Source organism: Pelobates fuscus, chromosome 7 (assembly GCF_036172605.1).
Source record: "Pelobates fuscus isolate aPelFus1 chromosome 7, aPelFus1.pri, whole genome shotgun sequence".
NCBI classification, from domain to species: domain Eukaryota; kingdom Metazoa; phylum Chordata; class Amphibia; order Anura; family Pelobatidae; genus Pelobates; species Pelobates fuscus.
In genome coordinates, this window is record NC_086323.1 from 66,302,816 (window position 1) to 66,374,904 (window position 72,089).

The window sequence follows — 72,089 nt, forward strand, 5'->3', positions numbered from 1 at the left end:
CAGCAAATGAAGTAATCTGCAAAGTCTGTGAACTCATTTGCATAATTGATGCCGGTCCCCTGTAAATGAATAATGAAGATAATAAAAGATGTTGCTAAAAATGGGCACAATAACAGCAAATTTCATCAAGCTGCGTTCCCTGATTAATCTTCTCTTGCAAATCAGTGCTGAGAGAGGAGAGAGTGATTAACCACACTGAGGACTGCAGCAGTAGGCAAGCTGCCCTCCTTTTTAGTCTATAAGCATCCCCTACCACTTTCAGCTTCTGCCCCACACCCCCTAGGTCAGTGTGTCTACTCCTCTAGGCTTCTTCCCAAACTATCAGTGTCTTCTGGTTTCCGTACATCTCTTTTGTAATGTGACCAATCCCAGGACTTCTGTCTTACACACTCGATGGCAGCTGTTGCCCTGGTCTCCTGCCTCTGATTGAGCTGTGGGCCTGTAAAAGAAATAGCTGAACTTAAACAGCAATTAACATTGTCATTAACTACTTCTCCACCGCCTTTTTTTTTTTTTTCTCCCAAGCAGCAGGCAGTCTTCTGATTAAGGTGCTCTTAAAATCACAACCTCGACTGCATTCTGCAGCAGAAACACAGTGTGTTGGTCATGTACAAAGTAGCCATTTTAGTGATCGTCATGATTAGTGTGGTTCAGATATCTATCCAATCAAACCTTGACCTGAAGAGCTGGACTCGGACACCAGTAGTTTTTGCATTTTTACTGTGTGTGTTTCACCGCAATTTCCATCTTTCTCATTTATTGCACCAACCCCTATTGTAAATCATTTTTTAAAGGCTTTCATTTAATGGCATATATACATATCATCATTTATTATAACAACAATTGAAAAAAAAACATTTTTACAATAGTTTTGGCAATAATATTGTGCACCTAATTACTGCAGCTCTAGAAAAGTAAATTAAACTAAATTCATGCATTTGTCCTGATTTACAGAGTGTATAATATGTCTAGGAAATTCATTATTTTTGGCAGTTACAGGCAGGACCCGCATGAGGGCATGACAAGCGTAATGGTTGTTATTGGCCCAGTGATACTGGGGGGCCCAGCAGGGGTCAAGTCCTGGGGAATAAAGTGTGGGAACTCTCCCAAGATTCCCTCTCCCCCCCAAAAAAAATAATAAAATACACTTGTGTATTCGTGTATATACACACACGCGTGCACACACAGAGACACACATATACATATACGCCTGTACACACACACTCAGAAAACCGCACATACACACACACATACATTCACAGAGACACACACACACATTCATTCACAGACACATACACTCAGACACATACACTCAGACACACACACTCACAGACACACACACTCACAGAACACATACATACACTCAGACACACACACTTACAGACACACATACTCAGACACATACACTCACAGACACATGCACATACACTCACAGACACTCACATATTCACAGACACACATACATTCACAGACACACACACACATTCACAGACACACACACTTACATTCAGTCACACACACATACATTCACAGTCACAGACACACACATACATTCAGACACACACATACATTCAGACACACACATACATTCACAGACACAGACACACACATACATTCACAGACACACACAAACATTCAGACACACACAAACATTCACAGACACACACAAACATTCACAGACACACACAAACATTCACAGACACACACATACATTCACAGACACACACACATACATTCACAGACACACACACACATACATTCACAGACACACACATACATTCACAGTCACACACACACATACATTCGAAGACACACACACACATACATTCACAGACACACAGATACTCAGACACTCACACACACACACAGAAATTGTTTGTTTGTTTTTTTAACTAAAAGAATGTCCACCCAGCCTCCCTACCTGGAGAGCTGGCGTGGACATGTTCCTGGGGTCCAGTGGTGCGGGTGGCTCTCTCTCTGTCACACGCGGCGAGGGAGCTGTGTCCTCTCTGCTCCCTCGCGCCGCGCAGGCTGTCTGCTGATGCTGGGAGCCGGAATATGACGTCATATTCCGGCTCCCAGCATCAGCAAACAGCGCGCGGCGAGAGGAAGCAGAGAGGACACAGCTCCCTCGCCGCGTGTGACAGAGAGAGAGCCGCCCGCCGGTGGGGGTCCAGGATGGCCACCTCTTGGGCCCCCCCATGACAGGGGGGACACGGGGGGCATTTGGGAGCGGCATGAGTCCTGCGGGAACGGCGTTCCTGCTCAAAAGAAAGTGCAGGAACGCTGTTCCCACGCGTTCCTGCAGGACTCGAGCCCTGGGGCCCAGACTAAAGTCCGCCTCTGATCTTTTAATCATCCATATGCCGGGCCCTAGACCCCTTCCCCCAATGTGCATATATATACAGTATCTCACAAAAGTGAGTACACCCGGGGCGGGGCTGGACTGCCAAGTTGAACGGTCGCAGGAAAGATCAGCTCCTGCAACTACGATCTATTAAGCCTGTAATCCGTGATTTTTGACAAATTCAACAACCAACAACTGCGACCCTCAGTGTGCAAGGGTTACCGGATCCGAGGAGAGGCTTGCTCCTGGAGTTCTAGTCCCTCGGAGGAGAGATCTCCACTGTTCCAGGCGGGACCATATCCGGCGGTGAGTGGAGTGGACGGCCGCTGCCCCACTATCCTGCCTAAACGAGCCCGACAGGCACTCTTAACCTTCGCGGATCCGGTTCTGATCCCCCCTCTGGACCGGGGGGTTGATCCCAGTCCTCACCCCATAGCCACAGTCACTAAAAGGAAGATAAGATTCAGAAACAATGCCATGCCACTACATAGGCCCAAGGCACATATCTAAGATGGAGGAGGCCATGTGCAAAAGAACCGACTCACAGAGCCCGGTGCAGACCGCCGATTCCAGCTGGCCCAACACGCAACATAGCCAGCAACAAGTAAGCAATACAGGACCACAACAAGACACTGGCCTCCCGAGGCGGGCGGAAGAAGAGGAGGGGAGACACCAAGCAAACAACGGCACTACGGCAACAACCATCGGCGTCCTGCCCAGGGTTACCTATCCTCAGAAAGATCCAGGGAACTGGAACCCAAGTCAAAACATTGCATCCTCCCCCTGCTTACGGTACGGCACATCCTGCCCAGCAGTCCTGGAAACGCAATGCACTCAGACCGCAGAAACACAGCAGGATCATGAAACAACCACGGAAGGCGCCAAATGTGCTGAATCTCAAGGGGATACTTGGCAGACATGCTTCACTTCCACTCAATATACGCACAGCGAAACTGAACAAAAGAGACCTGAACCTCACTTATGTGCCAACCCCACGGAGCATACTCAAGGTGCACTATGGGGACCTCTGGGGTGAAATAACTCACACAGCAGTCATAGACACCTTACCTAAAGCAAAAGCAGTAACAACTAGTCTAACCTATCCTACTATGATTAGTTAATGTCTTATGTAATCTAAGATAACATAGAAACATATGCATGCCTCTTTAACACTGCTAATCCTTCATCTAACTCGAAGACACACTAGAAATATTGTACTCAATGCCTCACCTAATCTAATATGCCATAGAAATGTATGCATGCCTCCTTGACTCGGCTGATCCTTAAACCCAACTTGAAGACACACTAGAAATGTTTACCTAATCTACTATGCCATAGGAATGTACGCATGCCTCTGTCTCGGATTAATGCTATACTTAACTCGGAGACAGAATAGAAATGCTAAACAAGTCCATAAAATGAAAAATTGTGCAATCAAATATGCCACTGTCTAGCCTGATTACACCTGTATATGCTGATGTGGCGTTTGAAAATGCTATGAACTCACCTGCACAAAAAAATAAAAAATTAAAATTAAAAAGTGAGTACACCCCACACACTGAAGAAATGACACTCTGGTACAATGTAAAGTAGTAAGTGTAAAGCATGTATAACAGTGTAAATTTGCTGTCCCCTCAAAATAACAAAACACACAGCCATAAATGTCTAAACCGTTGGCAACAAAAGTGAGTATACCCCTAAGTGGAAATGTCCAAATTGGGCCCAATAAGCCATTTTCCCTCACCGGTGTCATGTGACTTGCTAGTGTTACAAGGTGTAAATGGGGAGCAGGTGTGTTAAACTTGGTGTTATCGCTCTCACACTCTCATACTGGTCACTGGATTTTCAACATGGCACCTCATGGCAAGGAACTCTCTGAGGATCTGAAAAAAAGAATTGTTGCTCTACATATAGATGGCCTTGGCTATAAGAAGATTGCCAAGACCCTGAAACTGAGCTGCAGCACAGTGGGCAAGACCATACAGCGGTTTCACAGGACAAGTTCCACTGAGAATAGGCCTTGCCATGGTCGACCAAAGAAGCTGAGTGCATGTGTCAAATCCAGAGGTTGCCTTTGGGAAATAGACATATGAGTGCTGCCAGCATTGTTGCAGAGGTTGAATTGGTGGGGGCATGGATTACTGGAACCATGTCCTATGGTCCGATGAGACCAAGATAAACTTACTTAGTTCAGATGGTGTCAAGCGTGTGTGGCGGCAACCAGGTGAGGAGTACAAAGACAAGTGTGTCTTGCCTACAGTCAAACATGGTGGTGGGAGTGTCATGGTCTGGGCCTGCATGAGTGCTGCCAGCACTGGGGAGCTACAGTTCATTGAGGGAACCATGAATGCCAACATGTACTGTGACATACTGAAGCAGAGCATGATCCCCTCCATTACCACTATATGATCTCTCTAAGTATTGAAACACTATAAGAGTAACTATAACAATTCATTGGAATAAACATCGTAATCCGTTTGTATATTTTATTTTTGTATAATATTGCTTCACTTATTAACACACTATTATTCTACATTGGTGGATTGGGATTGCACCTAAGTGTGCAATTAGGTATACATTCTATATATGAGTACTAATTATCTAGCACCCAAAGTTTTTTCTAGTTTATATCTGTGTGAGTACTTAGGTATGTGGTAGTGTATGTGCATACATCCCAGCAAACACAACACAGCATGCAAACACACCCATACAATCAAACACAAACTTTACATACAAACAAAAACAAACTCACCCTGTGACTCAAACACTAATACTACACACAAATGTACATCCACGTTTAAAATCCAACACTACATGAAATGCTAACCTTACATACAAACACACCCCTGTATTAAAAATGCTAATTTTCTATGCAAACACCAACACAACACACAAAAGCGCACCTGCATATAAAAGCCAACACTATGTACAAACACACCACTGCAAATGCAAACACTACACAAAAGTACACCACTGCATTCAAATGGCAAGAGTACATACAAATACACACCTACGCGCATACACATAGTCTATACAAAAACATGCTTAAATTAAAATGCACAAACACTGCTCACAAATACAACCCGGCAAGGATGGGCAAATCTCCAACTGGCATAGCATTGTGAGAGTTGTACCTTTTTGCCACTCTTGTGCTAGAGGGGGGCCAAAAAAAAATCTTGGACCAGGGCCTTCTCTACATTAGTTCTGCCACTGCCACAGTGGATCAGCAAACAACAACCTAACCAGTCTCACACTAATATCAATGACTATGTTTGTTAGACTGATCTTCCTTTTTTCTCTCTATTGGTCATGTTTCAATTTTCTGTGAAACAAAATCAACATTTAATGGCTGTCCTCTAAGCATCAGTTACCTTTTTTTCTCTTTTCTTTTTTTAGGAAAGGAGATGCAGCCCCAATCATTTCACAGACCTCTTGTCCACCCTGATAAACTAAGCTGCTTATTGGTCATCTCTTAAAAATATCAGCTTCCTCTCCACTTCATCCCTCTTGTTTGGTGTCACCAATGGAACCCCTAATCCTGAAGCATCTGAACATGTTCAGGCATCTCCTAGTGTTTTGCTTGCTTTTTTGTTCACATGGAGCTATTAGAGATATGGAAGTCAGCAGAACAGTCAAAATGAGATTTGGCCGAAACTGAATGCTCAAGCCTAATCTACAAGATCTCCTTTTAACCAGACAGGTATATGCTTAGTCTCATCCTTTTTTGCACAGAAGTCCACATAACCTTCTAGTAAATGAGACCACTAAATACATCGGCCCTCCCAAATAAAAAAAAAAGTGGAGTCACCAGGAGTAATGGTAGATACTTAAAGGAACGTTCTACAAACCACAGTGTGCTGTAGTGTGCATGGTGCCAGAAATCCTGGATGTGACATAATTTACGATTTCCAGGATAATACTTCTGTATCCCAGATCACTTGCAAGGGACACTCACCCTTGATTCGAGGAAATTAAATGACAGTCAAACATGTTCAGTTGTAGTTGGTGCCAACTTTGGTGCATTAGGTTGACAGTGGAGCACACAGCATGTACGAAATGTGGCTCATACACTTCCGTGATTAGGGGAAAGAGTTGTCCTTTACATCAGGTGGGAGACATTTAGACTCTTAATGCCTAGGTGTGGTGCAACAGTCTGAAGTTGAGCCTTTTGACCAGATTCTTCCTATTCTTGTTTTAGTGTATAACCTTAAGATACAGAGTCTTTGACCTCTTTTAGAGTTTAGGTTTATTTTCAACAGAGAACCAGAAAAAAAGCTCAATATTCCGATAAAGTAAGAAATATAAAATGCTGTTGTAGTGAGATGCTAAGTTTGTGATTGTCCACATGTTTGGAAAGCCAGGTGCCAGAATCTCCATGGCCAAGAAGTGCCAGCTGTGGAGGAAAGCCTGTGATGCAGCTAATAAGGTTGGTACGCACTGATGCGAGAAAATGATATTTTTTTTTAATAGTTAAATCAAACCTTTCTCGTGAAATGAATATTTTTAAACCTATGCCTCACTTCTGAATGTAACAGTTTTATAACTATAGCATTTGGAGCATCATCTCTATAACTTCCAAATCTACTCAAAAATAACTATTTATCATGAATTTTGTCTCATGTATATTTACTCTTTATCTGCTTAATTCTAACCTGCAAACTAGTGACAAATGTCGAGGAAATAGTTTGAGGGTTCACAAAAAAAACCAATGAAACAATGGTTAAAGAAAAGTTTTAGTGTAAAAAAAAATGTTTATTTTCAAATGTTTTTTATTATTTTAAAATATATAATAAAGATGAACATATTGAACTTTATAACAGTCAAAATTGTATCAATAGGAAGGGCGGAGCCTAACCTCTGCAACGAGCGGCCACACTAAATTGAAGCTCCAGGAACTTAACTATAAAAACCCCGGTTTACACGACTAATCTGCCCCGACACACTGACTGGGGGTCCACCCTAGTTGCCCTGAACCATATGGGTTGAAAAACGAAGAAATCGAAGCCCGACAAACCCACGTACGGGCTGACTATAGGGGATATGAGGAGGCAAGCGCATGGCGCCCTCGGGCCCAAGATGGCGACGATGTCAGATGGATGCTCTGACTTCTCCGAGAAGAACTCAGAGAACGCAGATGAAGAATTCATACTCACCCCCGCTCTAGCACTAAAAGCTCAAACAGAGTCGGACAACTCTCTGGTGACGACGACTGTCCTAAAGGCCCTCCTGGCAGACCTGCAGAAAAATATCCTAGCTGATGTCACCGCAATCCGCAGCGACCTGCAAGGCCTGAAAGGCCGCATGGCAGCACTGAAAAGTACCTCCCAATCAAACACACAGCAAATAACGTCACTCCAGTGCGAGGTACAAGAATTGAAGCAACAGGCTCAAATGTATGACCGTTGCTTTGCAGCCCAGAAAGACGCCCGGCGTAGACTAAACCTCAAAATCAGGGCTTTCTCGGAAGAGGTCCCAGAGGCAGAATTACCGCACTGCCTGAGACGCCTGTTCACAGCTCTCCTAACTCCCAGACAGGCCAAAACCATAAACCTGGATGGAATCTTTCAGGTCCCCAAGCCTGCCAAGGCAGAGGTCTCCAGAGACCTAATCATCACCTTCCAAAATGGAAGGGATAAAACTACGGTCCTCACAGCCCTGAAGGAAAACACATCTGTAACGGAGTTCCGTGTACTCCGACCGAGTACCCTCCGTTGATGGATGCTCCTCGCGCTCTCAGAGGACTCCAAGCACTGCAGACGACACCACAACCACCGCAGGCTCCACAACCGCCGTAGCTTAACTGGAGCCGCGCCGTCTTCCTTCCACCCTGGATCGGCTTCTGTCCTCCAGGACCGTGTGGGGAAGACCTCTCCTCCAGGAGAGCGTAACAGGAACAAGCTCTTAAAAGAGCTAAGTGATTAAGAGCTCAGGGGAATATGCAGAGCATAGCAATCCCCAGTGTGATATAGCAGTTCCCTCCAATAACGAGACAAGGCTACGTATTGAGGGTCAGAAGAGGTCTGAGGACTGGAACACCCAGCCTGCTTTTTATTAGGATAAGGTACACACAGGACACTCCCAGGGGGAGGATGAAATTAACCAATAACAGCATAGTACAGCCCACAGGTTCCCTCCCCTCAGATAAACAGTTAAACCAATTATTACATACAATAAAAATACAGTTTTCACATACACACTGTAACTTTAAAACCATACATTCCTTTTTTAATAAAAGCATATTGCATATTGCATATTCAGACTCAGCATACATCAAACATAAACACTTCCAAAAATCAGCCAAATCCCTCCAGTGGATCAAAAGTTAGCTGGAAGTCCCTTTTTGACCGACCGCAAGCACAATTTCCTGCCCAAAACAGTTCCATAGATTTGGGCTGTGCGGCCGGTCAATTTCATGCCGAAAAACGACTAAGTCCCATTTCGAACGGGACTTAGTCTCTGGAGCTGCAAGTTCAGTATGGGAGAAGGTAAGGGTCAGCGGTGTTCGGCAAAATGTGTAGCCGATTTTGGTTCCACAGAATCTTTAGCATACACCGCTGACCGCATTCGAATGACTAAAATGGCCGCCACCACGTGTTCGGCTGCCGAATGGCGGCCACCCAGCGCTCGGCAATTAACCTGCAGTAACCTCACAGCCTGGGAGGTAAATTGCCTGCACACTTTAACTTCTGGGTGGTCCGCCTGTGTGGTACTTGGTTCAGTAAGCTCTATTTACTGAACCAAGTGGGAGAGAGCCAGGGGCAAGTTATTTTACAGGTCTGGGGACATAGTCTTAAAGGGGTATTGTTCAGCAAAGTCACAATATGTCCCCAGACGGTTCTTAAAGGGCCATACACACCCAATAAAAGTTAATACATTTTCAGGGGCACAATCTTCCAGGGGCCATAGTCATGAGGAAGGAGGCTGGCAAATAGGCTTCTCCACAATCCAGGGAAGCAGGGCAATTTTCCATTTAAAGGGCCAGTTACAAATAGCGATTTGTAACAACATCCTTTCAATTTGAGAGCATGTCCCTATCGTTCTATGCCGACCTTTCAAGCAGCACCCTGGCCTGGCGAAGATCATTGAAGCCAATCACCACCCTGCTCCAGCAGCACGGAATTCAATATCTCTGGCGCCCGGCTCGAGCACTAACCATACAGAAGGGGAACAACTCGTACACCATCCACGACCTACAGGGCTCTGCGACACTGCTAAAAGACATGGGCCTACCCCCGGACTCACTAACCAGGAGAGAGAACCAACCAGCACCACAAGCGACCCACAAATGGAACCCAGCGAGGAGCACTCCGTTTGTCCCAAGACAGAAGACACGGGACTCATACGCTGCTGCCACCACGATTCAGGACTCATGCGGCCCAAAGGGCATTGTTTCTTTAGTTTGCAATGTTTCCATGTTTACTAGCTTAATATAAGCCGCTGCACACTGTTGACTCACAAGCCGCAACACCACTGACCTCTACCAGCCCACATAGGCTTGGGCATCCTCCCGATGGCCAAAGGGATGAATGATCGCCCCAAACACACCACCCCCCTACACCCACCTCTGTCCCATCAGCGCCGCAACCTGGCTGAAACATTAGAGCTAAAAGCTCCTGAATGTCCATTCATTTTACTGGGCAGAGCAGCACACGGCGAACCACCCACCTCTTACAGGTGGAGCTCCCCATACAAAGGACGTAGGCAGCCAGACTCACCCCCTTTAAAAAAACAGGACGCAGAAGCTGATCCCCAGCCTACAACGACCCCTACTCAGGTACCACCTTATGGCCGAAGCTGTACAGATCCCATCTACCCCACCGACGGTACGTCACGCATGACCAGACACACTACTGACATGCTCGACACTCTCACTAAGCATACTCACTCTGTTCAGGATACATCCAGCTAACATACCCACGACGGCACTAGCTATAGACCCCAAAGTGTATCTTATGACCTCACACGAGTTGACGTTTTGTCTCATTATTATAAAAAATGTGCTACCACCCAAAGCCATTCTATAGACTTACCTAGTTGTTTTTTTCAATATGCTTGACCAAGCTGTTGTGGCTGATAAGCTCAAATTTAAAACTATGCACGATGAAAAATAATGAATTTAAAAAAAAAAAAATTTTATCAATAGAATTGAACATACAATGTGTTATGTGTAGTAAGAATTTACAATAATAATATTATAATCAATAATAAACATAATAAAAAAAATAACATAACATAGGAAAAAATAAAAAATATTTATTTGTGGAAACAATAGAATCTATAATCTTTGCCTACTATTCCATCTATCAAAGAGGTTCCGTACCAAGAGTTTGAAAATAAGCATTTTAAAACGGCCCTTAGACAGTCATCCTCTATAGTGGACCAATAAAAATACCACTGGAATACATGGGAAGATAATGTCAAAAAGTATATTCTCTCTAAACTAGACCTACAACCAACTTATAATTTTAAACAAGTTAATAACTATGTAAGTATTGTTACACCTTTTAAAAACTACTGCATTCATACTATGTTGTTTGTAAAGTTATCTGATTCTGTAAAATAATTGTATTGTTTGATTATATAGTTATTATATAGTTATGGATGGAAATTTTCCTATTTTGTCCCCCTCCCCCCTCCCCCCTCCACTCCCTTTTATAATTTGTTACCGCTTTTGTTTTTGTTGAATGTTTATTGTACAAATAGTTTTACATTTTTTATTTTAAAAAAACTATGTAAATAATCTATATTTTCCATTAAAATTCATTATGTTTGAAGGGGTAGTCTAAGCATTATTATGCTCTAAACCAATGAATGGTGTCAAAAGTTGACCAAAATGTTCATAGTTAAATGGAATAAGACGGGAAGGCCTTTTAGGTAAGCAGACTTAGGTAAGGGTCATATTTAAAAATTGGTTTGACTCCTTACCAAAGCATGGTGCCAGGGCACTCCTGTTGTTGTAACCACTACAGCAGACAAAGCATTGCGGGTGATTTTGATATTTTTTCTTATCTTAAACCATAACAGGTTTGGAGTAAGGAAACATCTAACAGGATTCTAGTTACCTTTGTCAAGACAATCGTAACTGCTAAAATAATGACTTTCCATTTAATCATCAGAAATTAAAGGACTAACTTGAATTACTTGTCGCTTACTATCACCTTTGGATATGCTTGTTGGTATGGGGCCATATCTGCACAATTCATAAATCTTAGTCTAATTTAAGTCTGTATGGTATAGTATGGATTTTAGCCATACCTCCCAACAGTCCTATATCTAGATGAACTGTCTTGATATTGATTTAATGTCCAATCATCACGGGTTGAATCCCTGGTAACCTGGGGCTACGAGGGATATATCCCCATCAAGATCAGAACAAATTCTGATTACTTTCAAGGTACTAGTACCATGTAGGGAGTGCTTCAGCAGGAGTCTGCACATAGTCTGCACAGAGAATCAAATTTGCTTTTTTTTTTTTTTAAGTTTAATACATTTAATGAACCTTTGTGATATATATTTTTTTTAATTATGTATATTGATTATTTTGTTAGAAAACGTGCCTTTGTCTTTTTTATTCTTAATTTTGGTTGTGACAGATAGTATTACGCAGTTGTTGTGACATTGTGAGGGCTTGCGCAGAAGCCAGTATTTGCATATTTAATACAGTATTTTGTGTTTACATTGTTACGGCTTATGCAGAAGCCAAAGTTAGCATGGCATTACTGTTTCATTTTGTGCGCTATCTGGAAGATCAAGTACTGTCACTTGCTTCATTTTATAACAACATAAAAACAATAGAACCAAGCAAATAAAGAGATAGAGAAGAAGGAGAGCGGGAAAACTTGCCTTTTATATCAGCCATTTTGGGTCAGACTCTATAGTTTCACACAGAGCTATCACAGCAGCAAGCAAGTTAGGTTGAGCAGCACTTGGTCAGATAACAGTAGAGTCTGACCTGACATGGCTGAAATAAAAGGCAAGTTTTCTAACAAAAAAAAAAACGGGAAAAAAAGTAAAATGTTCTTGAAATAATCCATGCACACCATTAAAAAATATATTGCTAAGTTTCATTATATGAAATGCAGTAATTAAAAAAAAGAAGTGGTCATTTGATGACAGTTGTGCCTTAAGAAAACACAGTTCTTAATTTCGTCGCTTTTACATGCTTTTTGCTACTAGTAAAGTTGCTTGGAATGGTGGCATGCTTTTTGTGAGTACGATTCCTTTTTTGTTCAAGGGGTAAGGAAATCTTGAGCTGACAAATCCTGGTAGCATCACTTTTTTGTGCAAACAAAAACCAAATATTCTATTTTGTGTGAAATTACAGATATGTAACACATTCTGTGTTTAACACCACCATCAGCAATACATTTTTTTTCATAACCTTTATTGCGCGAGCTAAACTTCTGTAGTTGAATTTGAAACCAGCACTGCCTTTTTTTTTTTTTTAATAAAAATGAGAATTTCAATATTTTAATTTAGTAGAGCATTGATCCTTGTTGGATAGAGCCATTCCACTATTTAAAGTGAAGGGATGACAATTTAATGGGTCTTGGAGGCACTGCAACATTATTTATTGCAAAGCAATTTTGCTCTAATTACTGATCATCATCAACTGACTGGGATCAATCAGATGGAAGATAAAATTACTAGATGAAATCTTGATTTACATTCATTTAAAATTCGAACTGGACGCTGGTTTGGCAAGAAGCATCAGAACCATGAGCATTTGTCTAGACACAATGCTGGAATTCAGATTTTTTTTAATGATAAACTTAATTTTAGCAAGGAAACAAAAAAAAAGTTTAATTTTCAATTTAATTCTGAACATGTCAGGATATAGAGTGCTGATCTCTGCAATAGAGGTTTAAAATTAAGCCGGATCCTTTGCTATGTACTTCAAAGTTAACCTATCATGAAAGAAAAGATTTACCTTTAATTGCCCCAAATACATTACATACACCATATATCACAAATATACATGATGTATTCAAGGTAGAATATTGAGATATATTCAAATCAGTTGCAGCTTCACTATCAACAGAGCTTCATGGGTCTTCTTTATTTATTTTTTAATTTTTTTAATTTTGTGTGCAAAAACAGAAAGACAAGCGTACAACGACAAGGTCACAATTAGAAAGTATGTTAGCAGGGCCGCCACTGAAGCGACTGCTTTTGCTTCTTCACGATCAAAGCCATGTCAGGATGGCACCCAGGAGATGTGGAGTGTTGTGCAGTCTGATGTGGAATTGTTGCCAGTGGAGCCTCTTCATAAACGCCCAGGCGATAACAGAGCTCAGTAGTTGGGAAATAAGCGATCCAGTTTCTCAAAAAAAGAAGGTTGTGAATCATTGGGTGCAGAGTTACATGTGGCATCCGCTATGCTAATTTTAACTGGCCTGTTGGTACAGGTAGGATGGTGTCAGTGCTTAGCCTCCGTAACACAGGTAGTAGTTGCCAGGATATACCTTACTGGCGGTGGGGAGGGGGTGGTACAATGTGAAGGGGAGACCTCCAGGTAAATGTGCTGCAATCAGCTGAGAGATTGACTGCATCCACGTTGTTTGAGTAGGCCTATTGTAATCCTCAGGCCTATCCAGAGTGAAAGAGTCGCATTGGTAATCACCCATCTCTGGGATATGTCTGCAGGTGATATTCAGGGCTAATATTGGTAATTTGGGCTAAATATGAGCGGTTCAGCAATGAGCTCGCAAGATGTGTGACCGGTCAGAACGGCTGCTAGGCTCCAATCCAGGTATTTTCTTTTTTTTCATTTACCGTGCTTGGGAATGCTTCAGAGATGTCGAAATGCTGACTTCATGGCTAGTATCATGTCAGTCACTCCATTTTAGTAACCTGCTGGAGGTCTTTTCTGCTCCCCCTTGTCAGTCTAATCATTGATATAGAGTTTATTCTAAAGATTTGTGTTGTTGTGGTGCTTTCCCACATGGTCATGTGAACACCAGTGGGATCCTACTCACCCTTCCTGCAGTGCTGATTGTATCGTGGTGCCTGCCTTTCCTGCACCCGTCTAGGATTCTGAAGGCACATACCATGTCTCCCTTTCCTAGGAAGTGGCCGGGTCTTAAAGTATTATATTAGAGCCACTGGCCACTGTGCTCCAGAGCCTTTTAAGGCTTACTATATCCCTTGTGTTTCTGATGCTCTGGATCATGCGCGCCACGTCACACATTCCGACTTCACATGTCCTTTAGTGGTCAATCAGAATTTTTTTAGGGTATTTAAACATTGTCTGAAATCAGTTGTGTATTTAGGATTTGTGCTGCCCTAGGCAGGACGGTGCTCGGACACCCCCCCCCCCCCCCCATTTAAATTTTCCCCACCCCTTCCTGTCAAGGCCGCACTTTGACTGAAAGACGCACAATCACTGACAGACACACACGCATTGACAGACGCATACACTCTCATATACACTGACAAACAATGACATACACACACACTATTACTTGGACACACACACTGACAGACTCACACTCTCACTGACAGGCGCACACTCTCACGGACAGATGCACGCACTCACTGACAGACACACACACACACATTCACTCACATAGACACACACACACTTACAGACACACACACACTTACAGACACACACACATACACACTTACAGACACACACACACACATACACACTTACAGACACACACAGACACATACACACATACACTTACAGACACATACACACATACACATTTCTACCAACACTCACAAATTATTAGTTTTTACATTTTATTTTAAATCCACCCAGCCTCCCTGGGAGAGCTGGAGTGGATTCCTTACCTGTGGTTGTGGCGAAACCGACCTCGCCACGTGTCCTTGGAGGGGGCTGATTGCCCGCCTCTTGCCTTTGGACTATGGACCAGACTTTATGGGAATGTGATACCCCAGATAGCCATACCATGGAGCCTATTCATATAATGAAAGACTATGGGAAAGACTTTAGCTCCATGGCAATTGTACTGTGTGAGTAGGATCTGCGCGCTATTCGGTAGTTTTGTGCGTGCAGATCCCAGCTATCTGGGGATAGGTGAAATGTCTGTGTGTTATGTGTAAATGTGACTTTATGTATTTTAAAGTGTTTTATGTTGTTTTGCAACCATGTGGTTAATGGAGTCTGCCTTTAGTCCTGGGTAATTGGATTACTTCTCCAATTAACTCCAGGGCAGAAGGGAGGAAACCAGGGTGCATTGTGGGGATGTTTTTCTGCCAGCCAGAAAGGGACAAAATATACTTTTAGTAACTTTTGAACCCCTGGTCTGATCCATGCCAATTTTGGATATGTTGTCCCCCTGAATAAGGGCTATCCAGCGATGCTGGATTTAAAGGTGTACCCCCGGGTTTTGGGGTACATCCAGAACTTGGCTGAAAAAGTGTACCGGATAATTGAGTTTAATGTTATCTGAGGGGAGGGGATGTGTGGGCTGAACCATGTATGTGATTGGTTATTTTATGCCTCCCCCTGGGTGTGGCCTGTATGTGGATTAGTGTAATAAAAGCCAGGCTGGATGAGTCAGTCCAGAGTTCCTGTTTTACCCTCAACTTGAGTCCTGTGTCTTATTGGGGGAATCTGCTACAAGGGATTGCTATGCTAGGCATATTCCCTTGCTATAATCACTGAGCTCTTGTAAGAGCTTGTTCCTGCTTCGTTCTGAAGGGAGATAGCTGCAGCCTGCGGTGCTTATGGTGTCTGGTGGAGTGCTTGGAGTCCTCTGGAAGCGCTAGGAGCATCTTTCAATGGAGGTACCCAGTCAGGGTGCCAGGCGATCCGTTACATTGGTGGCAAGCGGTGGGATGGCGTCCTAGTGCGAGGAGAAGCAGCTCAGAGACACCGGTAACGTGTGGAGTTGTGCAGCGTCCCTATCTTCAGCAACATAATGGAACCAGCAGTGGCTACAGCAAGCATGGCGTATAGCTACTCCGTACTAGAGTTTGGCACGATGGTAGGGTTGCGCCTGAAGTTTTACGGACCCAATCCAGAGGTTAAATACGTGCGGTTCGTGTGGGACATGGTGACCCGGAACCTACAACACAGGGCGTTGAGGGAAGGCCAGTGGGCACGTTGGGAGAAACTCCAGCCACAGGTAGAGTGGGACGAGGAAGAAACCGAAGTGGCCGGTGGAGATGGGACCGAGGTCTCTCTACCGGCCCTACAGGGATGCTGGGCACCCGGCCCAGATCCCCAGCGGCAGTATGTTTTACAGGGAGGGGAGACAGTCGGTCTCACTCCTCAGCGGCAGAATGGGTTATTGGAGGAAGAGACAACCGGTCTCCCTCCCCAACAGCAACCAGAGGTACCCGAGGTAGAGGACCTCATAGACTGGTCCTGGGAGGACCCCCTGCAGGCAGGTGGAGATGGGACCGAGATCTCTCCACCGGCCCTACAGGGATGCTGGGCAACCGGCCCAGATCCCCAACTAGAGCTGGAGTTACAGAAAGTGGAGAGCATCGACCTCCCCCCAGCAGCAGGACAATGTATTGGGAGGAGAGACAGTCAGTCTCCCTCCACAAAGGCGGAAAGTATGTATGGGAGAGGAGCTTGCTACCACCTCTCCCCAGCAGCGGATCATTGATGTGCAGGGAATAGGGAGCCCAGTCTCCTTTCCCCAGCAGCAGGGCACTGTATTGGGAGGAGAGACAGTCGGTCTCCCTCCACAAAGGCGGAAAGTATGTATGGGAGAGGAGATTGTTACCACCTCTCCCCAGCGGCGGATCATTAATGTACAGGTAATAGAGAGCCCAGTCTCGATTCCCCAGCGGCAGAGTGTTCTAATGGGAGAGGAGCTGGTTACCACCTCTCCCCAGCGGCAGCTTAATGTACCAGGGGGAGACTGTAAGCCCCACACCTGTGCAGATGGGACCGTGGTCTCTGCACTTCCAGCACAGGGGGTAGGGACGGTCGGTCCTGCCCCCCCACAACAGGGCTGTTTAGCCAAAGGGGAGACAGTCTGTCTCCAGCAGCAGAGCGGTGTAACTAAAGGGGAGACAGTCGGTCTCCAGCAGCAGAGTTGTGTAACTCAAGGGGAGACAGTCGGTCTCCAGCAGCAGAGCTGTGTAACTCAAGGGGAGACAGTCGGTCTCCAGCGGCAGAGCGGTGTAACTCAAGGGGAGACAGTCGGTCTCCAGCAGCAGAGCGGTGTATTTAAAGGGGAGACAGTCGGTCTCCAGCAACCAGGCTCCAACCAGACTACTCCCGTGGTAGTGCTGGCAACAGGACAGAGTACCGCTGGTCTCTGCCCCCTCAGCAACCTACCAAGGTAGCCTACCAGTCCCCCACACAGCCGTGGTGAGGCACCTGAACCTGGACAAGATTCTCCCTCACCCAGGTGTAGTAACGGTTTATTGTGGGTGGGCTGCTCTGCTGTTTCTGTCTTGTGGGTGGGCTGCTGGACTAACAAGGGCACTGACCGGCAGGAGGTCAAGTACCCTGTTAGTCTGGGGGGTAAAGGGGAGAAGTGTGGCGAAACCGACCTCGCCACGTGTCCTTGGAGGGGGCTGATTGCCCGCCTCTTGCCTTTGGACTATGGACCAGACTTTATGGGAATGTGATACCCCAGATAGCCATACCATGGAGCCTATTCATATAATGAAAGACTATGGGAAAGACTTTAGCTCCATGGCAATTGTACTGTGTGAGTAGGATCTGCGCGCTATTCGGTAGTTTTGTGCGTGCAGATCCCAGCTATCTGGGGATAGGTGAAATGTCTGTGTGTTATGTGTAAATGTGACTTTATGTATTTTAAAGTGTTTTATGTTGTTTTGCAACCATGTGGTTAATGGAGTCTGCCTTTAGTCCTGGGTAATTGGATTACTTCTCCAATTAACTCCAGGGCAGAAGGGAGGAAACCAGGGTGCATTGTGGGGATGTTTTTCTGCCAGCCAGAAAGGGACAAAATATACTTTTAGTAACTTTTGAACCCCTGGTCTGATCCATGCCAATTTTGGATATGTTGTCCCCCTGAATAAGGGCTATCCAGCGATGCTGGATTTAAAGGTGTACCCCCGGGTTTTGGGGTACATCCAGAACTTGGCTGAAAAAGTGTACCGGATAATTGAGTTTAATGTTATCTGAGGGGAGGGGATGTGTGGGCTGAACCATGTATGTGATTGGTTATTTTATGCCTCCCCCTGGGTGTGGCCTGTATGTGGATTAGTGTAATAAAAGCCAGGCTGGATGAGTCAGTCCAGAGTTCCTGTTTTACCCTCAACTTGAGTCCTGTGTCTTATTGGGGGAATCTGCTACAAGGGATTGCTATGCTAGGCATATTCCCTTGCTATAATCACTGAGCTCTTGTAAGAGCTTGTTCCTGCTTCGTTCTGAAGGGAGATAGCTGCAGCCTGCGGTGCTTATGGTGTCTGGTGGAGTGCTTGGAGTCCTCTGGAAGCGCTAGGAGCATCTTTCAATGGAGGTACCCAGTCAGGGTGCCAGGCGATCCGTTACAGTGGTCCAGTGAGGTTGCTGGTCAGGTAGGCAGGGGGCGAACAGGCTGAGTAGGCACGCCGCAAGTGATGCCAGGAGCCGGATTGACGTCATTTTCCGGCTTCATTAAGTGGCGCGGAGGGAGCTGAGCAGGAAGAGCTCAGGTTAGTATGCTCCCTCGCTGCCCGCTGCCCGCCTTGGGGGGGGGGGGTCAAAAGTGGCCAGCCAGCCAGCTCTTGAGCCCCCCAGGACACAAGGCAAACAAGGGATCTGGCTGGGTGTTTGGGGGCTTTTTTGCCACCCCCTGTAAAGTGCCGCACAAGGCAGATGCCTTGTTTGCCTTGCAGAAGACATGTCCCTGTCTAAAATGTTCTCAGTGCCCTGTCATTATAGTAATAATAATGATAAGTTGTCCAAACCAAAAAGTCACATAAAAAAACACAATTCACTCAAAAACAAACTTTTTTTAACAAACGATTTGGAAGAACTGAATTTGTATGACTTGCACAAGTCTATCACATAATTGGGATTGTTGTATTATATTTCACAGTATTTTACTGAAGCTAAATCTAATCAGTTATACATGTAAACTATTTTTGCAGTACAAGTAATTTAAGAGTAATACAAGGTTCAATGATTTGCAGTGCTTTTGTTATTTTTAAAAATGTATATATTAGTTTGACATGAATGTACATGACCTTTCCAGGCCCATCAAGCTAATGCAATAAAACGATGTCTCACTTACGTAAAAAGAAAACCCAAACTGATAAATGATGGTAGGATCTTATTAAATGTGTGAAACTAATCACTACGCATAACCTTATTCAACTTCCTTAGGCAAGTTTTCTGTTTTAGTTTCTTTTTTTGTTGAAAAGTTTAAAGGAAACTATTATTTAATGATAGTGTTATATTTTCTTTCACAATGTCAGTGATGTGTTATAATACACACTTTTGAAAGACAATTTCATTCAGAAACTAATATGTTACCATTTTTACATACCCAAAGTAGAACAAATTCTTGTAACCTGTACCGCTGTGAGTAAATAAATAATGGTTTAGAAAGCCAAGTAGTCTATGAAACTTACAAAAATACACATTAAACAGTAAGACAGGCATACATAAAAAATATTTTACATATGCGTAAAGGGATAATCAATCCCATTTATTTTATAGCAGCATTAATCAAACTATTATATAAAGTATAATATAAAGTATTGAAGAGAGGTTTTTTTTATGAACTCCATATCCCTGAGGAAGTCACTTCATGATGAAACGCGTTGGATACAGTTAGTACATTTGGACTTTTATTTTGAATTTTATTGTATTTGTTTTATGTCAATTTTATTTGTAATTTGGTCCAGCATACTACACTTCACCTCCCAGGATCTAAGGATTCTCTATTTGATCCACTTGCTAGTGGCGATAAGCTTGCTGTCCTTGTTTGTATGTAAGTGCAACTTTGAATTAAATTTGTTATATTTTTTATACAATATCAGCACTTTTCTGTTCTTTGAGGATCTGCTTATGTTGGAAAGATTTTCAACTCAAGATACCCCTGAGGGTAGGCAGGCGTATACTATTTACCATCTTGTAAGTTCTCTACCTCCTGGAGCTATTGTTTCATCTATACGTATTTCACCATATTTCGTTTTTTACTTTTAGATCCTATACCATCCTGATCTTCAGGTTAATTTTTCCTGTTTCCCTTTGTGTATCTTATAACCCTCTATTTTATACTTCTCTTTTGGGTGTATACATCTGCTCTTTGCTGACTTTTCCTAAGCTCTGGGGAGGCTCTGCCTTTTTGGACATAGAAAAGTACTATTATTCAACCCACCTCTTTAGAGTGATCTCCTGAACCCTTCCGCGACATGTCCAAACAATTAGTGGAACTTGTGAACCACCTCTTGCAAATTGATTTGGCTGCATTGTATCCCAGTTGAGGGTGAAAGTGTAGCGGCCCCCGGGTAACCCGACTGGTTACCTGCGCTAACTCCTCCTCTCAGCCAGACTGGAACCGTTAAACACTCAAGCATCCATTCCCCCAGTAACTAGTTCTGGGAGTTTATTCAGGCCACACACGGCTTTTATGCACAAACCCCTAACATGGGGTCTCCAACACAACATTACAGAGTTTTCCTTCCCAGGGTCCTCTGTGCCTGAGAGATAATTGTGTGAGAAAACTATAACTCAATTATCTCTCAATGTCACGACATCCAGACTGCAAGACGAGGTCGCCCCAGAAGTGCCCAACAAGGGATTTGAACCTGGGTACTTTGCGGTCCTGGGCCTGTTGTTTCTCCTCAGAGCCACCTTACAGTTCTAGTATTGCCCATAGTCCAATCTTGCCTTGTATCCAGCACTGGGGGCTGGCCGTTATCTGTGGCTACTCCAATATTCTCGCACACCTGAAGCTGATGGCCGTTAGCCAGGTATATAACACTGCCTCTCCCAGAAGGCAGTGTCAGTTCATTGACTCTGGTTCCTGTTATTTCGAGTTCCTGTTGTCCTGTTAGTTTTCGGCTTCTGACCTGGGCTTTGTTCTTGTTTATCCTGAATTCTGGCATCCTCTGACCACTGGCTTACCCACGACTATTCTCCTGCTCTAGTCCTTGTCTGTACTTCGACCTGGTTATCCTGAACAGCCCCCGTGCACAGACTCACAGGCCAGGTGAGTTCTTCCCTGACCACCTTGGCCTGTGTTTAATTGCAAGGGTGAGCATATCTCTGCACACTGGACTCCCACCAAGGTAAGCCGTGACACTCAAGTACAGGAAAACCTACACAAAATATACAATACCCCAAAAGTACCTTAACCAGGACCCCACAAAAGTTACATCCCCTGATAGCTCTGACCTCAGTGTACTACTTGGCCAAGTATCACTCAGTTCCATTTGGTAGAATTGGATTGCCACCGGGGTAAAGTTTTGACTGGCCGGACAAGAGGTGATGGCCCAAAACAGTTACAAGGAATTAGGTGGCCCGGCTAGTCTCCGTTCGATGGTTCCTGTGTGAAAACCATGCAAGAGATTCTATTGATTTCAGGGAGAGTGAATGCTCCCCCCAAGTCGGTAGTTCCCATCTCCCAAACATCGTTCGCATAGTTGGTTGGGAAGTAAGACGGGCAGCAGTATAACCTTAACCAGGATTCGTGAGAGTGCCTAGCCGAAAAGAGTTCCAGGCACTCGGTGACCAAGATCCGCTGCCCACGTTCAAAAGACAAAATGGCCGCCACTCTTTTGTCGACCACGAGTATTCGGTTATACGAAATGGCGGCCACCCAGGGAAGAATTCATCAATTACTTCCCTTGTGGTTTCACACTTAAGTTGCAAGGTGAGAATGTTCTAATGGGGTACCAGGGTGGTCCTCATTCGGGAGTTGAATGCAGAATGTTTGACTACCATAACTCCCAAACGGGTAAAAAGTAAATTACATGAAATTATCGGTATGTTCTGCCACAGAAAGGAAGGCAAAGACCCTTCATGGATGATACAGTGTCCTTATAGCACAAACATGCACAAAATTCTTTCTTACAACCCATCAGGTTCTATGGGATCTATGAAATTACTTTCCCACAGTTGATCCAACCTAAGGCATGTCATATTGTTTCATCTGAAGAGGAAATTAGTACATTGCAAGCCCTGTTACCTGAGAGGAAACCCACATTAATAGAAAAAATTACATATCAACAGTTGTCACACTACATCTTCTCTGTTCCTCAGAAACATCTTATTGTAAGTTGGGTGTGCGGTGTGCAACCTTATATGAACTAATATATTAAGTTGTATATATACATAAACCTATGATGCAAAAAGTGGTCATAATGCATGCAAGGTTTTATTATCAATAATTGAAATTATGACAGTTACTGAAAAAATACAGAAAATAGTACACAAGCTCTGTTAACTTTGTCTCCCACATTTGAATTAGTGTAGGACTCACCGATATTGGGGTACTGTGACATAGTGGGGGGTTTACCACGATATGGTCATATGGTGGAACTGAATCCCCACATTTGTTTGCTGAGATTGGTGATTTTAAGTAGCCTTATAAAATTAAAAAATGTATTTTTAGATGTGCGCTGTTCCTTAATCTGTATTATGTGTTTATTTTGGTAACTACAGCAGGACCTTTCCTGTGAAATGCATGGTCGTGTGTGCATGCAATTCCTTTTTGTTACTACTGATAAAATGTGAGGACATAAGTCAGGAAAACGTTGGTGTTTAATATAAAAAAGCTGTAAAATAAAAAAATAAAAAATTTGAAAAAGAGAAAATTCTGAAAATATATGCCCAGCACTATAGCTGTTCAGTCATTGACTCAAAATTACTGTAATAAATTTAGCATGCATTATATTAACACAAATCTTGATTTGTAACTATACAGTTAACAGTTCCTGATAAAACTTTCATCGTTTTCAAGATTCATTACACAAGTTTTGCCTGTAATGTAAGATTTCGCAGAAATGCCTTCCAGTACTGCAAATATCACATCTTATTAAGAGAGAACCTGAATGAAAACGGAAAATTAAACTCTTTATTAAATGCATGTACTGGGTTTACGGATTAACATTTTTAATTTTAACATTACCGGAAAACTTATATTTTGTGTGTCAGTCTAATTACCTGCAAAAAAAAAGTTAAAGCTGATTTATCCTAAGCTGTTCCATACAGAAACAAACAACAAATATACATTTCATAAACTGTAAGTAGATATTACCTTGAGAAATGTTAGAAATCAAATTATGCAAAAATAAATAAGATTAGTCAGGTATTGTGCTGTCTGTAAAGAATGCAATGTGTCTGCTAATTGCAAGATTAACTACCAACATAGCAAAGGGTTAAATCCATATTTTTTTTCAAGGTCTTAATACACTTTTAATAAACTGAAATCTATAGTAGCATTCTGAGACAAGTGCCAAAGCTCATCGTAGTTGTATATACAGCAGAGATTAATGCAACAATAAGATAAATATAAAGAGGGAGCCGCTGCAACCTTTGTTTTTACCTGCTTCTCTACGGGACAAGATAGCCCTCTATCTAGGTGCCCTTTGGACTGTACCAGTACTGGACAAGCGCCTAATATCCTCTTGCTTTTAGTTAAGAAGATAAATATGTCTTCAGAGTGTTTGGTTCTGTAGAAGTAGGTGAAAACTTTAATTCTGAGATTCTGTAAATGCAATTCAACTGACAGTTCAGTTTATTGTGCCCCCAAGCCCATTAGGTAACCCACATTCAGGGGCAATTTTGCCCTTTTTTACTAAATTTCAGTGGTGGATTTACTGCAAGCTGCTCCCCTTGATTTCGAAGGGGAACATCCAGGTACAATATGTTAATAAGTAAACAAGTGCCTGTCTGGCAAAAACTGAAACATTACCTGATATGCAAGGAGAAGCATAAGTATCGGGGGAAAACATTTTATCCTCAACTATAATTACATTTTTTCTAGCATGGTAACAAATCACGGACATATATTGCTCTACATTTTGCTGGTAAAATGAAAAAAAAAATCTCCCTTTTGCTTATTTTTAGTTCTGAATGTCGCTGCCCCTGGATTTAGGATTTTGGATGAGTGGTTTCTGTTTTTCTCTAGACACTACCCTTTAAAATGAAGCCAAACTGTTCAAGGGGCACTATAGTCACCTGAACAACTTTAGCTTAATGAAGCAGTTTTGGTGTATAGAACATGCCCCTGCAGCCTCACTGCTCAACCCTCTGCCATTTAGGAGTTAAATCCCTTTGTTTATGAACCCTAGTCACACCTCCCTGCGTGTGACTTGCACAGCCTTCCATAAACACTTCCTGTAAAGAGAGCCCTATTTAGGCTTTCTTTATTGCAAGTTCTGTTTAATTAAGATGTTGATAGATTGCTAGACCCTGCAAGAGCCTCCTGTATGTGATTAAAGTTCAATTTAGAAATTGAGATACAATTATTTAATGTAAATTACATCTGTTTGAAAGTGAAACCAGTTGTTTTTTTTTTCATGCAGGCTCTGTCAATCATAGCCAGGGGAGGTGTGGCTAGGGCTGCATAAACAGAAACAAAGTGATTTAACCCCTAAATGACAGTGAATTGAGCAGTGAAATTGCAGGGGAATGACCTATACACTAAAACTGCTTTATTTAGGTGACTATAGTGTTCCTTCCAATCTTTGTTTTGCCAGATCAGAGAATCTTGTTTCTCAAAGCCTGAGAGCCCCATTGTGGTGGAATCTCGGTAAAAATAAATTTAGTAGGCCGAGATTACCACGTGGCATGTGTACGTGCATATGCTGACGTATCGATCAGTTGGTTGCACGAGGCAAGATACGATCAGTAGTGTACGGAGCATGTGCAAGAATACAGGATGTAGTATTCCCCTCCTCCATTGTGCTGGACAGGCCATGCGGTCAAGCAGGAAGTTAATTCTTATCTGTATTGATTGGTCAAGAGAATGTGCAGGTGGAGCTTAATATGGGAGGAGTTATGTGCCTATATAAGGAGCCTGCACTATTGTCCGGGGCTCAGAACTTGCTGTATTTTGGTGACATTAGTCCCTCTGAGTCCCGATCGGTGATCCAATAAAGAATCTCTTCCTTCCTGAAGAAACCTGTGTCCATCTCTCTGTGCTTTGCTTCTGTCAGTTTCTCCGGTATCATTTGGTGCATTGGCCGGGAAGCTCATCGTTCAACGGTAGCTGAGAGGCAGAGGCGTGAGACGGTCTATCTTTGCCCACGTTCTCTACGGCTGCACCCCTGAACTTCTGCGTGGACCTCCCTTCGTCTCGGCGCCACTGGTCTGTTGTCCAGGAGATCATCGGCCTCTACGTAAGAAGTGCTGGGGTGTCCCCGTCGATGAGTGTGAACTCAGGTTCAGGAACGAGGAGGTAAGACAACTGCTGTTTTAGACGGCAGACCCACTAGGGGTATACCGATTGTGCGGTAGGCCCAAAAGGGGTTTAAATCTGTGTATGGAATCTGCCCCCTCTGTCGGAGGGAAGGAGCGAAGGCGCACCGCTCAATCGAACGCTCTTTAGTAAGACCGTTTGATTTGGTTTGGAGTCAGGCGGGGTTCTGTGTAAATAGCCCTAGCCGGACACCGGTGTCTTGTCTAGACTAGCGTTCTAGGGTGTATATTTCGTTCGCTAGGTCGGAGGGACCGGGAGACTAAGCGGCGTCTGTGTAAATTCGATCCGCTAGCTCTCAACCTATCTTGGCTAAGTGGGAAGGCGTGTAAATTTGGAACCCACTAGATTTTTGATAGAGTAATAGACTAAGAGGCGTCTGTGTAAATTCGGTCCTCTAGTTCGCTATATGTGGTGCTTGGGCAGTGTGGCTAACCAAAACGGATGTAGATAGTTTTAGGTAGTCCATTCAAGGTACTGGCCAATAGTTTAGTTGGGATTGTAAATGTGTTAAAGATTGTTTAGTAGCGTGTATATCTTGTTAGATAGCGCGAGCTCAGCCGTCTAGCGAGAGTGTTAATAGTGTGTTGCTGTATCATAGTGCACGGTACCATAACCCTGTATATTTACTGACACTGTATATAAGTACTAATCATTGTCGTCTATTGCATGTTTAACACCATAACCACTAATAATTGTATTGTGACCTTAAATTGTGCTTTGACTTATGCTAACCGTACTGTAACCGCTATTTGTAAAAGACGATGTTACTATGGTGTGTTATAGACGGGTAATTCATACATAGAGAATTATAGCGTGGGTGACTGTATAGTTTCGCCAAAGGGCATAATATTGATTATTTAGTGACTGGTGTAACAGCTGTGTGTGTACGGGAATTACTTGAGTGTTTATTGTGTTATTGTGTACGTTTCACTTGGTAACCGTACCACGTGGTGCTGTTGCCAGAGGAAACGGGTGTGACTGTTGAATAGAACGCGTGCATAGTATTCGTTGTCAACGACGTTCCATTGATAAGTATGGGCGCGTCGGAGTCAACGATTCCGGATCCCTTAGGTTGTATGGTAAAGAATTTTAAAAAGGGATTCAAAACATGTGATTTTGGGGTTAAAATGTCTCCTGTACGTTTGGTCACTTTGTGCACTAGGGAGTGGCCTACTTTGGTTGCGGCATGGCCGCCACGTGGCAGTTTGGATCCAACTCTGGTACAGCGCGTACACGTGGCTGTATCAGGTAGGCCTGAACTTTACGGGCAGTTTCCATATATTGATTGTTGGAGACAGGCTGTAAACGACTCGCCAAAATGGATTCAGATATGCCACGAGGAGCAATGTCACCTCATGGTGGCCAGGACTTGTTTGTCCACTAGGACTGTGGTTAGGCCCATTTTGGACACACCCCCTGAGTCCGAGATCCCTTTGCCGCCCCCTTACTTCCCTTTAAGAGGAAATGACGCGAATGCAGGAAGTTCTGCACCCCTTCCCCCATTGCCCCCATCCACTTCTGCTTCCTCCTCCAGTACAGAATCCACCCCCTCTCGTATTAAATCTCCCCTTCCGGAACCAGAACCAACCCCCGTTAGATCTGAATATCCTGATTTGGCGCCACTTCAAACTTCCGGTCAAGCTTCTTCTAGCTCGGCTCGGAGTATTTTATTCACCAACTTTTCCCAAAATCAAGTTCCCACATCCTCATGCCCTATTACCCCCCGACTGGAACCTTTAACTGACGCCCCTTCACGTAGCCCTATACTAACCCGACAACTGACCGGTACCCAACAACTTAGACATTATCAGATGCCTCTTCGTCTGAATCCCGGGTCAGCCTATCTCGATGCCGCAGGTCAAATGGCACATGCTGACCCAGTCTTCGTATATGTCCCGTTCACTACTACCGATCTCTTGAATTGGAAGACCCACAATTCCTCGTACACTGAGAAACCACAAGCTATGACCGATCTGTTCACCTCGATAGTTCAGACACATAATCCGACATGGACTGATTGCCAGCAGTTATTAATGACTTTGTTTAATAATGAGGAAAGGACAAGGATTAACCAAGCGGCCATTAAAGCGCTAGAGGATAGAGCCCGTGCTTTAAATCAAGCCAATCCGGCAGCATGGGCAGCAACACATTATCCTAACACCGATCCCGACTGGAATGTTAATGGCGCAGATATGGTCCAACTTAAAGCCTATAGAGACGCTATAATTGCTGGCATGAAAGCCGGAGGGAAGAAAGCCATTAATATGTCGAAGACAGTTGAGGTGATTCAGAAAAGTGATGAAGCGCCCAGTGTCTTTTATGACCGATTATTGGAGGCATACCGCTTGTATACCCCCTTTAATACGGAAGACGCTGATAATTCCCGAATGGTGAACTCCGCCTTTGTCAGCCAAGCTTACGGAGATATTAAGCGCAAGCTACAGAAGTTAGAAGGGTTTGCAGGTATGTCTATCACCCAACTAATGGAGGTAGCGAATAAAGTATATATGAACAGGGAAACAGAAAGTAAGAAAGAGGAAGAGCGCAAGATGCGTAAAAAGGCAGATATGCTAGCGGTAGCGATCGCAGGCGTAGATAGACGGGGCCCAGATAGAGGCGATAGTAAGTGGAATGAGGAACCTCTGAGTAGAAATCAGTGCGCATACTGTAGGGAAGAAGGGCATTGGAGAAGTGAGTGTCCGCGAAGAGAACAGTATGAGAGAGACAGACCCAGGGCAGGTTACGGAAACTTTAGAGGCAGAGCGAGAGGTAGAGGAGGCCCCGGAGGGAGTAATGGTAATAGAGGGAGTAATGGGAACAGAGGAAGTGTAAGGGAAGATAGGTACTATCCAGCAGCGCAAAGGTCCCGCGATAGAGAAGGTAGGGACTTTGTAGGATTGGCTGACACGGTCATGGAGGACTATTGATACCGACCGGGCTCCATCCCCCTTGGTCGAGCGGAGCCTATGGTCGATGTATCAATAGGGGGAAAAAGGAGTGCGTTCATGATCGACACTGGTGCTGAACATTCGGTGGTGACTGACCTAGTTGCTCCTCCATCTGGAAGAACTATTACTGTAATAGGAGCAACTGGAAGAAGTGCTGCAAAACCGGTTCTTAAAAGTCGACTCTGTACATTGGGAGGCCACGTAGTAAAACATCAATTCCTTTATATGCCTGAATGTCCAGTCCAATTGCTGGGACGTGATATGCTGTCCAAATTACAAGCACAGATTACGTTCCTACCAAATGGAACAACATCCTTAAAGTTTAATGGACCTTCAGGTATTATGACATTATCCGTACCAAAGGAAGAAGAGTGGCGACTTTATACAGCGTTGACTAGCCAAAACCCTAGGAGTGATGAATCCTTATTCAACATACCAGGAGTTTGGGCAGAGAACAACCCACCAGGACTGGCCCGCAATATTCCACCTATTAAAATCGAACTAAAACTTGGGGTTTATCCAGTGAGCCTAAGACAATATCCCATCCCTCAGAAGGCTAAGAAGAACATTCAATCTTATCTGCATAAGTTCATACGGTATGGTATCCTAAAATTCTGTACTTCCCCCTGGAACACCCCATTGCTGCCTGTTCAAAAGCCCGGTACAGATGAGTATCGACCTGTGCAGGACTTGAGAGCAGTCAATGATGCGGTTGTTAGTATACATCCAGTTGTGCCCAATCCATATAACCTGCTTGCTTTAATTCCGGGCGGGGCTACTTATTTTACAGTCTTAGACCTCAAAAATGCCTTCTTTTGCCTCCGAATTGCCGCAGAAAGTCAATGTATCTTCGCTTTCCAATGGTAAAACGCTGTAACGGGCTCAAAACGCCAAATGACCTGGACAAGACTGCCCCAAGGGTTTAAAAATTCACCTACCCTATTTGGTTCAGCTCTAAGTCAAGATTTATTGGATTTCGAGTCCATCCCAGGAGAGTGTGTATTGTTACAATATGTAGATGACTTGTTGATAGCAGCAGTTACAAAGGAAATATGTCAGCAAGCAACGCACGATCTACTACACATTCTCTGGAAGGCAGGATACAAGGTGTCTAGAAAGAAGGCTCAGTTGTGTTTGCCAACTGTCAAATATCTGGGATTCCATATCTCTGAAGGTCAAAGAATTATGGGGCCAGAGAGAAAAGAAGCTGTGTGCCAAATACCGATACCCAAGAATAGAAGACAAGTGCGAGAATTCTTGGGGGCAGCAGGCTTCTGTAGGATATGGATTCCCAGCTACGCGATACTGGCAAAACCTCTGTATGCAGCTATCAAAGGTACAGAGCACGACCCCTTCTTATGGACTCAAGAACAGCAAACGGCATTTGAAGATGTGAAGAAGGCTTTGATGAGTGCCCCAGCATTAGGTCTACCTGATCACACACGACCATTCTACCTGTATGTACATGAGCAAAGAAGAATGGCGGTGGGAGTATTGACACAGTACTTGGGATCATGGCAAAGACCTGTTGCCTACATGTCTAAGCAATTGGATGCAGTGGCCAGCGGACTTCCACCTTGTCTAAGAGCCGTAGCTGCAGCCGCCTTGCTAGTAGCTGAAGCCGATAAACTCACTCTGGGTCAAGAACTTTATGTACGAGTTCCACATGCAGTACAGACGTTGTTGGATTACAAAGGAAATCATTGGTTTAGTAACAGCCGTATGACCAAGTATCAAGCAATGTTGTGTGAAAACCCAAGAGTGCATTTAGAGACTGTAAACACCTTAAATCCAGCTACCCTTTTGCCACAACCTACTGAAAGTCAACATGATTGTTTGGAAGTAATGGATGAAGTATTTTCAAGTAGACCAGATCTTCGTGATTTTCCCATCCAGAACCCCGATGTTCAATATTACACTGACGGCAGTAGTTATGTGAAAGAAGGGATCCGCTATGCAGGATATGCAGTAACAACGATAGACAAGGTGATAGAAGCTCGGCCACTGGCAAAAGGAACATCAGCACAAAGGGCAGAATTGATAGCACTGACACGAGCATTACAATTGGCTGAAGGTTTAAGAGTGAACATCTACACGGACTCCAAGTATGCGTTTTTAACCACTCATGCCCATGGAGCTTTGTATAAAGAAAGAGGACTATTGAATTCAGAAGGCAAAGAAATCAAGTACGCAGCTGAAATCCTACAACTATTGGAAGCAGTGTGGGAGCCGAAAGAAGTCGGTATTATACATTGTCGAGCGCATCTGAGAGGAGATGGTGATGTAACCAAAGGAAATCGGATGGCAGATAGTGCAGCTAAGCATGCCGCTGAATCAGGAAGACAGGAATATGTGGAGCATATAGCTGCTCTTATACCAACTCCACTGTCCCAATGGACTCCAGTTTATACAGCTCAAGAAGAGGAGTGGTTAAAGACTGAACCTGGAAAGTATTTGGAGAACAAATGGTATCAGTTAGAAGATGGAAGAATAGTCATTCCAGCATCACTAGCGGTAGAAATTGTCCAAAACTATCACAACGGGACACATTCTGGGAGAGACAGCACAGAAGAATCTCTCAGAAAACATTTCTACATACCAAGATTGTCCAACTTGACTCAGGCCATTGTACGAAGATGTGTAACGTGTGCTAAAAATAATGCAAGGCAAGGACCAGTAAAGCCACTAGGAGTCCAGTTTATGGGGGGACTCCCCATGTCCGATTTACAAATTGACTATACAGTGATGCTTATATCTGGTGGACATCGCTACCTGCTGGTAGTTGTGTGTACCTATTCAGGCTGGGTAGAAGCATGTCCTACTCGTACGGAGAAAGCAGGAGAAGTTGTGAGATTCCTGTTACGAGAAATAATACCCCGATATGGACAATGGTCCAGGATCGGACAATGGTCCAGCTTTTGTTCATCAGTGCCTACAACAACTGACTCATATGCTTGGTATAAAGTGGAGGCTTCATACGGCATATAGACCCCAGAGTTCTGGTAAGGTAGAGAGAATGAATAGAACTATTAAGAATCAGTTGGCTAAAATGTGTCAGGAAACCCAACTTAAGTGGAACGTTCTCTTGCCCATAGCTCTATTGCGAATCCGCAGTACACCTACCAGAAGGATGGGCCTCTCTCCTTTTGAAATCATGTATGGGCGACCACCTCCCGTACTTGGTAACTTAAGGGGGGATTTGAGTCAGTTGGGAGAAGGAATTACCCGACAGCAGGTTGTAGAGTTGGGTAAGACTATGGAGGAGGTACAGAAATGGGTACAAGATAGATTACCTGTGAATATTTATCCCCCTCATAGTTACCACCCAGGAGACCAAGTGTGGATTAAAGAGTGGAATAATGTACCGTTAGGGCCCAAGTGGAGAGGTCCTTATGTTGTTCTTTTGTTTACCCCTACAGCGATAAAAGTAGCCGAAGTGACTCCATGGATACATCACTCCAGGGTTAAACCAGCAGCAGTTGATTCTTGGCAAGTTACAGCAGATCCAGAGAATCCCTGCAAGATCCGGTTAAAACGCACGACTCAGTCGGAGTGACGAGGAACCTTGTGGATTACAAATTTTATTGTTTCAGAGATTTGGTAAGTGAGTGAGAAGGCCATAATAAAGCCTGTCCGCTCACCGACGTATAGTGTATAAGCCAGGAAAAGTCCCGAAGGGACCCCTGTGAAGACAAGCAGAACTCCATTCCCTGCAGCCCTTACATCCTGGAAGCTGAGGTGCCTTCGCACGGACGAAGACTGAGGATGACGACGAAAGATGTATTCTTAATGTTTTTATATGTGTATTTTTATATTCAGGAAGGTAGAGGTACCGACACTCCTAGCTGTGAGGTATGCATTAAGACTACAAGAACAGGTAACCATATTTCCCAAACCCTAATTTGGCATTCGCAATACGAGTGTAAAGGAGATGTATCAAGATGTAGATACTTAAATATAGAATATAGTGTGTGCCATTTAGGAGTAGGAGAACCTAAGTGCTTCAGTCCAGAGTATCAACCTCGTACAATTTGGTTGACTCTCAGGAATGGAGATCCTCAGGGGACCCTAATTAATAAGACGGTATTAGAATCCATATATTCTTCAGGTGTTCTGCTATTTGATGCGTGTAAGGCGATATCAAGTGGTAGAAAGCCGTGGAATGTATGTGGGGATCTTAGATGGGAGAGGACGTATGGGTCTAACGATAAATATATTTGTCCCAGTAGTAAAAATAAATATGTGAGTCCTAGATGCCCAAATAGAGATTATAACTTTTGCCCATATTGGTCTTGTGTGGGGTGGGCAACTTGGGGACAGACAATAGACAAGGACATGATTGTGACTAAGTTGCCTACCAGCCCATATTGTAAGTCTATGGAATGCAATCCAGTCCATATACTTATAAATAACCCCGACAAGTTCTTAGATAAATATGGTAATTTATTTGGGTTTCAAATATATGGGACGGGTTTAGATCCTGGGACAGTATTGTTTATAGGGATAGAGACTGATACGGTATCCTCCCAGACTCATCAAGTATACCATTCCTTTTATGAAGAGATGAGCATAGATAATAAGATCCCCCATAATGCTAAAAACCTGTTTATTGATTTAGCCGAAAGTATTGCCGGTAGTCTTAATGTTACCAACTGCTATGTGTGTGGAGGTACTAACATGGGAGACCAATGGCCTTGGGAAGCAAAGGAGGTAATGTCCGGTTCTGAGGCAGTTGACCAATTAATATCTACACAAGCCGATTATCATATGAGTGTTAGAGGTAAATCTGAGTGGAGATTAAAGACCTCCATCATAGGTTATGTTTGCATAGCGAGGAAAGGAATGATGTATAATACTTCTGTAGGAGAATTAACTTGTCTAGGGCAAAAAGCTTATGATGATGATACAAAGAATACAACTTGGTGGTCGGCTTCAAATGTCTCAGAACCATCTAACCCGTTTGCTAGATACGCCAATTTAAAGGATGTGTGGTTTGATCTATCCATCACATCTACCTGGATAGCCCCAGCAAATTTGTACTGGATCTGTGGTAAGAAAGCCTATTCGGAGTTGCCACAGGACTGGGAAGGGGCATGTGTGTTGGGTATGCTCAAACCATCCTTCTTCTTGTTACCTATTGAAACAGGTGAGACTTTAGGTGTTAAAGTCTATGATGTGAATCATAGGAAGAAAAGGGGACCCATAGAGATAGGCGCCTGGGAAGATAATGAATGGCCTTCCCAGCGTATCATAGATTACTATGGGCCAGCCACGTGGGCAGAGGACGGTACCTTTGGTTATAGAACCCCAATTTATATGCTCAACCGTATTATAAGATTACAGGCAGTGGTTGAGATCATTACTAACGAGACATCACAAGCGCTCAATCTTCTAGCGAAGCACAATACCAGGATGAGGACAGCAGTATACCAAAATAGATTAGCCTTGGATTACCTTTTGGCAGTAGAGGGAGGTGTATGTGGGGAGTTTAACCTGAGCAATTGCTGTCTTCAAATAGATGACGAAGGGCAAGCAATAGCTGAGCTTACTAGCCATATGGTTAAACTAGCGCATGTGCCTACTCAGGTATGGAAAGGGTATAATCCAAGTAGTTGGTTTGGTAGCTGGTATGAGTGGTTTGGAGGGCTTAAGGCAGTGGTAGGTGGAGTCCTACTGATTTTAATGTTGTGTCTACTCCTGCCGTGTCTTATACCCTTAGTAGTTAGGTCTGTGCAAAGCCTGATAGAAAATATAGCAGAGAGGAAGGCTGCTGCACAGATAATGGCAATTTATAAATATAAGGCTCTAGATCAGGGAGAACCAATGCAGGAAGATGAGTGTTGAAGATTCACATCATAAGATAAGTCTGGTCTGGTTCAAGGTAACTTGCGGTGTATGCAAACTAAGGTTAAGTGATGCCTCAAGTAATTGTGAAATATCAAGAGGCATCAAAGGGGGGAATGTGGTGGAATCTCGGTAAAAATAAATTTAGTAGGCCGAGATTACCACGTGGCATGTGTACGTGCATATGCTGACGTATCGATCAGTTGGTTGCACGAGGCAAGATACGATCAGTAGTGTACGGAGCATGTGCAAGAATACAGGATGTAGTATTCCCCTCCTCCATTGTGCTGGACAGGCCATGCGGTCAAGCAGGAAGTTAATTCTTATTTGTATTGATTGGTCAAGAGAATGTGTGGGTGGAGCTTAATATGGGAGGAGTTATGTGCCTATATAAGGAGCCTGCACTATTGTCCGGGGCTCAGAACTTGCTGTATTTTGGTGACATTAGTCCCTCTGAGTCCCGATCGGTGATCCAATAAAGAATCTCTTCCTTCCTGAAGAAACCTGTGTCCATCTCTCTGTGCTTTGCTTCCGTCAGTTTCTCCGGTATCACCATAGGTGCATTTTTGAAAATTCTACGTTGGTTTTTACGTCTGGCCAGTCTGCCACAAACACCAGATGGGTGAAATGTTATAGTGGTGGTTGTCCTTCCGCTAGTTTCTCCCTTCTCCAAATATTATCTCTGGAGCTCACCAAGAGTGACTTTGTTACCTCTCTTACCAGGACCCTTCTCCCCCAATTGGGCCAAATATGGATTCTGAATTTTCAGAGTGAAAAAAGGTGCCCAAAACAGCAACTGGAGATGCAAAGAAATTGCACCTTTATATCTTTATTAAAGCTTGGACTCTGCAAAACGGGAAATAGTGCCTAACTTGCACTTTACCGAACACAACTTACAAGGTACAACATATAAATGTACAGGGTTACAAACAAACATTATTATAGCAAAAATAAAAATAAAAAAACATACAAAATCTATCCACTAGCACTCTCTTGGCTATTGGCAAAAAAAAAAGGGAAAAGCACCCAGTTAGGAACCAAGACAATTTGTACATATTGTTCCAAGAAATCTTGCATTTATATACCTTCCTGCAAATAAAATCGAAATAATAATCTAATTCCACAGATGCCGTGAGAGCCCTCTAACATTAAAACTTCATCTGATCCAAAGTACACATCATAAAGCTGCTACTAAATATTGAATTTCAAATAATGTGCAAACTGTTACAACATATAGAAACTATGTAACAGCAACAGACATAGATCAAAATAAAAGTGATGTGAAAAGAGGACATCACAACATACGGCGAGAAAAAGTTGCTACGAATTCAGATAATGGAATGAATTTACTAAGAAATAGACATGCTTTCATAAAAGAATACTGTGGCTTACACGGCTATCACTTACTTTCATTCACAACCAAGATGGAGCTTACATACCTTTAAATAACACAAACACACATATAATTTAAAGGGCAAGAAATCCTCAATAAAATATGTGAATACAACTCTGTGGGCAGATCTTTCAATATACAAATGAAAGTAAATATATATACACCGAATGAATTAAATGGACACTATAGTCACCTGAACAACTTTAGCTTAACCCCTTAAGGACACATGACATGTGTGACAGGTCATGATTCCCTTTTATTCCAGAAGTTTGGTCCTTAAGGGGTTAATGAGGTTGTTCAGGTGAGAAATATAGCTCCCTGCAGCCTTTCTCATGTAAACACTGTATTTTCTGAGAAAATACAGTGTTTACATTGAAAGATAGGAACACCTCCAGTTGCAGTCTCTCAGAGTGAACCCGAGGGACTTCGGGGTTGATGGAGGCATAATATGCCTCTATCCACTCAGATCTGCTGTGCATAGCATCCTGTGATTCAGTATCTCCTCCCTCTGCATGCAGACACTGAACTTTCCTCATAGAGATTCATTGATCCAATTCATTTCTATGAGGAGATGCTGATTGGCCAGGGCTGTGTTTGAATTGTGCTATCTCTGCCCCTGATATGCCTCCTTGTCAGTCTCAGTCAATCCTATGGGGAAGCACTGTGATTGGATCAGGCTACCACATGTCAGCAGACTGTTTGTTTTTCTGAGTCTAACAGCATGCAGATTTACAGCTTCAGGCTTGAATACAGTAAGATTTTTACTATATTTATGGAGGCATGAGGGGCCCAGGGGGGCTAGATGGTGGTGTTAACACTATAGGGTCAGTAATACATGTTTGTGTTCATGACCCCATAGTGATCCTTTAAGAAAACGTAGAGTGCATAAAAGAGGGAAACAATGAAAGAAGGAGAAAAAGGGGAAAGGAGCAAAAAAATATATATCAATATAAAATATAGACCAACTTCTAATATTCCTCTACAATAACAAAGACCTCATTGTTTAATATCTATATACATTCTCAATTGAGTCCATTGGGATTTCTAGTTTGAAGATTAAATATCTAAAAAGCTTCTCAATTAACAAGCCTTTTGCCTTCCTGTTTTTGACAAAGGATATCTTTCTATTCATTGAAAGGAGAACCGTTGTAACTAACCACTCACCCACACCTTGAAATGTCGATTAACAGTTGATCTATTATTATTATTATGCTGAAAATCAAATAATGTTGCTTATATGTTCTTTCAAAGTCCTAGAGGTTTAATCTACATATTGAATGCATCACTTGGTACAAGATTTCAAATAAATGACCCGAATTGAATTTCCATACTGTAGCCAGAATGAAATTCTAAAAATAATTGAATGGAGTGAGTGCCCAATATATGTGGAATAGAAGAATATAAATCTGTAATGTCAAAGGGGACCCAAATATACTCTTCCTGACAACTCAATATATTCATTTAATGTAAGACCTGTTTAGTATCTCTGAGTAACTCCATCACCATTGATTGTAAATAGAAAATTAGAAACATAGAATGTGATGGCAGATAAGAACCATTCGGCCCATCTAGTCTGCCCAGTTTTCTAAATACTTTCATTAGTCCCTGGCCTTATGTTATGTCTAAGATAGCCTTATGCCTATCCCACGCATGCTTAAACTCCCTGACTGTGTTAACCTCTACCACTTCAGCTGGAAAGCTATTCCATGCTTCCACTACCCTCTCTGTAAAGTAATACTTCCTGATATTATTTGTAAACCTTTGTCCCTCTAATGACTTAATAGATGCCAACCAACTCCAATAGACTCTCTCTCAAGGATCCTTTCCCGAAAAAAATATAGTGCCCCTGAAGTTCCACAAGGGATTTGTGGATCTTTGGGAGATGATAAAATGTAGGTACTGTAACGGCACCCCGGACATAAAAGGGTTAAACCGCCGTTTAGGAGATCTTCCCCTTCCAGAGATACAGGCACAGCTACTGCAAACCCGGATACAAGGGAATGCTCCAAACTCCCGAACTGCATGCAAAATAGCACTCCAAACTCCCGAACTGGAACCTCACGAATAGCTGCTAGCAGACGAACAGGAAAAGCATCTAATCGGCTTACACTCCTGGCAATCAGTCTCTAACAGCATACGGTAAATGCCCCCAAAGATGAGACAGAGCTCCGTGTTGAGGGTCAAGCTGTGGTCTGTCTATTGGCACCAAAAGAACCTTCTTTTATGCAGGTTTCCCTTAGATAGGACCACACATAGGGTGTTACAAAACAACCAATCATACACATACATTACCGAAAACACTCCCAGCAATTACACACAAAATCCTCCCCTCTGCCTGTGATATAATTATGTTACACAATGGGTTAACATAATTATCACAGACAGTAAAAATACAGTTTTTACACATAGCCTGTAACTTTAAAACCATACATCCAATCTCCATAAAAATATTTGAAAACAGCATACTTTAATAATAAACACTCTCAAAAATCATATCCCGCCAGTGGATAAAAAGATAGACGGAAGTCCTTTATGACCGACCGCAAGAACATTTTCCTGGCCAAAACAGTTCCATAGATTTGGGCTGTGCGGTCGGTCAATTTCATGCAGAAAAACGACTAAGTCCCCTTCGAATGCCCGAATGGGCCCGTTCGTGAAAATAGCACATTGTAACATGGTGTTCGAATTGTCGAACGTACTTCGACTTTAACCAAAGCGTCAAAGTGGAGGAGACGGTAAGGGTCAGTGGTGTTCGTGTATTTGCTTAGCGATTTTAGTTCCATGGATTTCTTAACATACACCGCTGATTGCGTTCAACTAAATTAAAATGGCCGCCGCCATGTGTTCCTTTGTCGAATGGCGGCCACTTCGACGACTTCGGCACTTCGGCTGCATCCGAAGTGCCATATAAAAAGTACCAATCCTTCCCCACAGTATTTAAAGGGCCAGAAGTAGTGACATACACTCTGGTATGGCGGAATACTGTTTTTGAAGGGCCCAATCTCCCAGGGCCATAGTCCAGAGGCAACAGGCGGGCAACGATTGGTCTCGTCACAGGTACCATCGGAGTGGGTCTCAACAGATAAGCCTACTCTCTATCATCAACCCCCAAGTAACCAATTTGTTTGAAAATTTGAAAATTTTGGATTAGTACACCCTTTCAAACAAACATATTGATCTGGATCCCCACATTGTTCATTGCCTCATTTGCTCATTATTCATGGCAACAGTCTTTAATCCCTGGTCCAAATGTTTGCTTATGATGTCCCGTTTTGAACATTATCCTTGCTACATGATATAATTTTTTGCTTTTGTTTTGGTATCTCCACAGATCTATTTCTACCAATTTGTGAAAGGCATTTTACAAAGAAGAATATACTAATTAAGGGTGAAAGTTAGATTCCATTTTCAAATTAGTCTGAACTGCTTATTTACCCATTGCAATCTAACTTGTATCTGTTTTCAACTGTAGACCATGCAAGAATTTATGCATAGATTTATCTTGGAAATAAATAAACTGGTTACCTTGTAATGGGAGGTCTAGAGTTGTTAAATTTATTGTTACATTTAGTTTACCTGTCACATAACCATCAGCATTAGAGTCAAACAAAACTGACTCCAAGTGTACACTCAAATCACTAGAAGGTAATTCCTCCTTTGTCACATCTACATTTGAAACCGATGTGTCCAGAGCTACTGAACTCCTATGTTGATATACAGTTATCACAGGTTTATGTGAACAACTTTATGACAGTACAATCGCTAAAGAACTTATTAATGGGCACAATACTTTTGAATACATTGCAGTGGGTTGCTTGGGCAGCATTTTGTCCCTTTGCCAGTAGACTCATCTCTGCATTTGTAAGAGTTTGTTGAGATAAATGAATTATGTTATTTAAGTCCACTTTGAGATCTTCTCTATCCTGTGAACCATACTAGTTCTTGTGACCATGTCTGATAGAGTATGTTTTATTGGTGTTGGCACGTTCTTCCCTTACACTTCCTCTACAAATCCTTCTCTTCTTCCTCAGGGTTGTTCCTTCCTATAGTTTTTTTGGATTCTTCTTGAGAATCATTGGACTTTGTTCAAATTCTTCTCAAAAGGCCTGTTTGCCCTGGCCAATCTATGCTTCTGAATATTGGTAGAGGTGGAGGCATTTGATGAAGTCAACTTTATGCTGGGAAAAGGGACACTCTTTGCTGATTTTAAAATCCACATATTTTTCTGTTACCACCTGTTTTCTTGGAGCTAGTGAATATTTCCCGATTCCAAGTGTAAACCATGTTGTCATCACAGTCCACTTCATCTCTCAAGAAATTGTTTAGCCAATTCTTCATCTAGTTTAGTACTAGAAAACCTTATATAGAAAGGCGTGTGCCTTTTTAAATCATGTGCAATCAATTAAATTTGCACAGGTGGACTCCTATCAAAGTGTTGACACATCTCAAAGTTGAGACAGAGAAATGGGATGCATCTAAACTAAATTTCAAGTGTCATAGCAAAGGCTCTGAATACTTATATCAAGGGGATATTTTGTATTTTTCTTTTAATAAATTTGAAAAAATGTTTTTGCTTTGTCTACTGAGTGTAGATTGAAGAGAAAACTATTAAAACAATTGAAGTGTAAGGCTGCAACATGAAAATGCAAAATAATGAGGGATATGAATACCTTCTAAATGCACTGTGTCCAAGTGTAGAACTCTGCCCAGTGCAAAACAAACCTGGACAGCAACAAATCCATTCACCTAACACATTTTTGCGGCAGTGTTCACATTTCAGTTTCCAGATTTTCTAAAAAGTTAAATAAGTATCTTGTCGAAATAAAATACTGTTTGTGAAGGAGATTTAATATTTCATTGGAATTCACCAATCTTATGTTGCTAAAATGTTAGTTAAATTCTGTGTACTTAAAGCCCACATAGCTGGGTTTGGAGATAATTTTAAATTGCAAATATAAAAAAATAGGAAATATGTATATTGAAATATGTAATTCAGAAAGCTTCATCATGAGCTACCAGTCAACCCACCAAAAAATGATTATGATTTTGGAAATTCCCTTGTGCATATGGGTACCTCTAATCAAGAACTTGGAAGATTACATAGCTGTTAATCACGGAAAATGTACCTCATATAACTGTTTATCATAATGTAGCTTATGAAAGTTTGAACAAGCACAATTTGTTAGTATCCCACATCTGCTCTACTATTTCCTCATATATGTTTCTCAGCTAAATTAAATTAATTATGAATGATAAAATCTAATCTATTCTGGATTTTGAAGCGGGTTCCAGAAAACATAAATTTAAAAAAAAAATCATTTTACGCTGTGACCATGTAGTCTCTGAGTATTCAGACTATTAGTTTTTCATTATTCTCAGTTCAATAACGCTCTATTGGAATTTCGAGTTGCATGCAAGATACCACATTGGAAAATTATACTTTTAATGCTGATAAAAATATTTTAAATAAATAGCACAAATATTGTTGGAAATGTTTTGTTAGAAATATGAAGTAAATAATGAACTTTGTTTAAATAATTCATGCAGAGTGCGGGTCCTGACTGTCATGGTGCTCAGACGCACATCCAGAAAACTCCTGTATTATTGCCTTATAAACGTGAAAACATCCGCTGATCTGGCTCTAAACACGTGGCTGGCAGTGACTGACTTCTGCACCGACTGGCTGAACAGGGAACGTTTCCCACAGCCACTTACTGCTACCCAGCTGAAGCTTTCTGCCGCAGTTTGTGAGACCTGACAGGACGCTGAGGATGGGAGAGGCGGCTGATCTCCCTGCTTGACATCTACAAGATAGAGCCTGAATGGAGTCTGCACCCTGCTGCCCCTCCACCCCTCGGAATGGTGGGGGTGATCCCGGTCCACACCCCAGAGGTTTACTAGATCTATCATGGCTTGATGGCAATGCTGCAAACATCGGTGCCGCCAGTGAAGGTATTACCAAGATGGCAGCAGATGCTCCCGCTTACCATGACGAGCAGACCTCCATTCTCAAATGCTTGGATGATCTCTTCACTGTCTTCTGGCAGAAACTGAAGGTTCAGCAATTTGCACCTGCTCCACAAGCCACTCTTACACCACTCAATCAGCCCTGCATGACCGAGGAGGCGAATGCCGGGTTGGCGGGCCTTGAAGAAGACAGCATGCAAACTAACTCTAAAGCAGCATGTTCCTACAACATACGCAGTGCTATCCACGTGGGATGAGTGGCGATGGACGAACTGACTGCAGAAACTTTACTGGCTGCTTGATTTTCTGATGCTATGCCGGCATAAGCCTTGGGGACTGTGTCCTGCCCACGATGGGTATCAGCTGACCCACATGTAGGATGCTTGGCAGTACCTCTCTTACTCACCTGCCTAACATAATTCGGCTGCTTTAATGGCCCATACATATTACTGTTGTTTAGCCATGTTTATACCTATGTAGACTACCTACTTTGCTGATGTTGCCTATGCCCTATATGCTAAATAAACTACTTTATGAAATCCTGGGGGCTACCAGGGGTGGTACATTCTGTAGTTACCTAATCCTCCAGTGCCTTAGCTATGTTTAGTTATTGGTATCTATATTATTCTGCTTAGTACTGTTCCGTAACTTATTCTATTTTAATTTAAAAGCGAGGCGTCTCAATCTCTTATGTGATATGCTGTATGTACGTCATGTGCTTATTACTTTAATGTTATCTGTCTATGGCAACATGAAACAAATGTTTATACATGTACTTTTACATCGTGCCTCAATAAAAACTCTGATTGACAAAATACCATGATTGCAAGTTCTTTACATATCGTATTAAGCGACACTAGGAAAGGGTTGAAACTCATTTTTCTTTTGATATCGCATGCTTTATCCACAATTTCTATCATAACTGTTAATGTCGAATCACATACATGAAAATCAGTCTGTGAATTTCAGGATTGTTTGAAAGTGTAAAACCATATCTGATTACCAGGGTTCATTCATTAAACCTGTTCGCTAGAAATCATAACAGCATGAAAACAACAGAAACAAAACAGTTCAAACTGGACAAAGTTATGGACCTAAATCTTTGTTTGTTAAAGATTTTCTCACTGGAATTCTATGTTCCAATAACTATCAACAGACCAGACTCTTTTTCAGCTTAAGTATATCTTTGACATAGCCAATAGGAAATGGAATAGGACATACAACAGGTCAGGCTGTTTAGTAAACATAAAATAAGATCTCTGGTTATAGCTCTAAACCCATAACACAACAGTTAAACAGACTGGATAGATTATATTTGTATACTAGTGAATGCACCCATCTTTAGAACCATTCCCACATAGATCCTGAAATAATTCTATACAGGATATGCACATACAACATATACACACACACACACACACACACATATCACAAATTAGCTGAAGCATTCAACATGAGTGGGTGTTTGTGAGTGGGCTTTTTTAATGCTGTTTGTTTATTTGTTTTAGATTGATGTAAATTTGATGTCAATGTATTGTACAATGATCTTTTTTTTGTTTTATGCTTTTTTTTTTTATAAGATAGCGGTCCATAACCTCTGGCATCTCGCTGGATGTTTGATTTGTTTTGTGGTATGTAGATATAAAATTCTTTACACATTCTTACTGGTATCTGGCACCCTCTGGTGTATATGTATCTCCAAATCTGTCATTTGATTGGCTGTCCTTGCAAGTGTTCTCATTGACTTCCTCTACATGTGTTGTCACTGGCTTGATTTTAAAAAGCTGAAGAAAAGGCAAAGGCTAGAAGAAACACTTCATTAGATTGGACATCGCACTGCTGACATCATGTGGCCATGGCAAGGAGAACAGGAACAAGATGGTGGCAGTCATGAAAATCTATAATGAAAGATTTAGTTTGTTGTGATTAACTGAACTGCTCCTCTGCAATTTCCACAAATGTTTTAATGAGCTGCAAACCCAAATAGTTAAAACTGGTAGTTCTTCTTTCTCATGTTTTTAAACACATTGTGTAACATAAGTGTACCCGAGCGACACATGCTGTTCATATGGCTTGTAGGAAGCAACATTTAAACAACTTTGGCAGATGATCATTATTAAAAAGAACATTTTGGCAAAATCTAGAATCCATTAACATTTTAAGATGTGCTAACATTAATTAATGTAGGCATTTAATTATTGTGTAAACGTACAATCCGTTATACCTACTTGCTTCTTGAAAGTATACTTTGCAAATAAATGGAGAATTGCAACTAAAATAAAAACCAGTGTTGGACACAAATGTGTAATATTTTATCTGACTTAATTATTAAATAATAAAAATGTGAAAAATATATATTTTAGTAGGCATATAACATTAATTAAACTAACTTAATAAATACACTTATGTATAAAAAAAATAAAAGAGATTAAAAAAATTAAAAGAGATACACTGTTGAATTAATAGTGGCTAATTAGAACATAGAGTCTTTAAAGTATTTGCCACAAACCTGCAAATTAGAATGATTTGCCAAAGGGATAATCCATTATTTTAATACATAATTTGCTGAAATACTACAGTGTTACCAATCTATGTGTGTAAATACTTGATTGCTATTTGGAACGCACTGGGGAGAACATGTTTCAACTTGCCCGAGATTAATAGTGGGTTCCAACCTGCCCGAGATTAATAGTGGTTATGTTTCCAGGAGTGCCCTGTTGCACCCCAATTGTAAAGTGTCAAACCAAAATTTAGAACAGTTTGACTTATTACCTGGGTTCTGCCGGGCGCTGCTTCCCTTCCACTACTTCCTATGGAGAGTCATCTGAGCAGAACCCAGCAGAGCTTGGCTGAACTCATTGACTGAGAGCAATCAGCTCAGGAAAGGAAGCATTTAGTGAGTAACAGGGTACTTTGATGCAGATATTGCTTACAGCGAAGCATTAAGGACAAGTGCCAACTTGAGGTGTCCAAAAGTAAGGCCAATTGCTACAAAGCGGAGACTGCAGCAAAGTATAGTGTAACACCCATGGACCCTGTGGTATAACATCGGGCCGCATTTAAGTAGTGCTATAATAGCTCCCAGAGCATAGGTATATATAATGTATCACTATGATAAATTAAGTGCCTTGGGAGACGTCATTGTTCAAATTGAGACTGGAGTGACAGGTTTACTTTAAAACTATTAACAAATCATCTGCCAGCTGCCATAGAGCTGAATCAGTAAATATTCTCTGCCAAACACCATAGAGATGATTCAGTTAATTAAATCTATTATTAACCAGAAAAGTTTATAAAAACCTTTAATATCAAGTTAATTGTATCATACTGTGAATACAAAACGCTAATTTCTGGAAGTAATTTGTTGTTTATCAGTTACTTTCTCAGCCACATACAATTCATTTTGTCTCCAGGGCAAGCCTTTCTATTGGTCCAGACCATAGCTCCAGACAGCACTTTGACATGGGTGGCAAATACCACCCCTATAACTTTATTTAAAAAAATTGCATCCTTCCCCACAGCTCCCAACACACATACACTGCCACAGTGCTGTGTGTCTTCATGGACCGGAAGGGAGATGAGAGATTACCCCACTGGCCCACAGGCACTCTGCTGGCAGCTGGCAGGGGAGGGAGAGAGGACCAGGGACCTTAGCCTGCAGCTCCTCCGAGTCCTTATTTCGCGAGCACGAGTATTGTCGCAGTTACCGTGGCAACCCTCCAGATCTCGCGAGAGTGAACTCTAGCCTCAGGACCACCAGGGCTTGAGACAGATCCCCTCTCCCTGAGCAAAGGTAAGAAGGGAGGGAGGAGCTAAAGATTACTAATTAATAACTTTCACATTCACATACACTCAAACACTGCTCCGTCCCACACGCTTTTATCTAGAACTATTCCAGCAACTACACCTAACCCTCCTACACCTCTTCTTCCTGAAGTATCTACTTTGCCTAATACTTCGGCCCCTTTAACACCTCCTCCTAGGTATGGAGGGGACTCTAAGACATGCAGAGGTTTCATTAATCAAATAGAATTCCATTTTGAGATGTATCCACGTTCATTTCCCACAGAAAGGTCTAAGGTGGGGTTCTTTATGCACCAACTTACCGATAAAGCACTTGAGTGGGCAAACCCTATTTGGGAGGCTAATGGACCTATGGTGCATGATTTCAACAGTTTTCTTACGGCTTTTCATAGAACTTTTGACACAACGAAAAGGTCAAAAAATGCCGCAAAAGCATTAATGAGAATTAAACAGGGTTCTAGGTCTGTGGCTGACTATGCTATTCAGTTTCGTACCCTTGCCTTCACAGGTAGATTGGACCAAAAATGGGTTAACTACTGTGTTCATGGAAGGTTTATCTGACACTATATTGGATGAGGTAGCAGCTAAGGAGCTGTAGCGTTACTCACCTTTCCCAGGGGCCGGCCGCGGTCCTCTCTTCAAGCCGCGCGCGGTCCTGCGGCTGCACGAGCCGCGCGCGGCTCATCCGACGCTTCAGGCAGGAAGGCGGGCAGTGACCGCGAGATGCGGTCACATGTCCCGCCTGAATCTAAGAGCGCGCCGCGAGTCTCGGGCGCGCTCTTAAAGAGACAGTGGGAGCCTAAATTGCCAAAAGGCTCCCATTGGCCCCTGTCATCCCACACACCCCATACACTTACCTTTTGGGGGTGTGGAAGTGACAGGAGCCAATCACATTAGTTTTGAACCTATTTATACTTACCCTTTTCCCTTAGTTCTTTGCCCTATCGTGGTTTCTGCTACAGTTCCCTTTAGTGCTTCTTGTGTTCAGTTGTGTTCAGTTGTGTTCCTCCGTACTTGACCTTGGCTTTGTATTCTGACTTCGTTTTCGCTTTATCCTTGTCTGTTCTGTTTGCCGGCTTACTGTTTCCTGTGTACCAGACCCCGGCTTGTCCTCGTTTACGCTGTCTCTTTGTGCCCTTGACCTCGGATTGTTCCTGACTCTGTACTTCTCCTATATACGTAGAGTCCGGCCATTCTAAGGTCCGGTAGACGTATCTCTCCTCTGTTCTGCCTTCTGTTTAGCTGGATCCTGCGTGTAGGGGTATATTCTCGTTACATTACGATAGGGCCATGGACCCCGCAGATTTAGCTCAACAGATGGCGTCTCATGAGGCTAGATTTGTAGAGCAGGATCACCGAATGGATCAGATAGCCCAGGCTCTTCAGACGCTCTTAGCTGTTGTGAAGAGAGGCATTGAGGCTAGTGGTGTTGTGCAGAGAGGCACTGAGGCTAGTGGTGTTGTGCAGAGAGGCTTGAAGACTATGGTGAGGACTAATAGAAAGCAGTTGTTGGTGGGGGATTCCATCATAAGAGGTGTGGAGATGGACAATGGTGGTCTTGTGAGGTGTCTTCCCGGAGCTACTGCTCACAGAGACAGGAGACGTATCTGTAATATTGTTAAGCAAGCAAAGCAGGAAGGGGAATTGGATGTACTTGTCCATTTAGGGACAAATGACTTGGCTTGCAATGAGGTTTCAGAGGTTAAGGAAGTTTTTAGTGTTTTTGCCAATGATATACGGCAGGCATGCTTCCACATTGTCATTCTCAGAAGTTCTGCCTGTGCATAACACTCAGAATGACAGGCGGATGCGTATTAGGGACTTTAACTTGTGGCTTGGTGAATGGTGTCGGGAGCAAGGATTTGGCTTTATTGCTCATGGTAGCTCTGTTTGGAATGGAAATAAACTGTACAAAAAAGATGGTTTGCATCTTTCTCAAAAGGGAACAAATGTTCTCAGTGAGCAGTTCAGAGGTTTTGCTAGGATGTATTTAAACTAGGAGGGGGGGGCAAAAGGGTGATAAAACATCAATCCAATTGTCCCCCAAAACAAGGACAGAAGGTGCCTGTAGCAAGTGTGTTAAAAAATGATAAGCTTAGAGTCATGTCTACAAATGCTCACAGTTTAGGGAATAAGATCCATGAACTTGTGGCAATAATGGCAACTGATAGTGTAGATTTAGTCGCTGTTACTGAGACATGGTATAATGAGAAAAATGACTGGGACATAGCAATACCAGGGTACTCTTTATATAGAAAAGACAGGGAAGGCAAGAAAGGGGGAGGGGTGGCCCTGTATGTAAAGAATAGCATAAAATCTAGCCTAATAAAGGTTAGTGAGGCGAACATAGAGTCAGTTTGGGTTACGTTAGAATTTGGTAATCACACAGTAACTCGTGTAGGTGTGATTTATAGGCCCCCAGGACAAATTGAAGAGTTAGATAATCTACTAGTTGAAGAAATAGCTAAAATGACAATGAAGGTGGAAGTTATCATCATGGGTGACTTTAATCTTCCTGATGTAAATTGGAAAACAAAAATAGCTACTTGTGCCAGGAGCACACATATTCTAAACTCCCTACTGGGATTGTCTCTAAAACAAGTCGTTGAGGAGCCAACTCGTAAAGAGGCCATACTAGATTTAGTGTTAACAAATGGAGATTTGGTATCAGATATTACTGTAGGTGAAATTTTAGGATCCAGTGATCATCAGTCAGTGTGGTTTAATATAAGAACAGTGACCGAGTCACACCACACAAATTAAATGGAGTCCAAAAGAAATGGGATTATTTAAAAGTTGCACTACTGAAGGCAACAGAAAATTGCATTAGGCTTGTCAGTAAAAGCAAAAAATTCAAGAAACCACTGTGGTACTCCAAAATAGTAAAAAACAAAAAGTTAGCATTTAGTAATTATAAAAAAACCCAGAGTGAGGAAGACAGAATGACCTATAAGATTAGGCAGAAAGAGGCTAAGCAAGTTATAAGAGCTTCCAAATCACACACAGAAGAGAAAATAGCACAGTCAGTAAAAAAGGGGGACAAAACCTTTTTTAGATACATAAATGAGAAAAGAAAAGTAAAACAAGGATTAGTTAGATTAAAAACAAAAGAAGGAAGGTATGTAGATGAGGATAAAGGTCTAGCTGACTGCCTCAATGAATATTTTTGTTCGGTATTTACAGATGAAAATGAAGGAAAGGGACCTCAGTTAAGAAAAAGGATAAATGAGTCATTTATTACACGTGAGTTTACAGAGGAAGAGGTTCTATTTCAACTGTCAAAAGTAAAGACAAATAAGTCAATGGGACCTGATGGAATACACCCAAAGCTATTAAAAGAGCTTAGTGGTGTACTAGCAAAACCATTAACAGATTTATTTAACCAATCATTGATAACAGGAGTAGTCCCAGAAGATTGGAAGTTAGCAAATGTTGTGCCCATTCACAAGAAAGGTAATAGGGAGGAGTCGGGCAACTATAGGCCAGTAAGCCTAACTTCAGTAGTGGGGAAAGTGATGGAAACCATGTTAAAGGATAGGATTGTTGAACATCTAAAAACACATGGGTTTCAAGATCAGAGACAACATGGGTTTACTTCAGGGAGATCATGCCAAACTAATCTTATTGATTTTTTTGATTGGGTAACTAAAATTATAGATCAGGGTGGTGCAGTAGACATTGCTTACCTCGATTTCAGTAAGGCTTTTGACACTGTTGCACATAGAAGGCTTATCAACAAACTACAATCTTTGAGTTTGGATTCCAATATTGTTGAATGGGTAAGGCAGTGGCTGAGTGACAGGCAACAGAGGGTTGTAGTCAATGGAGTATATTCGAAGCTTGGGCTTGTCACCAGTGGGGTACCTCAGGGATCTGTACTTGGACCCATTCTCTTTAATATTTTTATTAGTGATATTGCAGAAGGTCTTGATGGTAAGGTGTGTCTTTTTGCGGATGATACTAAGATATGTAACAGGGTTGATGTTCCAGGAGGGATAAGCCAAATGGAAAATGATTTAGGTAAACTAGAAAAATGGTCAGAGTTGTGGCAACTGACATTTAATGTGGATAAGTGCAAGATAATGCATCTTGGACGTAAAAACCCAAGGGCAGAGTACAGAATATTTGATAGAGTCCTAACCTCAACATCTGAGGAAAGGGATTTAGGGGTGATTATTTCTGATGACTTAAAGGTAGGCAGACAATGTAATAGAGCAGCAGGAAATGCTAGCAGAATGCTTGGTTGTATAGGGAGAGGTATTAGCAGTAGAAAGAGGGAAGTGCTCATGCCATTGTACAGAACACTGGTGAGACCTCACTTGGAGTACTGTACACAGTACTGGAGACCCTATCTTCAGAAGGATATTGATACCTTAGAGAGAGTTCAAAGAAGGGCTACTAAACTGGTTCATGGATTGCAGGATAAAACTTACCAGGAAAGGTTAAAGGATCTTAACATGTATAGCTTGGAGGAAAGACGAGACAGGGGGGATATGATAGAAACATTTAAATACATAAAGGGAATCAACACAGTAAAGGAGGAGACTATATTTAAAAGAAGAAAAACTACCACAACAAGAGGACATAGTCTTAAATTAGAGGGACAAAGGTTTAAAAATAATATCAGGAAGTATTACTTTACTGAGAGGGTAGTGGATGCATGGAATAGCCTTCCAGCTGAAGTGGTAGAGGTTAACACAGTAAAGGAGTTTAAGCATGCGTGGGATAGGCATAAGACTATCCTAACTATAAGATAAGGCCAGGGACTAATGAAAGTTTTTAGAAAACTGGGCAGACTAGATGGGCCGAATGGTTCTTATCTGCCGTCACATTCTATGTTTCTATGTTTCTATGTTTCATTCCAGCAACCACACCTAACCCTCCTACACCCCTTCTTCCTTAAGTATCGACTGTGCCTAATGCTACGGCCCATTTAACACTTCCTCCTAGGTATGGAGGGGATTCTAAGACATGCAGAGGGTTCATTAACCAAATAGAGTTTCACTTTGAGATGTATCCACGTTCATTTCCCACAGAGAGGTCTAAGGTTGGGTTCTTTATGCACCAACTTACCGACAAAGCACTTGAATGGGCAAATCCTATTTGGGAAGCTAATGGACCTATGGTGCATGACTTTCACAGTTTTCTTACAGCATTTCGCAGAACTTTTGACATTATGAAAAGGTCTAAAAATGCCGCAAGAGCATTAATGAGGGTTAAACAGGGTTCTAGGTCTGTGGCTGATTACGCTATACAGTTTCGTACTCTTGCCTCAAAGGTAGATTGGACCAACAATGGGTTAACTACTGCCTTCATGGAAGGCTTATCAGACTCTATATTGGATGAGGTAGCAGCTAAGGAGCTTCCTGTTGCTTTAGAGGACCTTATTGACTACCTCATTGATATAGATAATAGGATTCGTGACAGGCTCTATACCAAGAACAGAAATAGACGTTTTGTTACACCTATTCACCCCAGAGTTAATACACCGGAGAGTGTTAAAGTATCCGAAGAGGAACCTATGCAATTAGGGGTTGCCAAACTCTCTGATAATGAAAAATTACATAGGAGAAGGGAGGGACTCTGCCTATATTATGGTAGGAGAGACCATATGGTAAAGGAATGTCCTTTGCTCCCGGAAAACTCTCGCACCTAAGACCTTATAGGGGACTGGCCTTGGGTGTGATTTCTAAGTCTCCTACATTGCCTCCTAACCGACTGCTTCTCCCTGTTTCGTTATGGGAGAGAGTTGTATAGTTGAAAATATATACGCCTTGGTTGACTCTGGGGCAGCCGAGAATTTTATAGACTCTGGTTTTGTAAAGAAAAACAACATTCCCATCAGGGAGAAGGAGATACCCTTGGCCGTTGAGGCCATAGATGGTAGACCATTGATATCTCCAGTCGTTACTCATGAGACTGCACCGTTACACATGTACACAGGGGTTTTACACTATGAAACCATTCGGTTCCAGGTCATCACCTCTCCCTCTTCACAGTTAGTGTTAGGGTATCCATGGTTACGTGCCCACAATCCCATTTTTGACTGGGAGACAGGGCAGATAAAATCATGGAGTGAGGCCTGCCATGAATCATGTACTATTGAAGTCACGCCTGTGAATTCTATTAATGTTCCTACCACTCCTCCTTTGTCTACGGCTATACCCTCTCAGTATTTATCTTTAAAGACTGTCTTTGATAAAAGAGAGGCTGACAAATTACCGCCTCACAGACCCTAAGATTGTGCTATTGACTTGTTGCCTGGCACTATACCTCCAAAGGGCAGGGTGTACCCCTTATCGGTTCAAGAAAACCGTGTCATGGAGGAATATATTAAAGAATCATTAGATAAGGGATTTATTAGGAGATCCTCTTCTCCGGCTGGAGCGGGGTTCTTCTTTGTATCGAATTAAGACCTTGCATTGATTATAGATGTCTTAATAAAATCACCATCAAAAATGCTTACCCTATACCATTAATAACAGAATTGTTTGACAGGCTCAAACATGCTACGGTATTCACCAAATTAGATCTTAGAGGAGCATACAATTTGATACGTATAAAAAAGGACCACGAATGGAAGACAGCCTTTAACACTAGGTCAGGTCATTATGAGTATACCGTCATGCCATTTGGGCTTTGCAATGCCCCAGCAGTATTCCAAGAGTTTATTAATGATGTCTTGAGAGACTTTATTCACTCATTCGTTATTGTGTACTTAGACGACATTTTAATATATTCTACAGACTTACACACTCATCACAGACATGTTACGACCGTTCTGAAGACCCTTCTTGCTAATGGTCTTTATTGTAAATTAGAAAAATGCCTATTCGACCAATCCGAAGTCCAGTTTTTGGAGTATTTGATTTCCGCTAAGGGTTTTCGTATGGATCCCCGGAAGCTCGCTGCTGTCATAGAATGGCCTCTGCCGCAAGGTCTAAAAGCCATCCAGCGTTTTCTGGGTTTCTCTAATGATTATAGACGTTTTATCAAAGGTTTTTCGTCTATTGTAGCACCTATTACTCGTATGACAAAAAAGGATGGCAATACTCGTGTCTGGTCTACCGAGGCACTTCAAGCTTTTGACTTCCTTAAGACTACGTTCGTCTCTGCACCTATTTTACAGCATCCTGTCCCCTCATTGCCCTATATACTTGAAGTTGATGCTTCAGATATCAGGGTAGGTGCTGTTTTATCTCAAAGAGAGTCTCCTGAAAAGCCATTGCATCCTTGTGGCTTCTTTTCTAAACAAATGTCCAAAGCAGAGAAGAATTATGATGTGGGTAATCGCGAACTCCTTGCTATCATTTTAGCACTCAAAGAATGGAGACATTTGTTAGAAGGCACTAAGGATCCCATCCTCATATTTACGGATCATAAGAACCTGTCCTACCTTAGCGAAGCTAAAAGATTGTCTTCCAGGCAGGCTAGGTGGTCACTGTTCTTGTCCCATTTCAATTATATAATCACCTATAGGCCAGGTGATCGGAACACTAAAGCTGACGCTCTGTCCAGACAGTTTGAAACTATTGACAAACAGGAGATTGATGTTACTCCTGTCATTCCCCCAGACAGGATAATAGCAACTACTGTATTATCTATTTCCTCGTCCCTATTGCAGGCCATACAAGCGAAACAAAGCATGGCACCTAGCGAGAGGCCAAATGATAAATTGTTCGTTGACGTTCCCGAGAGACGGGATATTCTGTCACTATATCACGATACTAAGACTGCTGGACATCCTCGTATTTCCAAAACAGTGTCAGCTGTTTCTCGGTATTTTTGGTGGGATTCCTTACGAAAGGATGTCACTGACTATATAAGTGCTTGTACTACTTGTGCCTGTATGAAATCCTCTCGTAGAGTTCCTTGTGGGCTGTTGCATCCGTTACCCATTCCCGAGAGACCTTGGTCCAACCTATCTATGGATTTTATTGTTGAATTACCCCCTTCGAATGGTAACACAGTCATCCTGATGATAGTTGACCGGTTTTCCAAAATGGCTCACTTTGTGTCTCTTCGCAAGTTGCCCACATCCAAGGAACTGGCCCTTATCTTCGCTAGAGAAGTATTTTGGTTACATGGCATTCCCTTATCTATTGTGTCCGATAGGGGTAGCCAATTTATTTCCAGGTTCTGGAAGGCCTTTTGTACAGAAATGGGTATTTCTCTCTCGTTTTCTTCCGCTTACCATCCCCAGTCTAATGGAGCTGCTGAATGTGCCAACCAGTCTCTGGAGCAGTACCTCCGTTGTTTTGTGTCTCACCATCAGGACAATTGGTCTGACCTGCTTCCTTGGGCTGAATTTGATCGGAATAACGCCACTCATGATTCTTCCGGCAAAAGCCCTTTTTACGTCGTCTATGGCCAGCATCCCGTTGTTCTCCCGGCTGCATTCTCCTCACAGGGCATGCCAGTTCTGGATGAGCATTTGGCTGGTTTGCGTAATACTTGGGAGCAGGTTCAGCGTTCTTTGGTTGACTCTGCTGCTCGCCAGAAGGCTCAGGCTGACAAGCATCGCAGAGCGGCTCCTTCCTATGTTGTGGGGGACAGAGTTTTGCTTTCCACGCGGAATATTCGTCTCCGGGTGCCTTCTATGAAATTGGCTCCCCGCTTCATTGGTCCTTATCGTATTATACATAAGGTTAATCCCGTTTCTTATGCCTTGGGTCTGCCTAAGAATCTGCGCATACCTAATGTTTTTCACACCTCGTTGTTGAAGCCTTACGTGCGCAACCGCTATACCCGGCATGCTCCTCCTCCTCCTCCTGTCTCTGTGGAGGGTCATGAGGAATTCGAAGTGTCTGCTGTTCTTGACTCTCGTTTCCTTAGGGGTCGGCTTCAGTACTTGGTACATTGGAAGGGTTATGGGCCTGAGGAGCGCAGTTGGATTTCTGCTGATGCTGTTCATGCTCCCCGCCTTGTGAGTTCTTTCCATTCACGTTTTCCTGCCCGACCTAGTCCTGCCCGCCCGGAGGGCGTGTCTTTAGGGGGGGGTACTGTAGCGTTACTCACCTTTCCCAGGGGGCGGCCGCGGTCCTCTCTTCAAGCCGCGCGCGCGCGGCTCATCCGACGCTTCAGGCAGGAAGGCGGGCAGTGACCGCGAGATGCGGTCACATATCCCGCCTGAATCTAAGAGCGCGCCGCGAGTCTCGGGCGCGCTCTTAAAGAGTCAGTGGGAGCCTAAATTGCCAAAAGGCTCCCATTGGCCCTGTCATCCCACACACCCCATACACTTACCTTTTGGGGGTGTGGAAGTGACAGGAGCCAATCACATTAGTTTTGAACCTATTTATACTTACCCTTTTCCCTTAGTTCCTTGCCCTATCGTGGTTTCTGCTACAGTTCCCTTTAGCGCTTCTTGTGTTCAGTTGTGTTCAGTTGTGTTCCTCCGTACTTGACCTTGGCTTTGTATTCTGACTTCGTTTTCGCTTTATCCTTGTCTGTTCTGTTTGCTGGCTTACTGTTTCCTGTGTACCAGACCCCGGCTTGTCCTCGTTTACGCTGTCTCTTTGTCCCCTTGACCTCGGATTGTTCCTGACTCTGTACTTCTCCTATATACGTCGAGTCCGGCCATTCTAAGGTCCGGTAGACGTATCTCTCCTCTGTTCTGCCTTCTGTTTAGCTGGATCCTGCGTGTAGGGGTATATTCTCGTTACAGGAGCTTCCTATTGCATTAGAGGACCTTATTGACTACCTCATTGATATAGATAATAGGATTTGTGACAGGCTCTATACTAAGAACAGGAATAGATGTTTTGTTACACCTATTAACCCCAGAGTTGATAAACTTGAGAGTGTTAAAGTATCTGAGGAGGAACCCATGCAATTAGGGGTTGCCAAACTCTCATACCGAAAAGTTACATAGGAGAATGGACGGACTCTGCCTATACTGTGGTAGGAGAGACCATATGGTAAAGGAATGTCCTTTGTTTCCGGAAAACTCTCGCACCTAAGACCTTATAGGGGACTGGCCTTGGGTGTGATATCTAAGTCTCCTAAATTGCCTCCTAACCGTTTGCTTCTCCCTGTTTCTTTAAATATGGGAGAGAGTTGTATAGCTGAGCACATATACGCTCTGGGTGACTCCGGGGCAGCTGAAAATTTCATAGACTCTGGTTTTGTTAAGAAAAACAACATTCCCATCAGAGAGAAGGAGATACCCTTGGCCGTTGAGGCCATAGATGGAAGACCATTAAGTTCTCCAGTTGTTACTCATGAAACTGTACCGTTACACATGTATACAGGGGTTTTACACTTTGAAACCATTCGGTTCCAGGTCATCACCTCTCCCTCTTCACACCTAGTGTTAGGGTACCCATGGTTACGTGCTCGCAATCCCATTTTCGACTGGGAGTCAGGGCATATAAAATCATGGAGCGAAGCCTGCCACGAATCTTGTACTATTGAAGTCACCCCTTTGAATTCTATTAATGTTCCTACTACTCCTCCTTTGTCTACGGTTATACCACCTCAGTACTTATTTCTCAAGACTGTCTTCGATAAAAGGGAGGCTGACAAATTACCGCCTCACAGACCCTACGATTGTGCTATCGATTTATTGCCTGGCACTACACCTCCAATGGGCAGGGTGTACCCTTTATCTGTTCAAGAAAACCGTGTCATGGAGGAGTATATTAAGTAATTACTAGAAAAGGGGTTTATTAGGAGATCCTCTTCTCCGGCTGGAGCGGGGTTCTTTTTTGTATCAAAGAAAGGTGATTTAAGACCGTGTATCGATTATAGAGGTCTAAATAAAATCACTATCAAAAATGCATACCCTATACCTTTAATCACGGAATTGTTCGACAGGCTCAAACATGTGACTGTATTTACTAAATTGGATCTTAGAGGTGCATACAATTTAATACGTATTAAGAAAGACCACGAATGGAAGACGGCATTCAACACTAGATCTGGCCATTACAAGTATACTGTTATGCCATTTGGTCTATGTAATGCCCCAGCAGTATTTCAAGAATGTATTAATGACTTCTTAAGAGACTTTATTCACACATTTGTAATTGTGTACTTGGATCACATATTAATATATTCTACAGATTTACACACTCATCACAGACATATTACAACAGTTCTGAAGACCCTTCTTGCTAATGGTCTTTATTGTAAACTGGAAAAATGTCTATTTGACCAATCCGAAGTCCAGTTTTTGGGGTACTTGATTTCCGCTAAAGGTTTTCGTATGGATCCCCAGAAGCTTTCTGCTGTCATAGAATGGCCTTTACCACAAGGTTTGAAAGCCATTCAGCGTTTTCTTGGTTTCTCTAATTATTATAGATGTTTTATTAAAGTTTTTTCCTCTGGGGGCGTGTCCTGACACCCATGGAGACCGGTCGCATGTAGCACCAGCTCCGCCGACAAAAGGCCCACATAACTACAATTGTGACCCATATTATCCGACAATACCACCATGTCCCAGGCAAAAGGCAAGAGAGCCACCGAGAGGCAAGAGAAGGCGAACTTCTTCACCTACAAAGCACACCAGGGAAAAACTACCCAGCCCCTGGAACATAGCCAAGATGGCGCAGAGGAGGAAGAAGAGCAGGCCCGCGGGTCGCCACATCCTGAGCCCCAGCTCACTAAAGACCTGCTACAAGGCATGCTGGATACCATGTCCCACAAAATCCTTAACACCCTACAAACGTTCATCGGAGACCTCAGAAAAGACCTCCACGATTTGGGCGCGAGAACCTCCGCTATGGAGGATAAAATGGCGGACCATGCCGAAGCCCACAACACCCTGACACACGCAGTGGATGATCTCGCTGCAAGCATGGACACATATGAGAATAAGCTTGCCGACATGGAAGACAGAGCCAGGCGTAACAACCTGAGGCTCCGGGGTGTGAAAGAAACGGTTGGGGTGGCGGACCTCCCAACCTATATCGCAGAACTGCTCAGAAGTCTAGCCCCTGACTTACCTTCAGATGTCCTGCTGCTGGACCGAGCCCACAGAACAGCACGGCCGCGGTTCCTACCACCGGACAGCCTCAGGGACAGACTGGTGCGTATGCACTATTTTCATGCAAAGGAAATTATCTTAAGGGGCAGCAGAGCAAACAGAGCCCTGCCGGAAAAATTTCCCGGCATCCAGATATTTGCGGACATCTCCCCAGCAACGCTGAAAGGCCGGAGGGACTACCAAGACATCACATCACAACTCCGAGAACAACACATCGCCTACCGGTGGGGATTCCCTATTAAGCTGCTGGTACATCGTGGGGGAAAAAACTTCACCATCTCCACGCCAGAAGAGGGCAGCAACCTGTTGAGAGAGTGGGGCATAACGGTTCCCTCCCCGCACAGAAGACCACCGGAGACGCAGAGGCTATCCCCAGAGTGGAGAAAAAACAAGCGGTAACCCATACACACATAAAGGGACAAATGTACAGCCATCCTAGGTTCCCCCACACCTGCCTTACATCCCTCCTGCCTTACACCCTAGAAGCCCCTATACCAGGGCTCACATGTTGCTCTCCCTCATTCATGGTAAGGGTAACGTCAAAACAAACAAAAATAAAACAGAATAAAATAACAACTATAACTATAGACAATAAAAAGAAAATTAAAAAAAACAAAAAATAAAGATAACTACATAAGAGATATATATAACAAAAAAAACAAAAAAAAGATATATAAAAACAAATAAAGGAAATAAAAAGGGGGTACTCACAGTACAAAGGCAATCACCTACCTACCAACACACGGTAACAGTCACGGAGACTGGAATATACTTTGAAAGAACTCGCAACAGACTGTACATATCATCACTGTATATTGGCCATAGGGCACTTCACCCCACAACCACCCCCCCCCCTCCCTCCCCCCTCCTCATTTGCACCAATGGGTCACATAACTATGTTCACTATGCTTATCCAAAATGGGCCGGCGCAGCGGAGCGCCTATCTCCTGTTGAAGCCATAATCTTCATCCCCCTCGGCACTGCTGCGCAGAGCCAAGTCATCATATTGGCACTAGTACTGCTTCAATTAAGTTTTTATTGTTCTTATTGTTTTAATTGTGACTATGCTCTCACTGACAACCAAATACTGCAAAATGTATATAAGCCACAATGTCATGTTTATTACTGTTATTTATTGTTTGTGGGCTATGTGGGTAGCCCCTTAGCAACTGATGATCACATACGAGCTGACCACACACATCACAACGCTATTTACCTATCTGGGATATATGCCACACTGCGAGTACCATCTGCACAACCTGAGGGGACCCCGCTGCCTAGCTGGACTGAGCTGGGATGGGCAGCAGACCCCACCAAAGATAAGCCACACATAACATTACCATACATTCTGAAATACGACCCCCCATGAGATTTTGCTCTCTTAATGTAAAAGGACTTAATGTCCCTCACAAACGACATGCACTTGCTAGGGAACTGAAGTCTCAGGGAGCGGATATAGCGTGTCTGCAGGAAACGCACTTCCGCACAAGCGACCACCCGACAATACTGAAAACCAGGTATCCACACCAATTTTACGCCACTTCCCCGACAAAATCAAAAGGCGCCACCGTACTGTATAGCGCAGCAGTATCCTTCTCACTGGTCACACAAGACATTGACTCCAACGGACGGTATGTTATAATCGTAGGTCGTGACGTCCTGTACACAATTGTGAATCTGTATGCACCCAACACAAACCAACGGAACTTTCTGCACAAGATACTGCACAAAGTGTCAGCAATACAGCAGGGAATAACAGTCATCTGTGGGGACTTCAACCACGTCTTGAACCCTCAGATGGATACCACTCTCTCACCCCATAGCGCTAGATATCACACCCTAAAACGACAAAGCAAGGCAATACAAAAGCTTCTCATGCTACATCACTATTATGATGCATGGAGGCTGACACACACCACAGAAAAATCCTACACCTTCTTTTCACCGGTACATAACTCCTACTCTAGGATAGACGGGTTCCTCTTGCAGGGTAACTTCCTCAACCAAATTATTAAGTGTGACATAGGAGACATCACATGCTCCGACCATGCACCCCTCACCCTAGATCTTAAAGACCTCTACGATTTTAAACACCGTAGTCCGTGGCGCTTAAACACGTCCCTATTACAAAACACACAATTCAAAACGGAATTAGACACGGCCCTTCAGCACTACTTCGATGACAACAACACCTCAGATATTTCCCACAGCACCCGATGGGTCGTGCATAAGCCGGTGATCAGGGGACTGCTCATTAGGTGGGCATCATACTTAAAAAAACAATCGCAAACCCAACTGCGACTATGGCAGCAAGAGCTGTGCCACCTAAACACACAAAACCAACTCACACCCAGCACTGAGCTGAGAGACAGGATCGTGTCCTTCACCAGGAGGGTTCATCAACATGCACTGGAACGCACAAACTTTTACCTTACAAAATTAAAAGCCACAAATTACATGCAAGGTAACAAAGCAAGCAAGCTCTTGGCCACCAGGCTCAGGGATCAACAAGTCAAACAAAAAATAGCATACCTCCTCAAACCAAATGGGGAAAAATGTATGATGCCTTGGGAAATCTGCAATGAGTTCGCCAGGTATTATGCCGACCTATACAACCTCAACAAAGACACTAACACCCATCAACCACTGACAGACAGCATCAACACCTATCTAGACACAATCCACCTACCCCGACTATCGCTAGCCCAACAAACTACTCTGTCCAACCCCATCACAGACGAAGAGGTGAAAGACGCTATTAGAGCTCTACCAACAGGGAAATCACCTGGCCTGGATGGCATCGACAATTTTTATTACAAAACATTCCAAGCAACAGTAACACCACACCTAGTTCAAGCTTTCACAGAAGCAGTCAACTCTGAATCACTTGGAAGGGAGATATTAGCTGCCCACATTGTCACATTACCAAAACCAGGAAAACCCCCCCACACATCCCCAAAACTTTAGACTGATTTCGCTCTTAAACACAGACGCAAAGCTGTTCGCCAAAATAAACGCGAGGAGGATGAGTGACATCCTCCCCCACATCATACACAATGATCAGGTGGGATTTGTCACTGGCAGACAGGGCACAGACAACACACACAAAGTCCTAGATCTCCTGCACAGCTTAAGACGGGACGGTCTGGGCGGCCTGATACTCTCCCTTGACGCATAAAAGGCCTTTGACCGTTTGCATTGGACCTTCCTGGAGAGGGTACTTTCTAAGTTCGGCTTCCCGACAGAATTTACATCAGTGGTCAGGGCACTATATAGTTCACCCTCAGCACAAGTACTAAACGCGGGCTTCGTGTTCGACCCGTTTACCATCTCCAATGAGACGCGCCAGGGATGTCCACTATCTCCCCTGCTATACGTTGTGGCGCTGGAACCACTAGTAACCAGAATTAGGAATAACTCAGATATTCACGGGGTCCACATTGGGAACAAAGAATACAAAGCCAATTTATTTGCTGATGATATCTTATTGACTTTGACCCAACCCCAGACATCACTACCGAACCTCCTAGAAGAGGTGGCCACATATGGAAAACAGTCCTACTATAAACTTAACGCGACTAAAACCCAAGCGTAAGGGGTGGGTATACCCAGAGACATCATGACAGCACTACAGACTGCATATACGTTAGATTGGAGGACAGATAATGTTACCTTCCTAGGACTCACTATCACCAAAAACCCTGATGCACTGTTCCACAGAAATTATGGAACACTAGCTGAGACATTGTCGGCCACTTTAAAATCATGGGAGGGGAAGCTCCTCTCCTGGCTGGGCAGACTAGCGGCCATTAAAATGACCCTCCTACCTAAGCTCCAATATTTACTGCGTACCTTACAAATACCGCTTCCTAAATCTTATATTGACACCCTACAGAGGATGTTTACTAAATTTATCTGGGGACACCGCAAAATAAGAGTAGCGTCATCAACCCTACACAAACATATAGAAAGGGGGGGACTGGGCATGCCAAACATACGCCTCTATTACAAAGCAGCTCTGCTTGCTACAATGATCACCTCACACGCGACAGAAAACCAACCACAATGGGCAGACATTGAGTCCACCTGGACCGCCAAGATCCCGCTAAAACACCTCTTCTGGGTGCCACGGCAATTGAGACCAAAGTTGCCAGAGAAGCTGCCCCCCACGGATCTCTTATTTAAAATATGGGACACACACACAGGGGAACTCTATGCTCTCGAAAACACTGGTCTCTGGCTGCCCCCCTGCACAGCATGCATATAGCCAACCCCTCATTCGACCATCGCCAGTGGATGTCGGGGGGATGCACATACGTGAGACACCTATACGTAAACAATCAACTGGCACAATTCCCCGACCTACAGAGCAGATTTAAATTACCCTCCAGACTAATATTCTCCTACCTCCAGGTGAAATCTATGTTAGCCGACACTGACAAGGACGCCTCAGCACAACAGCTGACACAAATTGAGTTAGCCTGCCTTTCTCCCCACACCCCTCGAAAAATACTTGCAATGACCTACAACCTACTAAATAACCAGGGGGAGACACCGTAGATACACATGCACACGCGTGGCAGACGGACATAGGCTGCACCTTCGACAAGACCGCCTGGAAACAGGCATTCACAGCACATAGAGGCAGGTCCAGATGTGCCTCACACCTGGAGCTCATGCGGAAATTGCAATACCGTTGGTACATGGTTCCAACCAGGCTAGCGCGGATATACCCGGGAACCACTGATCAATGCTGGAGGTGCCAAAAAGACATGGGCTCTATGTACCACATATGGTGGTCATGCACTAAAATCAAAACATACTGGAAGATGGTGGGAGAGGTACTCTCAGAAGCACTGCACCAACATATATCGCTCACACCTGAATTGTGCCTACTTTTTATGACATTAAATGCATACATCAAACCAAACTCTATACTGCTCTTCCACATACTGATCGCAGCCAACACGCTTATTGCTAGAGCGTGGAAATCAACAGAGACGCCTCTGCAACATCTCTTGATCAAACAGGTTTCAACAAACCTGGACTATGAAACAATGACCATGCTCCAATCACGAGCACGGCCAGTCCACACTGAGGCCAGAGCACAATGGGACACCTATGTTTCACCTCGCACAGGTGACAAAAAAGCTACACTACCTGCCTAATTGCCAGGCACAGGGAAGAGAGGTGGGAACATGGGGGGAGGTGAACGCACACAAGACTGAATCACGCTTATACCTGTAACGCCGCACCGACACACGAGTCTTCAGGCTTACAAAATCAGGTGCTCGCATGCACAAAGAGATCCCACAAGGTAACCCACAATGTATATAGTTAATATGTTAATCTGTTTTTTCACATATCCAACGCCAATCAGTTCAGACGACTAATGCACACATGAGCTAGAGTACAGGTACAGGCAATGTGCCAAGGATACCATATACTCCATAAGTCGTACAGATGTTTCAGGATTTGTAACCTATTGTACACCTGAGGCATAACACCAAATGTACCTAATAATGTACAAAAGAATGAGAATGTATGAACTGCAATTGTATGATCCGAGGGAAATATGACCACTGTGAACTAATTCTTGAAAACCAATAAAAATTGTCAAATTGGAAAAAAAAAAAGTTTTTTTCCTCTATTGTAGCGCCTATCACCCGTATGACAAAAAAGGATGGCAATGCTCGTGTCTGGTCTCCCGAGGCACTTCAGGCTTTTGAATTACTTAAGACTACTCTCTGCACCTATTTTACAGCATCCTGTCCCCTCATTGCCCTATATTCTTGAAGTTGATGCTTCCGATATCGGGGTAGGTGCTGTCTTATCCCAAAGAGAGTCACCTGAAAAACCATTGCATCCTTGTGGCTTCTTTTCCAAACAGATGTCCAAAGCAGAGAAGAATTATGATGTGGGTAATCGCGAACTCCTTGCTATTATTTTAGCACTTAAAGAATGGAGACATTTGTTAGAAGCAACTAAGGATCCTATCCTCATATTTACGGATCACAAGAACCTATCCTACCTTAGTGAGGTTAAAAGATTGTCTTCTAGGCAGGCTAGGTGGTCACTGTTTTTGTCTCATTTCAATTATATTATCACCTATAGGCCAGGTGATCGCAATACTAAAGCAGACGCTCTGTCCAGACAGTTCGAAACTGCTGACAAACAGGAGATTGATGTTACTCCCGTCATTCCCCCAGACAGGATAATAGATACTACTATTTTGTCTATTTTCTCGTCCCTCTTGCAGGCCATACAAGCGAAAGAAAGCATGGCTGCTAGCGAGAGGCCTACTGATAAACTATTCGTTGATGTTCCCGAGAGACGGGATATTCTGTCGTTGTATCATGACACTAAGACTGCTGGACATCCTGGTATTTCCAAAACGGTGTCAGCTGTTTCTCGGTATTTCTGGTGGGATTCCTTACGCAGGGATGTCACCGACTATATTAGGTGCTTGTACTACTTGTGCCTGTATGAAATCTTCTCGCAGAGTTCCTTGTGGGCTGTTGCATCCGTTACCCGTTCCCGAAAGACCTTGGTCTAACCTATCTATGGATTTTATTGTTGAACTACCCCCTTCGAATGGTAACACAGTTATCCTAATGATAGTAGATCGGTTTTCCAAGATGGCCCATTTTGTGTCTCTTCGTAAGCTGCCCACGTTTAGGGAACTGGCACTTATATTTGCTAGAGAGGTGTTTAGGTTGCATGGCATTCCCGTATCTATTGTGTCCGATAGGGGTAGCCAATTTATTTCCAGGTTCTGGAAAGCCTTTTGTTCGGAAATGGGTATTACTCTCTCATTTTCTTCCGCATACCACCCCCAGTCTAATGGAGCTGCTGAACGTGCCAATTAATCTCTGGAGCAGTACCTTTGTTGTTTCGTATCCCACCATCAGAACAATTGGTCTGACCTTCTTCCATGGGCTGAGTTTGCTCGGAATAACGCTACTCATGATTCTTCCGGCAAAAGTCCTTTTTACGTTGTCTATGGCCAGCATCCCGTTGTTCTTCCGGCTGCTTTCTCCTCACAGGGCATGCCAGTTCTGGATGAGCATTTGGCTGGTTTATGTAATACTTGGGAGCAGGTTCAACGTTCTTTGGTGGATTCCGCTGCTTGCCAGAAGGTGCAGGCTGACAAGCATCGCAGGGCGGCTCCTTCTTATGTCGTGGGGGACAGAGTTTTGCTTTCCACGCGGAATATTCGCCTCCGGGTGCCTTCTATGAAATTGTCTCCCCGCTTTATTGGTCCTTATCATATTTTGCATGAGGTTAATCCTGTTTCGTATGCCTTAGGTCTTCCTAAGAATCTGCGTATTCCTAATGTCTTTCACACCTCGTTGTTGAAGCCTTACGTACGCAACTGCTATACCCAGCATACTCCTCCTCCCCCTCCTGTCTCTGTGGAGGGTCATAAGGAGTTTGAAGTTTCTGCTGTTCTTGACTCTCGTTTCCTTAGAGGTCGACTTCAGTACCTGGTGCATTGGAAGGGCTATGGGCCTGAGGAACACAGTTGGATTTCCGCTGACGCTGTTCACACTCCTCACCTTGTGCGTTCTTTCCATTCTCGTTTTCCTGCCAGGCCTGGCCCTCCCCGCCCGGAGGGCGTGTCCTCAGGGGGGGTACTGTAGCGGTACTTACCCTTTCCAGGGGCCGGCCGGGGTCCTCTGTTCGAGCCGCGCGCGGTCCTGCTGCTGCACGAGCCGCGCGCGGCTCATCTGAAGGCAGGAACAGGAAGGCGGGCAGTGACTGCAAGAAGCGGTCACGTGTCCCGCCTGACTCTAAGAGCGCGCCGTGGGTCTCGGGCGCACTCTTAAAGGGACAGTGGGAGCCTAAATTGGAAAAGGCCTCCCATTGGTCCCTGTCATGCCAAACTCCCCATACACTTACCTTTTGGGGTTGTGGAGATGACAGGGACCAATCAAAATAGATGTTTAGTTATTTATACTCACCTTTTTCCCTTGGTTCCTTTCCCTATCGTGGTTTCTGTTTCAGTTCCCTTTAGCGCTTGTTGTGTTCAGTTGTGTTCCTTCGTACTTGACCTTGGCTTTGTTTTCTGACTACGTTATCTGTTCTGTTTGCCCGCTTGCTGTTTACTGTGTACCAGACCCCGGCTAGTCCTAGTTTACGCTGTCTCTTTGTGCCCTTGACCTCGGATCATTCCTGACTCTGTACTTCTCCTATATACGTTGAGTCCGGCCACTCTAAGGTCCGGTAGACGTATCTCCCCTCTGTGTTGTCTTCTGTTTAGCTGAATCCCGCATGTTGGGGTATATTCTTGTTACACCTACACCCTCTCACACACATTGTTCCCCGCAGACATAGTGCTTCCCTCACACACACAAACTGCATCGCCCAGACACAGTGCACCCCTTAAACACACACTGTACCCCTCACACAGACTACACCCCTCACATACACACTGTACACCTCACACACACACTGTACCACTATCACACACATCATACCCCTCACACACACAAACTGCACCCCTAACACACAGTGCACACCTCGCACACACAAACTGCACCCCTCAGACACAGTGCACACCCCACAGACACACTGCACCCTTCACACACACACATTGCCCCCTCACACACAGACTGCATCATACACACACACACACACTGCACCCTACATGCACACACACACCTCCATGCACCCTACACACAAACATTGCACTCTTCACACAAATACACTGCACCACTCACACACTACTGCCCCTATACCCTACTACAGCTCCTATCCCGGCAGACCCCAGGTAAGTTGTCACACTGTTCTAAAATGGCTTGACTACTTATTCTGGGAGGGTACCAAGGCACTCCGGACACCATAACCACTACATAGAGCTGTAGTGGTTATTGTGCCTGGATTGTTCCTTTAAAAAAATCTACCAGTGCCCCTCCCGAGATTGGGTTCTGGATCCGGAACAGCAACGAATGGATTTTGGCGTGTTTTGGTGAGCGTTATTGGGGGTAGGGGTAGCATTTTATCCATGGACCCAGGCAGCACAATGTCTTGGGTCGGTCGTGCCTGTCTCCCATCCAACAATTTCCTTTGACCTTCAGGGTTATTCACTAAAGTGTGAATTTCAAATGTAAGGCCAAGGTAGCCAAACTGGAAGCAGTAGAGAGTTAGAGAACTTAGAAAACTTTTCCAGTTTGTCAACAATAAACCTGATAATGTTTATTTATTATATTAATTGCGCACATAGTAATCAGTCTTCCCTATGGATACTATGGCATTTTACCTAATAGTCATTAAGTTAATGGGCACTTATCGTCTTTAGTTCCTGCACGTCAAACAAAAATGACTTATATCTTGTTTAACCATAATACAGCTCTGTGAAATAATAATAAGACAGATTATTTTAACTGCATCATGGTGTATTACGTGCATAAAATCTGTAAGCGATATTGTTTTTTGTGTTCTGTGCCTAGGAAGAACTACAACAGACTTAGATATAGAGAAAAGATATAGTTAAAATTCACATTTCCACTATTCCAAAACTGTATCAGGAAACAACCTCTATAGTGTTTACCTGTCAACAATACACTTCTATCACTTTCTGCAGCATTGTTTGAGTGTTTTTTTTATGTTGGGCTTGAGAAGGTTATTCACTAAGGTGAGAATTCAAGGTGAAAGAACTTAAGGTCAAAAATAGATGAAATGGAAAAATTATCTAAAAGAGCTATGCTTTCCGTTTGGCTACTCTTGCTTCAAATTTGAAATTCTATTTGGATTTTCACTGTATTAGAATAATCCTATGAGTTAGCTTTTAGTTAGCTTGTAAGGATTGCTGAGGTTAAAACTCGCATAGAGGCGAGTTTTAAAAAGGTTAGTACATCCATAATCTCATTGTTTGCTCTGATGCTCTTTACAGTTTTTAAAGAGACACTGTAAGCACTAACGCCATTTCAACTCAATGATTTCAGTGCATAGGCTCTGTCCCTTTTTCAGGTAATGTGAAATATCACTGTTTCTAAGAAAACATGTTTTTTTTTTTTTTAATTTTCCAAAACCATGCCTCTTGAGGCCGTCAGACTAACTAGAGGAGCTTCCTCATTGAAGACCTTTGAGAAATGAAAGATCCCTATGTTTGTTGTCATTATGCTGTAATTACAATGCTTCTCCATGAAGAGCTTGGCAGAGATCAGCAATTATTGTACTTGCTCCCTATACCTGTGAAACACAATGGAGCAGGTACACTGAGGAAACTGACTGACCAGCTTACAAGTAAGATTTATGGGGATTCACAAATTTGAATAATCTATGTTTGCTGATATCAGGGAGGTTAGGTCTGATAATATCTTAACCATAATTCTATCAGTCAAGAATACAACTCACTATTGTATCAGTCAGGAAAAGTTCCAGCTGGCCCACTGCTCATTGGATAATTCTGTAAAGATTTGGGTTTGGTGTGGCCCTCTGTTGCTTTACCACAAACCCTTAAAGCGTCTCTCTTAACTGCTGAGTTCTTTGCACATTCTGTAATGGCCCCCAATGGAGACATGACCACTTGGTGTGCAGTGGCCTGGGGGTACAGGGGAAGGTAGGTTCTACTTCCCCGCTCCACTTTTCCATAACCATATTGACCCAGTGCATGCCCTTCAACCATGTCACAAACTTACCTGCTCCTGAAGCCTGTGCTGCTCCCTTTGTTGGGCCACACGAGCCGAACGCTTCGCTTCTGCTACTTACAGTTGTGCTCAAATGTTTGCATACCCTTTGAGAATTGGTAATATATGTATCATTTTTAAAGAAAACATGAGTGAGCAGGCAAAACACATTTATTTTATTTCTTACGTGATTTATATTCAACTGTAGGTTATAACAGAATGGCACAATCATTAAACAAAACATGGCAACAAAGAAAAAAATGAAATGACCCTGTATACAGGAATATCTCCGGGTAACTTATATCCGTACCACCCGATTCAAAAGTCTGCACACTCTTAGTTCTTAATACTGTGTATTGTCCCCTTAAGCATTGATGACAGCGTGCAGTCTTTTGTAATAGTTGTCAATGAGATCCCTAATTCTTGCAGGTGGTATAGCTGTCCCTTCGTCTTGGCAAAATGCCACCAGGTCATGCAAAGTCTTTGGTCGTCTTGTATGAATTGAACCTTTGAGATCTCCCCAGAGTGGCTCGATAATATTAAGGTCAGGAGACTGTGATGGCAACTCTAGAACTTTCACCTTTTTCTGCTGTAACCACTGAAGGGTGAACTTGGCCTTGTGCTTAGTGTCATTTTCATGCTCTAAAGTCCAAGAGTGTCCCATGCGCAGCCTTCTTGCAGAAGAATGCAAATGCAAAGGCCCTGTAATATTTCTCTCTAGTACCACTGTTTGTGGTATTCGCCATTTCCTGTAAGTTAAGGTACGACCGCGTGACATTACGATAGGGACATGGACCCTGCAGGAAAGAGACCCAGACAAACCTCTTGTTAGGCAAAGATTGAGGAAATTGATCACATGATGGATCAATTCACTCAGGCTTTCCAGAATTTTCTAGGGAGAACTGCTCACCTCTCTCCTGATAATCCTACACCCGTGCCAACACAGACCATGCCTGTTGTATTGGAAGTTTCCATTTACAACAGCATATCCACTAACCTGACCCCCACCTCCTAGATAAAATGGTGATCTAAAACTTGTAGGGGATAAATCCAATAGAATTCCGTCTCACAGGTCTTTCCCAATTGAGAGGTCTAAGGTTGAACCAACTTACAGGCAAGGCTTTGGTGAGGCAAATCCTTTATGAGAAGCTAATAGGTCTCTGGTATATGATTAGCAGAGTTTTGTGACTGCTTTTCATGAGATGTTTGATCCACCAGGTAGGTGCAGAGAGGTGCAGCTGAAGCCCTGATAAGAATTAAACAGGGAAAAAATCAAAGCAGAGTATGCTATCAGTTTCTGCACTCTTATGCAGAGGTTGATTATACTAACAGTGGGTTGGTCTCTGTGTTCATGGAAGGGGTTTATGATAATATCCTAGATGAGGTGGCAGCAAGAGATCTTCCAATACTTTTGGAGGACCGTATAGATTATCTAATTGATATTGATAATAATTTAAGGGATAGACATCTAGAGAGGAATAGAGTCAGACATTCTCCTCTAAATGCTACTCCTAGGGTCACAGTTCCTGATACCTCTTCTACAAGTGATTCTGAGCCCATGCAGTTAGGGACAACCAAACTGTCAGAGGCAGAGAAACAATCTAGGAGAAAGGAGGGAATCCTATATTGTGGGAAGAAATGGTATATTATAAATGATTGTCCAGTGCATCTGGAAAACTTTTACAGCTAAGGTAGCTCAGGAAACCGTCCTTGGGGTGACATCTAAGTCCCCTTTCTTGCCTCATTGTCGATTGCTTCTCCTAGAAGCATCTAAAGATCTTATTATAGTTTGACCAACCACAAGAAAATGTCATACTTAGAAGAGGCAAAAAGATTAATTCCTGGCAAGCTAGATGGTAAATTGTTCTCAGTTTAATTTTCTTATTACATATAGACCCGGACACCTAATTCTAAACCGATGGCTGTCTAGGCAATTTAAAGAAGTCAAGATTGAGGAGAGTTTTATCATTCTTCCAAACAGGATTACAACTATGACTATTCTTTCAGCTGCATCTTCCTTGTTTAAACACATCATAGCTAAACAGAATGAATCTCATGAGAATGGGTATTGACCTGTCATTTTCTACTGTCTGTCACCGTAAAGCCAATGTAGCTGCCGAACATGCTAACCAATCTCTTGAGCAGTTTCTCAGTTTCTTCGTATCTAATCACCAGGATGATTGGGTTGACCTGCTTCCTTGGGCTGAGTTTGCTTGCAATAATGCTACTCATGAATCCTCAGGTCACAGCCCTTTTTGCATTGTCTATGGCTGGCATTCTATTGTTCTCCTGACTGCATTCTGCTAACAGGGAATGCCAGTTCTGAATGAACATATGGCTTGTTTACACAGAACTTGGGAGCAGGTTCAGCATTTCTTGGTTCTTTCTTCTCAGCAACAGAAGAAACATGATGATAGACATCGTTGTGGAGCTCCTTCCTATGTGCCGGTGGATAAGGTCTGGTTTTCTATGCACAATATCTGTCTCCGAGTACCTTCCATGAAATTTGCTCCTTTATTTTATTGGCCCTTTTAAAGTCCTACGTAAAGTGAATCCTGTTTCATATGTCTTGGATTTACCTTGTTCTATGCTTATACATTTTTTACACCTCCCTGTTGAAACCTCTTGTCTGTAATCATTTTACAGGGCTTAGTGCTTCTCCGCCTCCTATTTCTGCTGAGGAGGTTGAGTAATATAAGGTTGAACCCATCCCTAACTCTAGATTCATTAGGAGCCGCCTACAATATCTTGCCCTTTGGAAGGGGTATGGTCTCTAGGAACGCGGTTGGGTTCCTCATTTTGATGTCCATGCTCTCTGTTTAGCCTGTTTCTTTCACATGCAACACCCGGGCAAGCCTGGTTCTTCACACCCGGTTGGGTACCATCCTGGGGGAAGGAGTTCTGTCACAAACTCACCTGCTTCTGCAGCCCATGCTGATCCACACGTCAAACAGTGCAAGCCGAATGCTTTGCGTGGCCGCACTGCTCCCCTCCTTAAGTCGCGTGGCCCAAACACTCCACGTGGCCGGGTATGCTAAACAGAAACTACTTAATACTTACCATTCGACCCAGCAAACAGCTCCCTCTGCTGGTTTGCACGGGCCAAAATCTGCTTATCTTTTGTAGCATTACTTACCCAATAACCATCCTCTGCTCGAGTTGCACGTGGCTCGAACACGTGTCCCCTCTCGTATAATTCAGAGCACTACTCGCACGAGCACACTCCTAAAGTAACATTATAGTCACCAAAACAACTTTAGCTTAATGAAGCAGTTTGGGTGTATAGATCACACCTCGGAAGTTTCACTGCTCAACTCACTGCCATTTAAGAGTTAAATCACTTTTGTCTCTGTTTATGCAGGTCTAGCCACACCTCCCCTCGCTGTGACGGACACAGCCGGCATGAAAACAAAATGGTTTTACTTTCAATCAGACATAACTTACTTCAAAAGTTTCTTTCTCCTGCTCTTTAAATTGAACTTTAATCACATACAGGAGGCTCCTGCAAGGTCTAGAAATCTATTAACAGTGCAGGAGATACGAAATTCTAAATTAAACAAAATATACAATACAGGATGTGTAAACATTAGATGTCACTTTACAGGAAGTATTTAAGAAGGCTGTAAGTCACATGGTCACATGCAGATGTGACTAAGGTGCATAAACAAAGTGATTTAACTCCTAAATGACAGAGAATTAATCCATTGTGAGATTGCAGGGGTATGGTCTATACACCATAAATGCTTAATTAAACTAAAGATGTTTAGGGGACTATTGTGTCCCTTTAAAGTGGCAATGGGAGCTTTCACGCTCCCATTGGTCTACGTCATTCCAGCATCCCCATG